Raw genomic sequence first — 70,996 nt, forward strand, 5'->3', positions numbered from 1 at the left:
TGACAGTCTGGAAGAATAAGGATGTTTATTGTTTCAAGAAAGATTCACCTGAGTAAAAATAGAGTTTAATGGATGACGACAAGAACGTGAGGCTTTGACCTCTGATCAATAACACACACATGATGATGATGATGCAGAACTAGTGTGACTGTGTTTCTGCTGAGCTGAGAGAGAACAGACGGATGAGGGACGGATCATCTACAGTACATATTTAGCGTTTCAGGAACAGCAGGATAGTAGGTCAAGGTCAATAACACAATCTAAATCAAACCACACACACACACACACACACACACACACACACACACACACACACAAGGGATGCACCGAATGTTGGGCAACCGAAATTATTCAGGGTTAATGATAGCAAACAATGATGTGATCAAATAGAGGTGTGCACTAATGATCAAACATGTCTTCAGTGTGGAAGCATTTAAAACTGTCTGATACAAAAATCATTCCAAGCAGCGACAGCGAGAGACTGTTTAGAAGCGCATCGCATGTCTTCATGAGAAGAGAAAGGTTACTGTATGATGACTGAAATCATCCATTAGTCAATCAACTCCAGAACGTTCTGTTGTCTAATACACCAGACACCAATTGTGTTTATTCTGACAGCAGCTCCTTAGCCAGGGTTCAAAGACCAAAGATGACAATCATTCACAAATCTGCTGCTGCCAGCAAACACTAGGACTGAGCTCTTCTTGCGGGTTTACCACTAAATAAAAGACAACATTCAGAAATGTTAGTATTGGCATTTTACTGTTGGTCTGACAAAATAATGCTAAAGAATTTTCATTGAAGTGCATCCCTAACACACACACACCTGTTGAGGTGGGCCTTTGACGTCACTGCTGTGTTTGTTTGGTGTTTCCTCCTGTTTGGTCTTTTCCTCCATGTCCCACGATCAGACCCCTGAAACACACACACACACACACACACACACACACACACACACACACACACACACACACACACACACACACATGTTGGGTTTACATGTTTTATGGGGACATTCCATAGGCGTAATGGTATTTATACTGTACAAACCGTACTTTCTATGGCCCTACACCTACCCTACACCTAAACCTAGCCCTCACAGGAGATTGTGCACACTTTTACTTCCTCAAAAAAACTCATTGTGCATGATTTATAAGCCTGTTTCCTCATGGGGACCTGAGAAATGTCCCCACAAGGTCAAAATCTACTGGTATTCCTATCCTTGTGGGGACATTTGGTCCCCACAACGTGATGAATACCAGGTACACACACACACACACACACACACACACACACACACACACACACACACACACACACACACACACACACAGTACAGGTGAAGAACATTCTGCAGGTTCTTCAGATGCTCAAGATCCACCGTCCTGCAGAGTTTCACTCCAATCCTAATCAGTCTTCCATGATCTTTAGACAATCACAGGTGAGTTAAACTCCGCAGGACTGTGGACGTCTTGAAGAACGTAGTGAGAGCTGTGCTCATTTACAGTCCAGAGAGAATCAGACTGTTTTGAGACTGGTTTTGGTTGTAAATGTGTGTCACTGTGCAGGATGAATGTAAATCTGGTAAACAGTGAGAGAATCACCAGATCACACAAACACATGAGCTAAAATCACACAGATGGACACACAGTGACCCCTGCTGGAGGACCACACACACCACCTGCTGCTGCAACACCATCACTTACACTGACTCACAGCATACTCACACACTACTACTACTGTACTACACACTACACTTCCACAGCTCGGAAACACTCAGATTTTTAAAATCTTCTGCTCACCAAGGCTGCATTTATTTGATCAAACTGTAAAATTTGTGAATATCGATTAAACTGAAGTTGATTCCTATGATCAAAGCTGAATTTTCAGCATCATTACCCTTCAGAAATCGCTGCTTAAGAAACATTTCTGATTATTAGCAGTGTTGAAACCATATTTTTGTGTAAACTGATACATTTTTTATTTCAGGATTCACAGATGAATCGAAAATTCAAAAGAACAGCTTTTTTACATTAACATTGTAACATTATTAATATTTTTACTGCCACTTTTTATCAATTTAATGCATCCTTCATGAATAAAAGTATAGTATAGTAAAAAGAAGATGAAGTTGTAAATGAGCTTCAGCGTTTGGTTTCTATAGCTGTTCTTCTCTCATCTCTCGAACCAATCAGATCTCAAGAACAAAGGCCAACGTGACTGAAAGTCAAACGCATTTGTAAAGCGCTTTTCACAAAACACATGCTTTCAAAGCAGTCACGCCGTTATGACTATAAATATGGTTAGTGCTTTAACAGAAAGCTGTTGTAGAACTGGGTCATTTATAGTGATGATGGATGAATTTAGGAGGTGGGAAATGGATCATTGAAAAAAAAAAAAATATGTGACTTGTTATTTTCTGCCAGTTGTTTGAGCTGTAAATAACCATCAGAAAATGCAATGAATTATTAAACATTATTTTAATTAACTGTGTTATTTTTGTATTAATAATCAAAATAACAGTTACTCCAGATTTTGGATTTGTCCTCATATCACTTCATAAGTCAGAAAATACTGTCAACAGACAGAAAACAAACATACTTTTACCATGTTTTTAGCAGTGAAATGTTGTATAAATCAGTGAGAATGAAACATGAACAAACCTTCAGAATATAGAGAGGAATAAAACTGTAAAGTCTGGTGTTTGTAACAGAAAAATACTCTGTAAAAATTATATATAAAATATAAATATAATTTATATATATAAAATGCAAAATAAAAATCTAAAATCTACAGAGACAAATAGATAAAGTGCAACAAAAGAAACACTTCAATGTGTATTTTGGATGTTTTCTTTCCTCTAGTCTGAATGGAGACATTATATAGAAGCAAAACAGACAAAAAACTAAGCAGTGCATGAAAACACACTGGTTTCGCCTTTATTGTCTTGCCATAAAATAATCTGTAATCTATATATAAGCACCTCTGACATAATTATGTCAGTAAAAAAACTAAAATATCTTAATAAATACTGTGTATTGAGAGAAAAAGCTTCTGTAACACACAGATACAAAGAAATGAAACTAAATCTGGATTGTAATAACTATAATTTGTGATATTAATTATTAACATGGACGACCATATGAACGACACATTGTATATCCATTGATATGGATGACCTCTGGTCATATTAACATGTCAGCTGAATGAGTAAAGCTTTATAAATGAGGACACAAATGCTGAGTGCATCTTTACAGTTGCTTTTTGTTTCATGTTTTACACAAAATGAGGCTGAAATCAAACAATAATCGGTGGACAAATATCACCAACTCACTGTAAAAACAGTAGAAACAAGCCACTGACAGAAAAACAAACACGTGTGAGAGAGAGAGAGAACATACAGCAGCACTACTGACCTGTCTCTGCCTCTCTGAGTCATGTATAACTGAATGATTAACTCACACACACACACACACACACACACACACACACACACACACACACACACACACACACACACACACACACACACACACACACACACACACACACACACTCTAGACACGAGACATGAAGCTCTAGACACTGAGTTGCTCTTATACTGAGTTAACTAGTGAGAGATTACGTTACACCTGTCTGAAGTGCCACTGAAGAAAGCGAGCACACAAACCTCCTGCTGCTCTGATTGGTCGATCGGATCGGATCGGGTCGGATCTTCAGCGCTGAGCTGCAGACGGCAGACGCATGTCAGTGAATGTGTAGCACTTATAGATCTCGCTCGCTCATTTACTCTCTCTCTCTCTCTCTCTCTGTGTTTAACTTTCAGGACGAAGTCCAACAAAAGCAGCAGCAGCTCGTTGTGTTTCAGGGTCCCGCTGTGAGCTGGTCTCAGATCAGATCAGATCGCTGTATATCTGAGACGAACATGTGCTGCTTTCACAGGTTTATGTTCTGACACATTATTGATTCTCCACACTGAACTCAATCGTCCAGATCAGGGATTCCCAAATACAGCTTTGTGAAGGAATCACACACACACACACACACACACACACACACACACACACACACACACACACACACACACACACACACACACACTCACACACTCACTCAGACTTTTTCATTTAAATTACCATCTTTATCAGGCATATATATGAGTGATTTATCACCAAGACCATCATTGGCTGCTGACTAAACTTTACTTGAAAACTGAGTGTTTACTATTGTTCTTTTGCATTATTGACACTATTTTCCTGTTTAATACTGTAAAGCTGCTTTGACAAAATCTGTATTGTAAAAGTATTGTCTAAATATAGGTGACTTGAATTCACTGATATTTAGCATTTAAAATTTACAAACCGATAAGTTGTTTTGTTGGGTGGATAGTTGCTGTGACTCTTTTTTTTGACAGCCCTTCAAACGGCCCGCAGAACTTACTCATGTTCATGTCATATTCACAGTGTACTGTATGTAAAATCAGAATTTATGATAAAATATGATTCCCAGTGCAAACAAATACCAGATTACTCCTGTAACACACTGCTGCGTACAGTCTTTACTTCCCTTTTAATTCACATTTTTAACTATTTCTTTGTTTAAAAAAAAACAAACTACAATATATTTACTGTTACGGGTGCGTGCAGGAGTTGACGAGACGGACGACAAGGATTACAATATACAATATATTTAATATAAATCTTCGATTGGAACAAGGCAGGAACAAGTCAGGAACATCACACACATCTATTCAGACAAAAGGACCGACAGGGAACTGAAATCAAACACATGCTTATAAAGACAGACTAATTACGGGGACACAGGTGATACAGATGACAAGGACTAAACCAAAGCAGACAGATTAACGGGGGGAGACAATGGGAGAAACCAAATACATGACATGACTAAGACATAAACTGACAGAACTGTAACATTACGCCCCCCTCCGGAAAGGCGCGTCCTCGCGCCGTAGAAAAAACGAAAAAACGAGAGGGGCGGAAAACCAGGAAAACAGAGTCAATAAGGGAGGGGGCTCCGGCGGAGGACGCAACCCCCGGAGGAGGACCAGAACACAAGTCCAGGAAACAAAAAGGACAGTCCAAGGGGGCGACGACGGTGGGAGGAGCCAGGGAACACACAGGAGGGACCTGGAGCAGGGGAGCAGGACCCAGATCGCAGCCAGGATGACGGCCCACGGAGGAGCCGACGGAGGGAGGAGCCATGGTGGAGGACGGACTGCCGACTCCGTGGGGCCGACCGACAGAGGCAGAGCAGCTGGCAGAGGAACCCGAGGCGGAGATGGAGAGCCGAAGATCCAGGGCGACACCGTGGATCCGGAGGGCCAAGGCGGAACGGGCTCTGGCGGCCGAGGCGGAGGCGGAGTCCCGGAGATCCGCGGCGGAGCCGGAGCGACAGAGGATGGAGGCTGTGCCCGCAGGAAGGAGGAGTCCCAAGGAGCCGGTGGGACGGCGTGACGAGGCGCAGCCGGAGGAGCAGAGTCCTGAGGATCCGATGGGGTGACGACTGACCAGGGCGGAGCCGGAAAGACGATGGAGCCCGGTGGAGCTTGTGGACCGACGGGCGACGGTGGAGAGGAGGGCGCTGAGAGCCGTGGTGGAGCCGCAGGGTCGGAGGACCGAGGTGGAGGTCTGGATTCGGAGGCTGGAGGCGGAGCTGAGGGAACCTCCAGCCTTGCCACCGAAGTGAGCAGGCATCCCTGCGGCGAGCCCACTGCAGAGATGGTGGGCTGAGGGTGAGCAAGGGGACTGACTGCTGACTTGGGGAACTTAGGACGGCTGGGCGGAACCAGCGGGGACTCAGGGCGGCTGGGCGGAACCAGCGGGGACTCAGGGCGGCTGGGCGGAACCAGCGGGAACCAGGCAGATTCGGACAGATGAGGGCGGGTGGGAGGGAAGTCAATGCGCATCAGTGGCTCAGAGAAAAAGTCTATTAAATCCGGCGTGTCAATATCCACAGTCTCAGAAACAAAGTCAATTAAGTCCCCAGAGATATCCAGCTCACCCCCAGCGGAGTTGCAGTGGGCAGGGCTCTCCATTTCCCTCCCTAGCTCCACGTCGCAATCCACCGTCAGAGATGTAGAATCCGACTCACACACCTGATCAGCCGGAGAGGACTCTGGCTCTGTCGCTCGCGGCTCTAGTCCTGCATCCGCGGTGCGCTCGGGTTCCAGCTCTGCATGTCGGGGCGATGGTTGGCTGCTCTCTGGGTTGTGAGCGGGGCTGACGTCCTCCTCGATGAAATCGACAGTCCAGGAAGATCCATTGGACGCCAGCACCCACTCGACGAATCCGGCAAAGCTCTCTCGAGGACCCTCCCCGGACAGCTGCGTCTTGATGTTGTCATTAAGTCCGTGGTGGAAGAACGTGCACAAGCAGCTGTCCGGGTAGTGAGTTGATGGAACGAGGAACAGAAAGTCTCTGGTGTGGTCCTCGAGAGAGCGTCTCCCCTGCTTCAGGAGAATGATGGCAACGTTGGGGTCATCCATGAGGGAAAAAATATAAAACAAACACTGATACAAAAACGAAAAAATAAACGCAGGGAAAGACGCCAGGTAAACTGTAGTTGGTCGGTCCTTATGTTACGGGTGCGTGCAGGAGTTGACGAGACGGACGACAAGGATTACAATATACAATATATTTAATATAAATCTTCAATTGGAACAAGGCAGGAACAAGTCAGGAACATCACACACATCTATTCAGACAAAAGGACCGACAGGGAACTGAAATCAAACACATGCTTATAAAGACAGACTAATTACGGGGACACAGGTGATACAGATGACAAGGACTAAACCAAAGCAGACAGATTAACGGGGGGAGACAATGGGAGAAACCAAATACATGACATGACTAAGACATAAACTGACAGAACTGTAACATTTACAGAATCAAATTAGTTTCATTAGTTTCTTAAGCATAAATCTGTTTGTTTTGCAGATTTTTAGTTCAAATTGCTTTTTTTCATATTGGTTTATTTTACAATTATTTTTCAAAATATGTCAAATTAATCTATATTTCATTTAACCAATTATAATTCATGTTATTTAAATTAAATAGTGTAATATTTGTATTGCTTATTGGCCACCCTGGTCTAAGATATTGGTATCAGTTGTCAACACAGCCACACAAATAAATTCATAAGCGGCATGAGGGCAAGTAAACAATCCTTCAATGATATTCTTAAATAATTCTAGTGTTTCTGATGATAATGGTGTGGTTTGGTGACACACTGACATCCTGAACCATCATTTAGACTGACGGAGGCCGTGTTCACGTGTTCGTCTCAGTCCTGATTGAACACCAGCACACATGAACACACATGAACACACATGAACACACATGAACACACATGAACACACATGAACACACATGAACACACATGAACACACATGAACACACATGAACACACATGAACACACATGACACAAGATCAGATTGTGTAATCTGACAGAACTGTTTATCTGAAGGTGTGTTAAACATGTCCTGATGTTACCTCAGCTGTTTTATTGCTGCTGTGATGTCAGATAAAAACTAAATAAATAGTTTTCCATTGATGTATGGTTTGTTAGGATAGGACAATATTTGGTTGAGATGCATCTATTTGAAAATCTGGAATGTGAGGGTGCAAACAAAAAAAAAATCTAAATATTGAGAAAATCACCTTTAAAGTTGTCCAAATGAAGTTCTTCATATTGCATATTACTAATCAAGAATTAAATTGTGATATATTTACGGTAGGAAATGAAACATGATCTTTACTTAATATCCTAATGATTTTTGGCATTAAAGAAAAATCGATCATTTTGACCCATACAATGTACAATATACTATATTTATATTTATATATGCTTTTGTTGTAAACCTAGTTTTAAAATATTTTTGCACAAGGTTTGTATATTTATTTTTATTAATACCAATATTTTTCAATAAAATAAAGCACATAAAATTTGCCACCTAACCCTAACCCAACTGAAGAAATAACAGAAAGATTACCCGATTATCAAAAACTTTTAATTTCTGAAACAGAACTTTTATTTGTTTGCAACTTTGCATTTCTGGAGCTTCCTGTGTTTTTCCCCTTAAAATGAATAGTTTGTTGTGTTTCTCATTTGTAAGTTGCTTGAAAAAAAGCAATAAAATTGTTTGCTAAATAATTTAAATAAATGAAAAATCTAACCAAATATAATGTTTTTTGTGGATACAAGCATCTGCAAAAAGTAAATTAAAAATTGTAAATGTTTAAAACATATAATATATATATATTTTTTTTTTACAGATAAAAGCATATACTAAATGAATAAAAAATGTATTTACTGTATTTATATATATATATAAAATAAAGTTTTTTAATTTATGGATAAATAAAAAAAATAAATGCAAACATTTAAACTTATAATATTTTAGATGCTGTTGGTTTCCGCTCTGCCACACACTCCTGTGCTAAACTACTATCAGCCCTAATGCTTTAAAACTAATACTCAATAACTAATGTTTTGATTCTCATTCACAAATGTATTTTAACACAGCCAATCAGACGAGTCGTTTCAGCCAATCACAGCGTGGCTTTAAAACTCGAGTAGCATCACGCTTTTTATAGGAAATGAGTTTCCTCACGTTGAAATCTAATAATGACAAAGACCGTCACGGGGAAAACCAAACACAGTGAATACTGAATTTGATTTTTATTTTCACCGTGATGCGATTTCCTATAAAATGCATGATTGTGTGATTCTGCTGAGGGATGTGAAGAGCTCTGGTCAGGGGTTGTGTTCTCAAATGAACTGGATAATACAGAATAAAGCTAATAAACATGAGTTCACTGCTGCTAAATAAATCACTGCTAATATCAAACATTTACTCAGATCAGCCCATAAACACACATTCACAAACACTGTAATCAAACAGAAGACTTCTATTGAACAGAATCGATCAGTAGAAACAGAAACTCACCACAGGTCTCTCTGTCCGTCTGTGAATGTGCTCCGTCTGTCTCTCACATGAGTCTGATTACGATAATTCACTTCATGTTCATCCTGATGTCCATTCAGAGCTCAGATACGCTCACCCTTCACACAGAGAATCAACACAAAACAGTCTGTTCATCATCATATACAGACAGATACAAATGTCTACAGGAAACATACAGGACTTTTTTTTCACGGTTTAAACTTTTAGGAATCTGAAAAATCATAAACAAATAAACCCTAATGATAATACTACACTCTAAAAAATGCTGGGTGAAATATGGACAAACCCAGCGGTTTGGTAACATTTTTAACCCAACCTTCTGGGTAGTTTTATTTAACTCAACTAATTGTTGAAAAATGACGATATGGCTGGTTTAAAATGAAGCCAAAATGTTGTAAATTGAACATCAGGCACATCATTACTAGAGGCATCAGCAATAATCAAAAGATGAACATTTCTTAATAATCCGTTAAAAAATGCTTATAATTTAATTATTATTTATTCAACTTACTAATACATGTTCATTTATTGAACATTATAATAAATTAGAATTTCCAACCTATTTTGGGAAAAATATAGTAATTTTAAGCAACAGCAACAAGTTAAATAAACTACCCAGAAGGTGAAACATTTAACCTATGCGTCAAAACACCCCAATCGCTGGGTTTGTCTATATTTAACCCTAATATTTAATTAAATGTAAGTTAATGATTAACACTAATTGTGTTCCTATTTTGAACATCTCAAACCAGCTCTTTTTTTTTCAGTTTGACTCTAATAATTTAGAGATTTTGGTCTGTTTTGCTTCCATAACATGGATCTTCTTTCAGAATAGTGCACAGAAAACATCCAAAAGTGTTTTAATTGCTCTATCTATTTGTGTCTGTAGATTTCAATCGTTAAAGAGTTTTTTCTCTTGCAGTCTCTATATTCTGAAAGTTTGTTCATATTTCATTCACACTGATTTATAGAACATTTTACTCCTAAAAGAGTGAAAATGTGTCTCCTTTCTTTCTATTCACAGTATTTTCTGATTAATAGAAAATCCAAAATCCCCTCTGGAAAAACTTTAACTGATATGACAATGAAATCACAACATTATTGTGAACCTGACTTTATCCAGTGATCAGGATTATGTGCTGGAAATGAATGCAAACCTGGGAATATTTAGTTAGTCAGAGAACCTGCAATAATAATAATAATAATAAAAAAACAGCGTATGTGGGTCAAAGACGAAAAAGTGATTAAGCATAAAAACAATGTGCAAAACTGCTTTAAATTGTTGTTGTTTTCCCCCCAAAAAATTTAAAGTTTTTTTTTCTCTTTAATTAAATAGCATTTTTGTTCTGATAAAAAAAAAAAAAAAAAAAATATATATATATATATATATATATATATATATATATATTTCCCTAATTTACAGAAGACACCCACTAAAATGACATTCAGTGTAACAATCTTGTCAGGCATATTTACAACAAAAATCTACTTATGACATAAAATACGAATTACTTTCACCCCAAATACTAATTAGTTGTAATTCTACATTTTTTTTTAATATTTGCCACTATCCTAGGTTTTGCTCATTTGTCAGTAGGAATTTTTTTACTCATTTAAAACACAATAAAACTTAATATGCTTATTCTTTTATATATTTTAATATGTACAAGTCAGAATAAGCATGTTGTTTGAATTTTGACATAAATATCGTGTTACACTAAAGACAATCTAACATTAGGCTATTTCAACCAAAAACAGACATTTTATTCTCCAGAAACGTATTTGAAACCTTAAAAGCAGACACTTTACTTACATTTAATGTGCTTTCTGTGGACATAAAATCACTTTTGTACATTTCTTTTGACGCGGACATCTGAACACCTTTGACCCATATCTTTTCTTCTGTCATGTTTTCTAGATGAAGTGTCATGGCGCCCTCTGCTGGTCTGTCAGGAGATGGACTTGTTCCGGTGAAACATGAAACTCCAGTCCTGTCACTGTACGTTCAGTTATTCAACACTGTGACTAAAGAAGGGAATGCCATCGAGTTTTACCGTCGACAATCCTCACAGCTCCATCATAAAGTTCATATTCAGACCATCTTGATCGATTTTAGTCGATTATAGTTTTGAACATGTGAACGATTGCTAGTCAAAGAGACAGTCGGTGTAATTGAACCAGTTTCGTGTCGTCATACTGTCAGAGCGGTTATTTTATAATTAATACTCATTTATTTCGACCGTAACGACGCCTGTCAGGAAACATTAGAGTTTCAGCGCGAAGCCCTCGCGCGCTTTTTTCGCGCTCTTTAGTTCCGCAACAGGTGATTCTGCGTCGCGATGACGTCACCGAGGCCGCTTTACACCGCGCTTATACTCGGTTTAGACTGGATCTGGAAAAGTCTTGTGATTTTTGTGGTATTGTGAAATAATCGGTGACTCAACATTTTTTCAATGTGTATACTCAAAAATATTTTGGGTAGATGTCTCTAACTTAATTTCTAGGATGTTTGGCACATAGAAATAGAATAGAAAACAAAATAGAATCAACAAAAAACACAACATAATACATTTCTATTGATTCCATTGACAAGTACAATTTCTTTTCTTAAGCAACTAATTGTTTTACTTAGGAAATCTCACATTCATGTAAATAAATGGGCTAAAACCAAGCCAAATTTGGAACATTTTTTTAAAGAAATTAAACATTATGGTACTACTTTGCAAAATATTAGAAACAGAAAAGCTAAAAAGACCTATGAAGCACTGTCACTTTAATTTGGTTAATTAAATGTTTACATTTTTCCTTTTACCCATGTCCTGTAAGGTATGTAACTGTCTATATGTAAATCGTCCCTGCACTGTCTGGAGCTCGCTCCCAAGAATTTCACTCACCTATGCACAGGTGCTGTGGTGATGTGACAATAAAAGTGATTTGATTTGATTTGACATGTATAAATACTTCTAATAAAGTCAAAATACTGCGAGAATAAAGTTAAAATTCTTACGAGAATTAAGTCGACAAATAAAGTTGAAACACTACGAGAAAAGTCGAAAAAAATAGTCGAAACACTATGAGAATAAAGTTGAAATATTACGAGAATAAAGTCGAAATACTAGGAGAATATAGTTGAAATACAACAAGAATAAATTTGAAAAAATACGAGTAAATTTGAAATACTACGACAATAAAGTTGAAAAAAATAAAGTCGAAATATTACGATAATAAAGTTGAAAGATTATGAGAATAAAGTTGAAATACTACAAGAATAAAGTCAAAATATTACGAGAATAAAGTTGAAAAAATAAAGTCGAAATATTACAAGAATAAAGTTGAAAAATTACGAGAATAAAGTTGAAATTCTATGAGAATAAAGTCAAAATACTACAACAATAAAGTCGAAATGCTATGGGAATAAAGCTGAAATACTACAAGAATAAAGTGGAAAAATTATGAGAATAAAGTCAAAATACTACAACAATAAAGTCGAAAAAATGAAGTCAAAATATGAGAATAAAGTTGACACATTACAAGTATCAAGTCAAAATACTATGAAAATAAAGTCGAAATACTACGAAGAAATTTGAAAAATTACGAGAATTAAGTTGAAATACTACGAGAAAAGTCAAAATATTACAATAATAAAGTTGAAAAATAAAGTCGAAATTTTACGAGAATAAAGCTGAAAAACTACCAAAATAAAGTTGAAATATGAGAATAAAGTCAAAATACTACAACAATAAAGTCGAAAAAATGAAGTCAAAATATTATGAGAATGAAGTTGAAATATTACTAGAATAAAGTCAAAATACATACTGGAATACTGTTGTCACTAATAATAGTAATACAAATAATAATAATAATAATAATAATAATAATAATAATAAAGTAGTGTTTAATCCAAATCTGCCAATTTAATTAGACAAATAATTGTTTCCATTTGAATAGTTTATTTTTGAACCCATTAGCAGATATTTGTACTTGTTTTAAGCAAAAACTCATTGCATTTTGATAAACTTTTCAAGTAAATGTATCTTGATTTAAGAACTGTATTGGAAAAATAAAGACAAAAATTCTGAGCAGGAATACCATTCACCCGTGTTTGTGAACCAGTAGTGAAACAAACTGAACCAGAAAGTGCATAAAAAGTGTTTTATTATCATTATTAATATAATTATGAATCACATCCACCCAATGAAAAACGAATCAGAGACATCCAATCAGAACAGTAAATAAACATCACGTGAGGGTTAGAAGAGAGCAATACTGTCTCACACACTCACACACACACACACACACACACACACACACACACACACACACACACACACACACACACACTCACACAGGTCTGCGATTGGTTTCTGATGATTATTGCTCCCTAACGTCCCTCCTCAAGAAAGGAAGAGTAGTTCACGGCCAATCAGGACTCAGGAACACCTCGTGAACTCTGACCCCTGCGTCTGGAATGTCACGTATATATGTGTGTGAGTGTGTGTGTGAGTGTGTGTGTGTGTGTTGGTCAAGTGCTTGATGTCTGTCTATCCGCGCGGCGATATCAAAGGCATGATGATGTTGTTTGTTCTTCAGCTGGTTTCCAGCGGAGTGAACCGAGGGCAGCGGTGATCTAACGACAGAAAAATAGAGGAAGAGCGACAGAAAGACAGCGAGAGCGAGGGCCAGAGTTTAGATTTTCAGAGTCCACTGTTTGACGGAGGCGTCGTGAGACGTCGTGACCAGAGTGTTTGGGTTCAGCCACGCCACACCGCTCACATGATGCAGCCGATGAGAGTCTAAAACACACAAACACAGGCACAGATCAGGACCTGTTCTCATCTAAAGATCAGTGCTGGGGGTGACGCTTTACAAGTAACGCAAGTGACGTAATAATGTTACTTTTAACTAGTAACTAGTAAAGTAATGCATTACTCTTTAATTGACAAGAAAATATCTGAGTTACTTTTTCAAATAAGTAACGCCAGTTACTTTTTCCTCCGTTTATTGATTAAAAGCTCTCCTGTCCTCATGTTGAGAGAAATTGTGAGTAAGATGTTACTTTAGTTCTAGAATAAGTGTGAACATGCATTAATTCATCTCACTCACTAAAAAAAAACAGATACAGTATTCTTCAAAATCAATAAAAATCTGCAAATATGTTCAATAATACAAATATCCTTTATGTGTTTAATCCCATTTTATTAACCGATGTCTTTGCTGCCGACCTTCGATGATCCGATTCATCCATACTAATAACATAGTGTTGGGGAAAGTTACTTTTTAAAGTAATGCGTTACAATATTGAGTTACTCCCTAAAAAAGTAACTAATCATGTTACTTAGTTACTTTTTATGGAAAGTAATGCGTTACGTTACTTTAGCGTTACTTTTTAAATCTGGGCAGGGCTTGCTTGTTTGTTTTTAATATAAAAAGCTGTATTTTTGTCAAATATAAAAGCCTCTTCACACCAAAAGCCTCAGGCTTAGAGAAAAGTAAATCTCCGTCTGTACAGTAGACCGCAGAAGAACAAATGTCAACTCTTCAGCAATAAAAAAAAGAAAACAAATATTAGATTATCTTGAGTCATTTCTGCTTAGTATGGATGAATTGGATCATCGAAGGTTGGCAGCAAAGACATCGGTTAATAAAATGGGATTAAATACATAAAGGATATTTGTATTATTTAACATATTTAATTATTGCAGGTTTTTATTCATTTTGAGGAACACTGTATCTGTTTTTTAGTGAGTGAGATGAATTAATGCATGTTCACATTTATTCTAGAACTAAAGGAACATCTTACAATTTCTCTCAACATGAGGACAGGAGAGCTTTTAATCAATAAATGGGGGAAAAAGTAACTCAGATATTTTCTTGTCAATTAAAAAGTAATGTTACTTTACTAGTTACTTGGAAAAAGTAATATTATTATGTAACTTGCGTTACTTGTAGTGCGTTACCCTCAACACTGATTATAAACAGAAATTACTCAAGATAATCTAACATTTCTTTTCCTTTTTTTTTTATTGCTGAAGAGTTGACATTTGTTCTTCTGCAGTCTACTGTACAGACCACAATTTACTTTTCTCTAAACCTGAGGCATTTGGTGTGAAAAGGCTTTTACATTTGACAAAAATACAACTTTTTTAATTAAAAACAAACAAGCAAGCCCTGCCCAGATTTAAAAAGTAACACAAAGTACCGTAACGCATTACTTTCCATAAAAAGTAGCTAAGTAACGTAATTAGTTACTTTTTTAGGGAGTAACTCAATATTGTAATGCATTACTTTCCCAACACTGCTGAAGATCATCTGAGACGCTGCTGAGACGCTGGTGCTCCTTACCTGGTATCTTGATCCTCTTGTCGGGATCGCTGACGGTCCACACGTACACCATCATGTCCATCCCGCCGGTGGCGAAGTGCTCATTATCAGGTGACCAGGACAGACAGACCACCTTCGCATGATGACCGTAGAACTCGTTCTTCTCCTGAAACACAAGCATTCAGTTACACACCGCCGTACAAACACACAACAGACATTAGAATCAGCTCAAACTACCATGAATTCAGATGTTTATTTGTAAGAACTTCTTAAGAATCATTTTTAAGAACAAGGATTCACGCACTCTTGAAAAAAACAGGATATGAGAGGAATTCAAAATTTAAAAGTGAATTTTTTAGAACTGGAAAAGTCTGGATACTTAATAAAACCCCCAAAATGTCATGGGAATATTTCTAGTTATGCTCAGATAAAATATGAAATATTTGAATCAAGTCAAGTCAAGATTATTTATACAGCGCTTTTTACATTACAAGTTGTGTCAAAGCAACCTTACAGTATTAAAATAATAAAATAAAATGTCAATAATGCAAGATAGAAAAGAAATCAGATAGAAAAACAAAAAAATGTGTTTTAAAAAGTAAATCTGTATTTCAGAAACAAATGGAAAAAAGCATGTAAACTAATAAAACTTTAAAGGCAATTTCAAAATAAATATACATTTTACTAGATATGCCATGATAAAAAAAAAAAAAAAAAAAAAAAAAATGTACTAGGTAGGAACTGAGAGTTAAAAATATTTACTTTTTAAAATATTTACATCCATCAAATCTTGGATGACTGGACAAAATGAACAAGATATTAAAATGCCACTGACATTTTTGTAATGAATATGCATTTTTCTAGTTATGCAAATTCATTCTATTTTAAGATCCTTATCCAGTAAATCAGGAAGACATGGAAATCAATGTAATCCTAAAGCACAATAATCACTTTTGCAATTAATGAATGTAATTAATAATAGACTTTTTTTATAGTTATGCTGAGCTTAGATAAAAACTGTGAGTAAAAAAAAAAAAAAAATAAATAAATAAATAAATAAATAATAATAATAATAATAATAATAGTAAAACGGCTAAAATCATGGGTTATTTAAAAAAATAAATAAATAAAGAATAACATTTTTTTAGATCACACATTAAGATAAAAAAAACAAAACAAAACCAAAAAAGCCCGTCCACTGGAAATATTATGTAAATTAATAAAATCTGACACTTTTATCATTAATATATTTGATAGTAAAGCCAGATAACTACACAAAAGGAATTTTTTTTTTAACATTTAAAGGTTTAAAAGGAGCAGGAACCCTGAAGAACACTCAGTTGTTAAAACTTATGGAATCATGAAATATATGATTTTAATTTGAACTATAACTATTTTAGTAACTTATTTTAATTTTCTGGACACTGCTAGTTTATATAAATTACGAAAAGCTTTGAAAACAGAACCAGAGAACTGCTGAACTAAATGATTGGTTTGTTATGATCCTCTGGTTTATGACTGGTCAAAGTCAAAGGCATTCATGAATATCTGAGTGAAAGGAGTTTACCTTGTATCCATCAGCGACAGTAAACACAGTGACCACCTTCTTCTCGTCCGTCACGGCCAGAAACGCTCCATCCTGAGAGTAAGACATGTCCGTCACGGGTCCCTGCACATCCAGCACCTTCCCATCATCCTTCAGAGTGTTTCCCTGAACCGAGTACAGATGCACCTTCCCATCCTGCAGACACACAGCAGCTCAGCATCAGTCTGAGATCTTTCAGTGATTATGCTAATAGTCAAGGCCTGATTGGTTACTCACAGCTCCGCCCACAGCCACAGTCACGCCTCCAGGATGAACGGCTACAGATTCAGGCTCGTATCCCAGAGAGTCCAGCGTGAAAAGCTTCTTCTTGTCCTTCAGCAGCACCAGCTGCACAAAACACACCTTCAGTACTGCACACAGTCACACTGCAGCATCTGAATAACCCTTAACCTTTATCATCAATTATGGTCAATTAGAAACAATTCACCTCCCTTCTGTGTTTGACATTAAAGTTGTTCACTTCCAGAACATCTGCATACATACACTGTCAATCAAGTTTGGGATCACTAAGATTTTGAAGAATTCTTTCCTGCTTAATGTTTATTTGATTAAAAATACAGAAAAAACTAATATTATGAAATATTATTGCAATTTAAAATAGTGGTTTTCTATTTTAATATACTTTAAGATAGAATTTATTCCTGTGATCAAAGCTGAGTTTTCAGCATCATTACCGCAGTCTTCAGCGTCACATGATCCTTCAGAAATCATAATATACTGATTTATTATCAATGTTGGAAACAGTTGTGCTGCTTAATATTGTTTTGGAGCCTGTGATACTTTTTTCAGGATTCTTTGACAAATAAAACGTTGAACAACATTTATTCAAAATAATAACCTTTTCTAACAATTCAAGTCTTTGCCATCACTTTGTATCAATTTAACACATCCTTGCTGAATAAAAGTATTCATTTCCTTCAAACAAAGACAAAAAGAAACATTTTACTGACCCCAAACTTTGAACAGTTGTTTATACGGTTATAAAAGATTTCTGTTTTAAATAAATACTGTTCTTTTTAATGTTTTATTCATCAAAGAATCCGGAAAAATATATCACACATTTCATAAAATTAAGAAGCACAACTGTTTTTAACACTGATAATGAATCAAATTAAAAAAACATATTAGAATGATTTCCAGAGGATCATGTGACACTGAAGACTGCAGTAATGATGCTGAAAATTCAGCTTTGCCTGACAAAAAAATAAATATATTCAAATTGAAAACCATTATTTCACAATATTAAACTTTTTTTTCTGTATTTTTCTTAAATAAATGCAGCCTTGATGAGCAGAAAAGACATCTTTAAAAACATTAAAAATCTTAGTGATCTTAAACTTTGAGCAGCAGTGAACAGAACAAGCTGTTTTTTGCAGCTGGCCACAGATTTTAGTACTTTTTTTGTTATTGTTGGGCTTCATGTGTGTGTAAGAGAGAGAGTGTGTTTCTGTACCTGTCCGATACACACGGTGACAGCGAGACCTCCTGGACCCACACTGACACACCTGGGCTGCATGTCCATCTTCACCATATCAGACGCACTGAGAGAGAGAGAGAGAGAGAGAGAGAGAGAGAGAGAGAGAGAGAGAGAGAGAGAGAGAGAGAGAGAGAGAGAGAGAGAGAGAGAGAGAGAGAGAGAGAGAGAGAGAGAGAGAGAGAGAGAGAGAGAGAGAGAGAGAGAGAGAGAGAGAGGGAGAGAGGGAGAGAGAGAGAGAGAGAGAGAGAGAGAGAGAGAGAGAGAGAGAGAGAGAGAGAGAGAGAGAGAGAGAGAGAGAGAGGAGAGAGAGAGAGAGAGAGAGAGAGAGAGAGAGAGAGAGAGAGAGAGAGAGAGAGAGAGAGAGAGAGAGAGAGAGAGAGAGAGAGAGAGAGAGAGGTGAGCTTCAGCAGGTGTTCAGTCTCAGGTGTGCTGCTGTATGTGTGTGTGTTTGGCTCACCTGTACTCTTTCTTGCTGAGGTCGGTGTAGCGGACGGTGTCGTCCATACTGCAGGTCACCAGACGGCCCGAATCGTCCACCGCCATCCTGGACACCAGGTTCGAGTGTCCTTTACCCAGAAACTCGTCGTTCTCGCCGCTCTCAGAATCCCAGTAATGTGCGGATCAGGTCAAGGACAGACACACTCAGCACTAACCACATCTGTGTGATATATATATCGTATAAACTACAATTGCATTATCAAGTATATGACCTACACCTACAAAGTGCACTAGACTAGAAGGTTAGACTACACTACACATTTTGTTATGTTGCTGCCTTATGTTAAACTACTTTACATTACTTTTTTCCCACATCAATCTACACTCCCTACTCCATAATGGCAAAGCAAAAAAAAATTTTTTTTTTAACATTTGTGCAAATTTATTAAAAATAAAAAAAACTGAAAAGATCCCGTTGCATAAGTATTCATACCCTTTTCTGGGACACTGGAAATGTATCTCAGGAGCATCATATTGCTTCTAGATGTTCCTACACTTGGAGTGGAGTTAAACTGTGGCAAATTCATTTGAATGAGTCTGATTTAGAAAGACACACACCTCTCAGAAAAGGTCTAACAGCTGAAAATGCAGATCAGAGCAAAAACCAAGATAACTGCCTGTAGAGCTCAGTGACAGACTTGCGTTAAGGCCATGATCTAGAGAAGAGTTCAGAAACAAATCTGCTGCATTGAAGGTTGACAGAAGCATTCTCCATAATGGAAGACGATTGGAACAACTAGGACTCTAGAAAATGTCCAAGCTGACAGAGATGGAGAGGTGAAAAGGTGAGGCAAAGAATGGCAGATAATTGCCAAATGCAGATGTGCAAAGATGCTCACATCAGACCCAAAAACACTTGAGGCTGTAAAGCTGCTTCAACTATGGACTGAGTTAAGGGGATGAATACTTATGCAATCTACTTACTTCAGTGTTTGATTTTGAATACATTTGTAAAATGTGCAAATCTGGTTTTTGCTTTGTCATTATTATGGTGTATGGAGTGTAAACTGATGTGGAGAAAAACTAATTTAAAGTAGTTTAACATAATGCTGCAACACTACGTGAAAAAAATGAAGGGGTATGAATACTTTTGCAAGGCACTGTAAGGGCAGAAAATGTGTATATTTATATAATTTCATATAGTTAATCAATATCCCACGAAGAGTGCTGTTTTTTTCTTCAAAAATCCATATGGTTATAAATGTAATATTGATTTTATACAACAGTTCAATAAAAAAGATGTTAATCAAGACGGCATATTGCCTGTTTTTGCTCAATTTTGACAACAAACATCATTCCAATTTTTTTTAAACACAGCCACAGGACTGTTTTGCATTGAATAAATCAAGTGTTTAAATGATTTGGTTCAATCTTATTAACAGTGCACACCAGTAATGTTTTTTTTTCTAAGTACATTTATACAAATTACTTGGATGTCCTAATTGAACTGTGGCCTAATCCTGGCTTAGTCTAAACCCTGTCTGTGAAACTGGCCTCAAAGTCTTATTGCGGATTAAACTTAATTTAATTCAAAAAGGTGATACACACTGTTAAAAAAAATGGCTTTATAAAGGTAAAAATTACCATTCAAGCACTTTTAAGGACCTGTATCCACGCATGTTCATTTTCAAGAACTTTCCAGTGCCTTGAATTATTATTATTATTATTATTTTTTTAAATTCACAAACTTTCAAGGATTTGAAGGACCCATGGGAATCCTGAAAAACACACTCAGCAAAATACTGTCTAGTTATTGTTATCGATAAAAACCCCAGAATATCTCTCAATATCATTTGTCAATATCGCACACCCCTACTCTGAGGCATTCTGGGATTTTGTCACTAACAATAATTAGACAGTAAGTGTGTGTTTGTGCTTGTTTCAGCATCTCATGAACAGCAGACTCAATAAATGCGTGTTGTGTTTGCTGGTCAGTTCAACTTAAGAAACATTACATATGCCACCCAAAACTGATTTCCAGGTGATTCCTACTTTTATACCATCATTTTTAGACATGCGTATCATCTTATGTCAAATTTTTACTTCAGTTGAAATAAGCTGTTCCCAATAAATGGAAACTGAAATCCCTATCAAATATCCATCTTTGTGCCACAGAAGCTGCATCTGATGTGGCATTGAAATGCATTTACAATTTCATGCAGCTTGAGTGCTTTTACACCTTAATATTCTGAGAGACTGTTAATGATTTTTTTTTTTTTAATTAAATGCTCATTTTTATCCTAAAACACTGCCTGTGCTGTTATTTTAACTGCACTCTAGGTGTTGTTTTTTTGCAGAGTGAGTGACATATTCAATAACATCATCTTCCTCACGGACTGAAGGATATTAATGTGTCCGTCGTGGCTGGCTGAGTAGATGCTGGATCGGCCGCCCGCCTTATGGACCGTCAGGCACTGGATGGATTTGGTGTGACCCTGACAAACACACAGTAATAACAGCGTTACGCAGCTGATCTTCTTACTTAGATTTTTAGTCTTGTTTCCAGCCAAAACATCTAAAAATTCTTAAAGGGGTCATCAGATGCAAAACTAACTTTCCGTGTTGTTTGAACATTAATGTGTGTTGGTAGTTTGTGAACACAACCACCCTACAATGATAAAAATACACCCAGTGGTATTAGTTTATTCTTTAAAAGTAATATCCCCTTTTAAAATCAGCTCATTCTCAGCTTCTTGTTGTTGAGACGAAACACAGTTGATTGACAGGAGCGTCTTACCTTAGCCCCGCCCTCATCGAGCTGAAACAGTCCGACTCTGATCTCCATTGTGTGACTCAGGAGCAGAGGAAGACTCTAAATGAGCGATTGAGGTGTTCTGTTGTTGGATGTAATCATGAACACAATCTGAGCCGCTGAAGAGGCCGAGGTTTAACGTTACTTTCGTTTTTAAATGGAAAGTGCTGATCCCGATCTACATATGCGTCTGTGTTCGTGTGAATCATTCCTGATGCAGTTTCACCCACAGCAGAAGTAAGTAGAAGGGTTTTTTATGCATCTTTGCAAATGGCCTCTTAATAATGTGCTTGTTGGCAAGTTTCGCCGATAAACGGCTAAAGTAAACATAATCCCAGAGAGGGGGGCGGGGTTAGCAGAGCTCAGTGGCATTTAAAGGGGCCATGTCCTAAAATGAGCTGAAATTTTGCAGAGCTGATTTTGACAAGGTAAAAGGGTGTTTTTTACACTACTAGTATATTAGAGACTTTTCATTAAAACCTTAAAGAATCATATGAACTTGTGGAAAATGTGCATCCGATGACCCCTTTAACTCAAGAAGGATTTTCTAGACAAGTAAAAATGATTAGTTTTCAGAAAAAAAAAACAAGTCAAAATTAAGTGTGTTTTTGCCTAAAACAAGCAAAATAATCTGCCAATGGGGTAAGAAAAATAATCTTATGTGACCCTGGACCACAAAACCAGTCTTAAGTTGCTGGGGTATGTTTGTAGCAATAGCCAAAAATACATTGTATGGGTCAAAATTATAGATTTTTCTTTTATGCTAAAAATCATTAGGACATGAAGTAAAGATCATGTTCCATGAAGATTTTGTGTAAAATTCCTACTATAAATATATCAAAATGTAATTTTTGATTAGTAATATGCATTGTTAAGAACTTAATTTGGACAACTTTAAAGGTGATTTTCTCAGTATTTAGATTTTTTTTGCACCCTTAGATTCCAGATTTTCAAATAGATGTATCTCGGCCAAATATTGTCCTATCCTAACAAACCATACAGCAATAGAAAGCTTATTTACTGATCTTCCATATGATGTATACATCTCAGTTTGGTAAAATTTAACCTTATGACTGGTTTTGTGGTCCAGGGTCACATTTTTCAAACAGAAAACAAGAATATTTTTCTGACTCTGCAAAAACTCACTTAATTTTGACTTGTTTTTTCTGAAAACGAATCATTTTTACTCTTCTAGGAAAATCCTTCTTATTTTAAGAATTTGTAGATATTTTGGCTGGAAACAAGACTAAAAAGTCTAAATAAGAAAAGCATCTTTTGCAGTGTGATCTAAGAGCGCCGGCAGACGTCCGTCTCACCTTGATGGTGCGCAGCGGCCGGTCGGGGTTGTTCTTGTCCAGGTAGTTGATGTATCCGGACAGAGAGATGCTGAGCAGGTGGTTCTTCTGCCATAAGCAGCCCAGCTGCTGGTCCAGAACGTCTGAGCCCAGGTTAAAGGTGGTGACGGCCGTCCCGCTGCCCACGTCCCACAGTTTGACCGTCTTATCGCCCGACGCTGAGATCAGCTGCGTGCTGTCAGGACTCCAGCTGACCTGAGGAAGAGGAACACCATCATCATCACCATCATCATCATCATCATCATCATCACACTGAAGAACACTCACAGCGTAAATGCCTCCATCATGAGCCTTCTCTCCTCCCAGAGACGCCACCTTGTCTCCAGTTTTACCGTCGTACAGGAAAATCTGAACAGGAGACACAAGAGTCAACCTGAAGCTCAAACAAACTCAACTGATGCTTTTACATTTCAAAAACAGTTTATAATCAGAAAGAGAAACATTGTCGTTATACACAACATTCGCGAACAAATTCCTGACTTAATGCTTGTTCTCTCAGTGCTGGTTACTTCAATGACTGACTTTTACTCCGGTCTGTTGTTGTGGGGACATTTCCACGCGCCGAAACGTGACGAAACGTTAGAAATATTAGATAGAATGGATGTTTGAAGTGATTAGAAATAGTTGATAGAAGGGAAGCTGAGTTTTGAAAGCTCTAGGAGGACTAGCGTGCAGAAATGTAGTCCCAGAAGAATAATAATAAATCAGTAGGTTGTCTTTCTCAACCTATTAAATAAATCACAAGTACATGGTTTACCAAACTGAATCTGTTAAATGATCAGGATGAAGGTCTCACCTGTCCGTCTGCTCCGGCTGACACGTAACGATTCCCATCCGGAGAAAACCGCACACAGTTGACGAAGCGGCTGTGATCCTGCACACACAAACACACCAAAACACTGACTTTGAGCTTTGAATGAACAATGATGTAAGAGCAGCTGATGGAGGAAATGAGCTGCTGCTCTGAGGACAGACATCAGATAGCCATCGCTCAGGATAGGAGCGGCTCATCCAAATAAACACATCGGATCTACAGCAGCGCTCTGCTGGGTTGCTAGGGCACGGTTGTGTGGTTGCTAGGGTGCTGTAGGCTGCAGTAGCTGTTATTGAGTCATTATGATACACGTTCAATGATGATACAATGTGTATTTATGAGCGCTAGACTCACTTTATTTACATATTTGCAGCATTTTTGTGGACAGAGGTTTACAGCATTTCAGCAGCATTACACTAAAACAAAAGCTTGTGGGTTTGAACATTTGAAAGCAAAGAATTGAAAACGGCAGTACTGTAACTTGTAGTAAAAGATTTTTAATTGGTTGCAAAAGGGGTGGAAAATTTCGGGTAAATTCGAAAACTTTCCATGATATTTTTTGGAAACTTTCAGAAAATTTGAGTAACTTTCAGAAACTTTTCGAAAGCTTTCCGGACATATGCTGCCTCTTTGCAACCCTAAATATTACGATCAACTGTTTAGCTGTTGGTAAAAACGTTAACAATAAATAAATAAATAATAATTTACAAACCCTGGCCTAAAGCATACTTGTTATGTATATGGGTATGCATAATAAGTGTAATTCTGCTTTAAATTGTTGTTTTTCCAAAAAAAAAAAAAAAAAAAAATCTGTTTGATTTAATTGCATTTTTGTTTTTGGTTTTCTGAGCAAAAAATAAATATCATACATTTTCCCCTAATTTACAGAAGACACCCACTAAAATGTCATTCAGTGTCAATCTTGTCAGGCATATTTATGACATATTAAAAGACTAATCACTTCACCCCAAATACTAATTAGTTGTAATTCTACGTTTTTAAAAATGTGCCACTATCCTAGGTTTTGCCCATTTGTCAGTAAGAATTTTTATTAATTTCAAACACAATCAAATGTAATACACTCCCTTATTCTTTTATATATTTTAATACGCACACGTCAGAATAAGCATGTTGTTTGAATTTTGAATCTAACATTAGGCTATTTAAACAAAATTTAGACATTTGTCCAAAATCTTAAAAGTAGACACTTTACTTACATTTAATGTGCTTTACATCACCACAAAATCACTTTTGTACATTTCTTTTGATGTGGACATCTTATGCATTTTTTAGCTAATTAGCAAATTGTTCTCGGGCTGCTTTTACATAGTCGAAAACATAACAGCAAACTACTAGTGATGCAAGAACAACACACAGCTGTGATTTACGCAACTCTAGTTTAAAAGAGAGCAGACATTTTATTGCTCATAACTTCTAGAGAGAAACAGTGCAAACACTAAAGGAGGAGGAATCATACATAATTGGAAACTAGTGTTTGCATCTAAACCCATGTATACTTGGAGTAATGTAAAGAAACGCATGCACTTACACTAATGGTGCATTTGAACTTGAAGGGCGGTCCCTCCAGGAAGGTGGTGCAGTTGTCGTCGCTGCCGGTCACCAGACGATACGGCCGCGTCTGTTTGATGTCCACGCTGTTGATGACCTTACTGTGACCCAGGATCTCTCCCACAGACGAACCCGAATCCCAGAGGAACACGGCGCCGAACCTGTGCGAACACACACGGGACAGCGTGAGCACTGGGTTTGAACACCTGGGGGCGTGGCCTGCGGCTGTCACTCACTTCTCTCGGCCCTCCCCCACCACGGCCACCCTCTTGCTGTCTTCGGTCCAGGCGATGTCCTTGATCTTTCCTCCGAAGGGCTGGTACTCGTACTTCAGCAGGTGCTCCTTCTGCGTCGTGTCCCAGATACGGATCTTCCCCGACACATCTGCGGAGAAACAGACACGCTCAAGCAGGGCTCTATGCTTACTTTTCATGTTAGGACCACAACAAAATTCAGGAGCACATTCTAAACAATAATCAAAAAAAATAGCCCTTCCGTTACGGTGTGATATTTGACTCGAAGTAATTAAAAGGGAATTTTGTTTTCACATTTTCATGTTTAATGAGGCTCAGAGGTGGCATGAGTGCAATCAAATTCATGTTGAGATTAATGTTTAAAATAACACTTTAAATACAGAAAACTGGAAGATTTTAAAAACTGAAAAGATCTGCCAGCAGGTGGCAGCAAAACACATTTAATTACTGAATCATTCATTCGTTTGATTAGTTTAAACAGATGGTTCATTTAGGAATAAAGCAAGTGAGTGTCTTTATGAATGGGAAATTGAATCATTTTACTAGATTAGTTGAAAAACGCACGTTCATTCATAAACCAAACACAGCTGTGTTTGAATGGAGATGCGCAGCGGCTCAGTTGTGACTTGTTTCAGACTATTTTTGACGACGAAATAGAGCAAAATCAGGCATAGTGTTATAGTCACATAATGTAAGTCAACTTCTTGTTTATTTAACTGCTGTATTAGATCAATATCTCATTTACAAACTCCCTTCAAATTATTGAAAACTGTCACTCATCTTAGTTTGCGATATCACAAAGCTCTATTATAATCAACTGTGCTCTCTATACTGCAATCAATCTCTTATCTACACTCTCTCTATACTTTATTTATGAAAGGATTGGTGAGATATGTCTGCGATACATTACACAACGTTGCAAAAACACGTAGAAACCTTTGAAGCTCCCCTCAGCGCAAACACAAATACGCTGATCTGCTCCTAGATATTTTTCCCAGTCGCACGCAGTAGTTTTCAGTCACAAATGCGAGTCAAATGGTGGCACTGTAAAAACCTGTCCAGGAGCGCACAAACACACGGAGCGGATCTCAGAGCTCAGACGGAGCGGCACTCACCGCCGGACGCGATGTAGAATCCACTGGGAGCGTATTTGGCCACGATAACCTGATGAGGATGCTCCGTGTAGATGTCTGCGATCGCTGGGTTCTGGAGAAGAGAGTGTTTAAATGTCAATACTGTAAAAACACCGTGAATAGACACACTGTAGAAACACTAACTGTTGAGAAACAGATGCTTTGCAAGATTGAAGGTGACTGACTTTGAGGCATCCCTTAGTTTGCAAAATATAAAACACTGACTTCAGCTGCTCTCATGACCATGGTAAACTTTATAGAAACACTCACGAATCACATCAGCCATGATACACTCGAATCATGTCACAAAGATTGCATTCACAAGCTTATGAATGGGAAACTAATAATGTTCTTTATGTTCAGTGCACGTCAGCGTGAAAACACACTAGATGCAGCTTCTGTATTGACAGTAAATTTCTTAAAATTTAACTTTTTTTCATAAAACTGCATTTACAATAAGTAATTTGCATGCACAAAATATGATAGTATTGTACAACTACAATAGAATTTAATCATTTAAATTTACTGCACCTTCATAAACTAAATATAAGCTCAGGAAAGCAAAAACACCTCATGTGCATTTCTTATTTATCATTTTGTCATGTCAGGAAGATTGTATTTTTGCACCGAAGACACGTGAACACCACCACAATGTCGTAACTAGAATAAAACAGTTTGGCAAGACAAACTTTAGCCTAGCTTGAAAGTTTAAAGCAGTTGTAAAAGCCTTAAGTTTGAACATTTAAATAGATGGATCACATAGATGTTGTTGCTAGCATGAGAATAATAATAATAATAATAATATAATAAAAAGCAGCTGTAAAAGCTTGACATTTTCAACTTTATTTAGATAGATTAGATGATTAACATGTTACTAGCATGATTAGCATGTTACTAGCATGTTGTTAACATGTTTCTAGCATGCAAGAAACATTTCAGTCTGAAATAGTTTGAAGTAGTTTTAAAAGGTTGAATGTTTTGAAGGCAATACAGATTGTCAGAGATAGATACATAGTTGGTAAGGTGTTGCATGTGGTTGCTAAGGTACTGAGTGGTTACTAGGGTGTTGCTATGTGGTTACTAGAGTACCTGGAGTGGTTGCTAAGGTGTTGGTATGCGGTTGCTTGGGTACCAGGGATGGTTGCTAAGGTGTTGCTATGTGGTTGCTAGGGTACCCAGGGCCAAAATTGTATTTTTGCACTGAAGACACATGAGCATCACCACAATGTTATAATTATGAGCGAGAAACTGAATTATCTTTAGGTTGTGGGCATGTCTGTAAGAAAACATTGGATTTGGCATCTGTATTAATGGTAAATGTGTTGAAATCAATGAAATTATTATTTTTTTTTGCATGTTGCATGTACAAATGACCATAGTATTGTTCAGTTATGATAGAATATATAACAATTAAATTCACAGAACAGTCATAAATTTAATAGAAAACTTGTAGAAGTCTCTTGGCGTCAAGTGATTGAACCTGACACTATAATCACAACTTCCCAATTTAGAAATACAAGAGATAAAAAAAAAAAAGCTTTGTGTTTCTGCTTTAAAGCTCTCTTACAAACTTACACTATACATATGTTACGATGAACAGAATTCCTCCTTGTTTTGACAAACTGAGAACAATTTACAAAACATTTTGCTGTTATCACTGAATCTTTGATATTCCTTCAAGACGGCAGTATCTGCTACTGAACCGATCTCACCTCAATATTCCTGATGATCACGCTCTTGCCGTTGGTGTACAGGAAGTTGTTCCCTTTGGGGTCTCCACCCAAGACTTTGGCCACGCCCCTTTCCATGTGAGGAAGGCTGGCGAACACGCTCTCTGTGGGACAAGAAAAAGGTTAAACTTCTTAAGATAAATTCTAAGACAAATTCCTTAAGATGAATTCGATTTTTTGACAAAAGTACTGAAGAAGTAGCTGCTTGAACATTTTTCAGTAGTGTTAACAAACTGTGCACAATACAGACAAATATTCACAATAATAGAAACCTTTCTTGTTTTAAATAAGAAACTTGCAATCATTTTTCCCAATGTAAAAGACATCAGATGTGCTTGTTTAACAACATTAACCATCATATATGCTGGAAACTATTTGGTTAACTTGACATGAAGAAAAACCACAAGAAACAAAAACAGTTTAGAAAAGTAAGAAACTAAGTTCATCTCAGAATTCTTAATAATATATTATGACCCAACTGGAAAAGTAAATGCTAAATACAGGCATTATATGCAAGTTTAAAGGTTTTGTAATGCTTAATATTTGAAACATCCCAATAAATTCATGTTTGTCCCTCTTTTGGGAGCTGCTTTGCTTTAAAACCTGTGCTAAATGCATAAATATACACTGCTGATCAACAGTTTGGGATCAGTAAGATTTTCAATGGTTTTTAAAGATGTTTCCCATGCTCATCAAGACTGCATTTATTTGATCAATAAATACAGAAAAAATGTAATCTTGTGAAATATAATTTCAATTTAAAATAACAATTTAAAAATGTGATTTATTCCTGTGATCAAAGCTGAATTTTCAGCATCATTACTGCAGTCTTCAGTGTCACATGATCCTTCAGAAATCATTCTAATATACAAATAAATGTTGAATCTTTTACAAAAATATAAACTACCATCTTAAAGTTTGGGGTCAGTAAATATTTATTCTATAATTAATACTTTTTTCACCAAGGATGTGTTAAATTGATATAAAAAAAAAAGTGATAGCAAAGACATATATTGCTAGAAAATATTTCTTTTGAATAAATGCTGTTCTTTTTAACCTTTTATTCATCAAAAATCCTACAAAAATTAATCACATTTTCCTAAAAAATCTTTTTAAATTAAGCAGCACAACTGTTTCCAACATTGATAATAACAGTAATCACAAAATAACTTATAAATTTAAAATATATTAATATAGAACACCATTACTTTAAACTGTAATATATTTCACAATATTACATTTTCCTCCATTTTAATCGAGTAAATGCAGTCTTTGAGCATATAAGAATTTCTAAAAAAAAAAAAAAAAAAAAAAAATTAAAAACATTAAAAAAACTTTAGAGCAACAGTGTAAATCAGTCGAAGTTAAAGGCTACATGTCACTTTTGAGGACAAAACATTAATAAATCATATACAATAGTGTATTATGGAATACAAAACAGAATTAACTACTTTTATTTTTAATGTTTTGTGACTCAAAAATAACGACAATTTTTCAAACACACCCCTGTCTCCCATTGGTCAGTCAAACTGAGAGTCCCGCCTCAAACGCCTGCCATTGGCTGATACAGTGTCAAGCTGATAATGATGCTGGAACTAATAAATGTTTGGATCACAAATCAGTTTTACACTCTTAACGCTGATTTTAGAGACAAACACGTGGTTAGTTCTGCATTATAAGGTAAAATACACACTTTAAACACATTCACCACAACCTCCATTACAACACAATGCTTCTGGACATTAATACTGGTATTTGTTTAAGTACTATGGATATGCTTCAGTACAGTTTCCGAGCGGAGAGAAACAGGCCATTAACACACACACACACACACACACACACACACACACACACCGAGCAGGTAAACACACGAGCTGCTGCTGCTGTCATGACAATGAAAATCAACCAGCTGGAGCACAACTACCACTATATACACTGATAACACACACACAAACAAACAATGAGCAACACATTCACTGCGTGTCTGCATACAGTAACACACAAACACACACACACACACAGAGAGAGAGACACTGACGGGAATCCGACAGACAAAGGCTGGTAACTTACTGAGCTCGTAAGACATCTCTGCTTTATTTCTCCTCCGATGAGCGAATGAATGAGCGGCTGTGTGACTGAACGCGGCTGAATCGGGCCCGTCCGGATCTGTGCGCTTCTGTCACCGGCTGATCGCTGAACGCGGAAGAGGCGGCGGCGCGCGGACGGCTCGGCTTTGCCCATATATAGTAAAGACCGTTCGGGCTCGATCAGACCTGCGCGCACACGCCCGACCCGGAAGTGACGTGGAACGGGAGAAAATGAACGATGATGGTGTTTATGATCGTTCTGTCTTCAAACGTCCACTGATTTCAGCATTTGTACATTGAACACATGATTCTTCGCTTTGAAGTTGTGTCACAAGTTGAGAGCTTTATCACAGTACTAAGAATATAAGGGTATTTATTTATAAATATATATTATTGCAGTCATCCAGTGTTCCTCCTTTTACTCAATATCATGTCCATCTGCAATGCTTGATTCTAAATGAACAATCACAGCATTCAGCAAACTCTGAATAATACGACCATCACCCTTAGCAACTCTTGACCGCTCGGCATAGAAAACTCTTTCCTGCTGTGCTTGTGTTCTGCCTCTCTCCAGTCTCTATGAATAACTTAATACAAAATCAATATCGCATGTCCATGTGTGTATGTATTTGGTATTAGAAGCCATAAGTGGGATATAATGTACGTTCAGCTGATCTTTATTGTAAAATAAGCCAGGGGTGATGATATAAGACTCCTGGACCACACTCTACATTATGTCCTACTGTATGTGCTGAATCATCATAGCAATAAAAGGAAATGCTGTTTGTGCTTTTGGATGTGATGAGTTCATTTTACCAGACTTAAAATAACCAGCTAAGAAAGAAAAAAAACAGCTGAAAACAGCCTAAACTGGTTGACTGGTTTTAGCTGATCAACAGGCTGGTTTTAAAGGGGTTTTGGCCACTTCCTTAACTGAGCATACTGGGAGACCAGCTACTTCCAGCTTAAACCAGCCAAAACCAGCTTTGACTGGTTTTAGCTGTTTTTTCCGGCAAGGATAGGAGTCAAATCTAGGTCATATAACTGAAAAAAAATAATGATTTAGTGCTACAGCAGCATTCAGTTCACCTGGAACAGCAGCTTCAGTTCAGAAATGGCTGCTAGATTGTACTAGATTTGCAACTTTCCACTGCAAACGCAGCACTGAAGCACTTCTGAAGCTGCATCTTCGCACAGACGGTTTAATGCTGCTCAGAGGTGGCGTCAATGCATTTACACAGCAATTACAGCCGTTTCCTGTGGTACTAGAATCTGAGGTGGATCAGAAAAAGCGTAATTTAGGCTTCGATGTTGCTTTGAGTAACACTGGATTTTGAGCAGGCATGGTGCTCAGCCCTGTTGAAAAAAAACAGCATATGCTGGTTAGGTTTTGATGCTGATTTTATCTGGTTTATGTTGGTCATATTGCTGGGCAAGAACCAGCATAAACCAGCAAAGGACCATCTTAAACCAGCAAAGGACCAGCATAAACCAGCAAAGGACCAGCTTAAACCAGCAAAAACCAGCAAAGGACCAGCATAAACCAGCATACCAGCATCAAAACCTACCTAACCAGCATATGCTGTTTTTTTCAACAGGGAGATGCTTTTAAAAACGAAACACATTTGTCTTTATGTTTTTAAACATCACTGTTATTCATTCCATATGGGTTTAAATGTGTGATTATTTATCTTTTGGAGTTGTGTGTCATACATAAACATCAACTGCTGGTGATTATAATCATCTATTTTTTTTTAACAAATGGGTGTGGCCAGTATAACCAAATAAATATAGCTATTTATTACTAAGAACCATTATATTGTAACAATCAGGAGGTGTGAAGTTTGTTCTGTAAACTGGAATGGATGTGAGTATAAGCGGACACACTAAAGTCAACATAACTGTCGTGCTGCTGTCTGTTTTTCATGACCGCCATCTTGGCTCGTGTTATGCAACCGGAAAGGACTGCAGTGCTGATGAATCTACTGACTACAGCGTCAGATGAATCTACTGTATGAACCAGACGGTATTTTACTAGAACAAACGCTCTCATGTTCATTTCCTATCATCAATCATGGTTATCGCGAGCAAAAACTTATTTTTGAGCCGAAAGCTCCTCTGCGCATTCTGAAATGCGGGTGCCCGCGTGAGCTGTAGAGCTCTACTGCAGCCAGCAGCCAATCAGAAGCGCGCGTCACGTCACGCGTTCCGTGTACCCGCACCCACATTCACCCTCTGCGCGGTCACAGCAGCAGAAAGCAAACAATGCATGCAACCCTGGTGAGAAAATAAAGACGAACGGACGAATTGAATACATCCGTCGCTCTTTCGAGAGGAGGACGCTTTGAACGCAAGGTCAGTGTTTGAACGCATTGTTGTTTTTGCGCGGTACACGCGTCTTATCGGCGGCGTGCGGGGCTCGGTTGGGCTCGTCACGCGCACACGCACCCCTTCAGGCACTGGAGAACTGTACCAATGCTCTTCTTATTTAGATCCCCTTGGGGAATGAGGAATTACTGTGTGCTGTTTATCCAGTCAGGACAGGAATCTCCTCCTGATGAGAGAGCAGTAGATCTGCAGAGCTGAAGATCAAACTGAAAGAACCATTAGATGCTCATTTTAATGGATTTCAAATGCACTGCAGTTAAGACCTAATAAATTGTACTGCTTGTCCTGTGAAGGAATTCCTCAATTTGTCCCTGGCTTCTTTCTTTTCTCAAAAACTGCATCTATTTGTGTTATATTGCATGCATTTATATTATTTATAAATTTGTGTGGTTTTATGCATTGTTGAGAAAATAAAAATCCAACCTAAATCTCAAAGTGTGTTATTGCATTTACTATACTACTATAAAGTGATTTGTAGTTTGTAAGTTATAGTGCAACTAGCATTCTATTACTGTCATTAATACCAATAACTTCACCAATAAATATGAAATTTACAGAAAGTGTTATTATTCAGTGTTTGTGATTTTAACCAGTAAGTTGGAAAGCCAAATCAAGAACATTGACCTTTTTCTTGCATTAAGAGCTGATTGGTAATACATAAACATGTCTTATTGTACTTGCATTTGATTTTATAGTCAAATGTTGGTTTCACACTGGATTTGTATATAAAAGTATTACTTGAACTAATAATGGTTGAGCACATGAGCTAGTCATTTGTGACCAGTTTTGAATGTCAAAAATTAATTTGATCAGTATTGTTCAGCATGGTCTTATGATTGTTCAACCCAAATTTAGTGAAGCCAAAAAAACTAAATAAACATGAAAATTAAACTTTTAAATCAGCAGCACACAATTGGAGGACGAAGAGTTTTTATACTAAAGCATTCAAACAGAAAATTTGCTTTAAAAAAAGTTAGATTTCAAGCTGATGGGGGCGCTAGAGAGTTTGATAGGTAAACCCCAACGCTGGCCACTGGATATTTCAGACCATGTTTTATCCCTGTATATTGATAACCTAAACAAAACCTGGTCCTGATTGTCTTGGGTGGTTATTTCAGTTTGTTAGCGTTTGCTTTTCCAAGTCTCTATGATATTCTGGTCTCTATTGAGGGTTTACACTTACGTACATCACCGTTTGGTCCGTTACCCAGATGTGCGGCCATATTGGAGATACTCGGATGTAAACAACAGCATTGATAGCATGGTTAATGTAATACTGAGCTACATTGTTCTGCTGCTTAAACCACGGAAGCTGCTCAATCATAAAGAGATGCACTTCGTAAACAGAAAAAGGGCACAGTATTAATTAAGATATTAGGTTAAATAATTTTTCCAACCTGACCGGAAATGATAAGAACAAACACGAATGTTGTCAATATTCTTGCTCTGGAAATCCTGGTTCAGTTTGGCCAACCACAAACGCCTCTTCTTGATTTGTTATAACTTTTGACAGTCTATAGTACGCCAAATGTTTTTCCTGGTCCAACCGATTAATACAGGACAAAACATGACAACTGACCCTTTTCAGCAGCAATAATCAGCAAAATGCGTTCAGTTTAATGGCATTGTTTATGTAAGTGCCGCCAATATGGCCGAATGCTTACGCATAGTGAAAACACTATATGGTTGATTTCCAAGATACCTTGAGAAAAGCTTCCACTTTCAAAATGCACTAGTGATTTGAACATCATGAATTGAGTCTTTAACAGTGTTATTATTAGGAATTTACAGATGCATAAATTAGAGTTGTTGTACTACGAAACCAATAAAGTGTGCAAAAAATGGCAACTTCTTTGAAATGTATGCATTTCTAATTTTCCGAAACACTCTTTTTTTCTCACCCATTATGCAGGTGTAAACTGACGGCATACCAAGCCCAAAGAAAAGGATCCTTACTTATGAAGAAACCACCAATGTGGATGACTTATTCTGTGATTTTTGGACTGTGGGATTGTTAACCCGATGTCTCGACCATGCGTTCACAACAAAGTTTCATCTCATTTATGAACAGCAAGGACAGTGCCATACCCAGAAAAGACATAGATCGCCTGTTCTGTGAAAAATGCCGCTTTTCCACCAAGGACACGGACCTGTTCGAGAGGCATGTGTCCCATCATAAGGAGGTCACGTTCTCCTGCGCGCTGTGTAGCCATGTCTCCTATTCTAAAACGGAGTCTCAGAAACACGTAGTCTCGCACACCGGTTCGTACCCGTATAGGTGTAGCTTCTGCTCGTACGGAGCCGTGCGGAGAGATTACATGGTGAAGCATATCCTTCGTATACACAAGAGACATGCGGAAGAAGGCTTCATAACTGATTTCACTGTAGCTACTCAAGACGGACATCCATCTGTTGCTGACGATCTCAGGATTTCAGATTGGTCAGAAAGAAATGACCAGTGTGCAATTCCCAATTCCCATGTCGAACACCCCAGTGTAAGTCAACCCAACCAATCATCTGTTATTGGTAAGACAGTGAGCCAAACCAAGAGCAATCGCGCGCGTATGACCTACAGTTTCACGACGCCGTGCATCACTAATACAACAGGCGTCGTTCCAGTTTGTAAGACTCAGTTCACCGGTGCCGTTCCTAGCTGCGCTCCAAGCGCGAGTCACACGTTAGGCAACGTGCCACAAGTAGTTCTAAGATCGAGGGAGGCAAACGGCAACCTATCGAACACTCTAGTCTGTGCCGATGGGAACAACAAGGTGGCTAGTAGCAGAATTATTTCACAAAAACGTATTCCGAAAGCCACGTTCCCAAGAGTCCAAGTTAGCTCTACAGAGCCACTACAGCAAAGCCCAAGGGTTGATTATCTGGAAAAGGCTATGGCTGCAAAAACCATTCCCAGAGTCCAGGTCCGAGCACCTGTTGAATTGAACACTCCACTTAGAACACTGCTTAATACGCCGTTATCCAAGAGGAATATCCAGGTGGATCAGAGGGCTGGTCAGTCCACAACAAGGACTAACATTGGAACTCAGAAACCAGTTGCGCCTCCCAGCGGTCCAATCAAAACTCCACTGCACTCCAATGCAGAAAAGAGCAATCAGTCAAGAACGAACTCCAGAGTCCCTGTAGAGACATCCGGCCCATTATCCAGTGTCCAAGTGGAACTGTTAGCACCTTTGAACCAGCCGATTCAACACAACAAGCCTTTGACCGTGTCCTGCCCAGAGGAGATCAATATTCCTGCCGGGTGTTTGGTGGAACTGGTTGAGGTGAAAAACGTCAATGGGACTCGTGAGCTGGAGCTACGGTTGATTCCCCCCAATGGAGTCCCTCAAGACCAGAAGAGCAACACGGATGAACCTTCACCAGCCGCAACTGGAGGCAAGCTGTCCTTCAAATGTCAAGTTGCCAAAGGGTCTCCAGTCAGCCCATCCACGTCTTCAACTTCTCACAAGGTCAAACAGCAGCGGCCTTCAGCGTGCACCAATGTTCAGACTATCACAAAGACTGTTCATTCACCACACAAACCAAAGTGTTCATCAGAGACGCCAGCCAGGAACAAACGCAACCTGAAGACCAAGGATCCAGAGATTATCACACTCGAGGCTCCAAAATTAAGCTCTGAAAGCCTTCCTGTGATCTCATCGGTTTTCTCTCTCTGTCCTACACCTATGTCAACTCAAAGCATCTCAAAGTCCTCGCCAGAAACGCAGCGCTGGACAGTGGCAATGAAGGAGCCGAAGGATGAGATGAAGAGTGCAGCGCAATCGCTGGTCTGTAGTATCCTGATTAAAAAGGAGGAAACTGAGGAGAAACCCAAAGGTACTTCTTTGGGTTTTAAAGAAACAAAGATAGAGGACGAGTCTAGTGAAGGCTCTGTAATATCTAAGACTCGCAGAAAAGTGAAAACATCAGCGAAAACTCTAAACACAAGTAATTTAAAACAAGCACCAATTTTGACTCAACCAGTGGTCGTGCCAAACCAAAGCATCGTTCCATCAAACAAAGACATTTCACATCAAGAACGAGACCCTGGAAGGAACTCGGATGGCCAGCAACAGCATTCCCGTGCTTCCAACATGTATCCAAAAGTAGCTTTGTTTAGGATTCCCAGTTCTTTCTTGGAACCCACCAAGAAGCTTCCAGAAGCACCAGCACGAGAGGAGAGTTTGACGGCACGACCGGTTCTTTGCTGCACGCTCAGCGAGCAGAACGTGTCCGGCGGTCCTGAAGTGGCCATCAAGCTGATCCTAAAGAGAAACCTTTGTGAAAGCCAAGAGAAGCACCAAGATTCACCACCACGTAAAAAACACAAGAAAGAAAAGAGAAAAGTCAAGAAACGCAGGTCATCAACAGTTGGGATGAACCTTCCTCGCCTCTCAACCAAAGGTCATGAAGAACTGAGGTTAACGCCTGTGAAAGCAGATCAGCGCGTCAAGCTTCCTGGACCGAACCAGCCGGTTGTTGTTCTGAACCACCCCTATCCTTCAATTCAGACGGTCAACGTTGGCGTCCAAACCCTTAAGAACTGTAAGTGGATCAGCTCAATGGATCACGAGCAGGAACAGAGAGAACAAACGGTGAGGAAACAGCCTTCATTCAAGATGAAACTCAAGAAAGTTCATGGACAGAAGTATGAGGTAATCGAGTTTGTTCTTAAGGGAGTCTCGGAGAAACCGCTCTCGTAAAAACAGCTGCATTCCATCGTAGATATTTCTTCTATGCTTCTATTGATTTTTTTAAGACGGTGCCATTTTAGAAAACCAGTTAAAGCTGGTTGGTGGACAATGGTAGTTCTGTGCCAATAAACATTTCCTTAAATGCTTTGCTGTTAGACGGACCAAGTATTAGCTGTTCAGGTCATATCTACTATTTTTTTCAACGTTACTTACCCAGGGCCTGCAACGGCCCACTTGACTGCTGCAAAGACAAACATGCTCATATGCTGTATATATGTGTGTATATATATAAAGATTTTTTAAAAAGTGAAAATTGAACTGCCAACATGTAGAAGTTATTCTTATGAAGGTCAGAACTCTGAAACCAAGAGGTTTTGACCAACACTGATGTCTGTTATAGTTATTTGTCACAACTGTACAGGATCTTTTCAGATGGACTTCATGTCCGTATACGTCTTACATTTGAACTTTCACATGAAACCTTCACTGAAATCATTTCATGTCGTCTACTGTCACTTTTAATCATATTATGAGCACGTCAGCATCAGTAAGTAAATCTTTTCTGATTGGTGTGCAGTGATTCACTGGTGATGTTTGGTTTGAATCCACAATCACATGCTTGGTCTTTGTTGGGTGAGGCTTTGTCATTTGTGAAATTCAAACGTATGACGTACAGTAAAAGTGTTTTCGCAAACAAACAAAAGGTTTGCGTAGATGAACTCAGCATTTCACTGCAAACTATAGCACAGATGTACACTCTTTGTCTATCATTAAACAGTTGATGTGTTTATCTTTGTAAATCTACCTCATGATCAAACCAGTAAAACGTTTTCTTTTATTACTGTTGACGTTGCGTAAAGTTACAGCCGAACTGTAGAGCATCTGCTTCTTTTTAAACAAACTAAACGTGTGTCATGAGTTTGCCAAACTATAACCTGTACATTGTTCTTCAAGGCTTTAGAAGCATAATATCTATTTTTAAATTATTCATAAAGAACAGAAAATGTTAAGTGTGATTAAATAAAAATGGAAACAGATTAAACGTTTCTGGGAAAATGGTTGTTGTTGTGTGTCTGCATTCAGCCAAATATTCACTTGCGCATTTTAAAATGTCCAAAATATTCATCCAGATAGATATTTGATTACTACACAGCCACGTTATTAAACAAAACAATTGTTCTTCTTTCTATCAGATGAGCTCTTTGGTTCTTCTTTTTGAGTCCGTTCCAGTCAGACTTCACTCAAAAAGTCTTATAAAGTTAAAAGGTCAGTTATACGTCTCAGAGATGTTGCGGTTTGTCTCCATTTGCTCTTATGTCAACAGCTCTGTCAGGTCCAGCTTCGTGATTGGGTACATCAGCACGCACTGCCTCCTCTGATTGGCTGCCGAGGAAGATTTCCGCCCGTCAACGAGAACGATGGGAAAAATAGAATGGAACTTGATGATGTCCGTAACCGAATCAAACCTCTGAAAGACAAAAAGTTGAGAGGTGATGGTGACGTACCATCTCTAGTCCGCCGTAACTCAGCGTTGTGTATGTGCGTAACTCACGTCATTGGTTCTCAGTCCCGTTCCCAGAGTGTATTTGTTGATATCGTCACTGAAGCGGATCTGAATGTTAAACACTCTTTTGTCGTAAAACACAGCGAGGACCAAGGGCTCGTGGGTAGTGTTCTTCGAGCAGTCGCGCACCAGAAAGGCTCCTTCCTGTGGACAAAGTCAACTAAACAGTTCTTGTGTCGGTGAACTACTAAAAAACAATGTCATGATGTTAGAATGAAATGATTTACCCGGTTGACCAGGTGAAGAGCGTGTTCAGCGTCCACACGACTGACTGCACCAACATACCAGTTCTGATCCGCCAATCCCTGCACAACAGACGTCAGATGGAAATCCAATATATATCTAAATGCATTTTATTGATCTTGTTGTGAACGTCTGTTCAGCCATACACCACATTCAGAATAATAACTGAAGTTCACTTCCAGAAAAAAAAAAAAAAAAAGTGTACAGAAATGTACTCACCCCTTGGCTTCCAAGATGTTCATGCCTTTCTGTTTTCAGTCTTAAAGAAAAAGTTTGAGGAAAACATTTCAGGAATGTTCTCCATATAGACCATTTCAAGAGCTATTCGGCGGCTTAAGTAAGTGATGTCTTTGGTCCTAGGACGTTTCCTGTTAGTGATCGAGCTCATATTAAACAATGACGGGAGGCGTTTGATGCACAGTGGGATTTCGATCATATACATACACAATCCTCCTGCTTAAATGTCTAAATTAAAATTAGATCCTCGTCGTTCGGTGTTTGGGTTCTCCCTCTGGGCCGGAACTAACATTCTGAGACGTGTTTAACGGTAGATTTCCGAGAAACATCCCCACGTTGCGGCAGTGAAGGAGAAGGCTGGATAACAGCAACTCTGGATAATCAGCGCACATTTCGATTCAGGCAAGTAAATGTCGTTTTTAATTAATTTGATTATTTGTATTTTTCTTTCTTACGTTAACTCTTCAAGTTTGATGCAGCATAATTTAAAGGCGCATTTTGTCACTGTTTACATTTTGATTCGTGTGTAGTAAAAAAAGCCAAGTTTTTATTTCTGTTTTATTGCTAAGTGTTATGTGGGCTATAACTAATTCACATTAGTCGTCTAGCTATTTAGTCAGTTAACAAATGCAGTGAGTAACAGTGAGTTAATTCCTACATATACTAATGTATTAAGCAATAATAGCATTATTTTTTTTTAAATATTGTGCATTATAATAAATAATTGTTTTTCTGCTTTTGTCCTTAGGAAGCCATCATCTGTAATGTAAGACACCCAAGGAACAGCTGGTCGTCCTGCAGGGCCACATATGACCTTATGAACATCCAGACTTGTGTACTAGTGTAGTGTAGTACTGACTTTCCAGCGATATCGTATACTATTTGAACTGAACTGATGATGATATCACTGAATTCATTGCTGAACTGCCTTTAACTGAAAATTGATTATCTACAATAATAGTTACTTACACACTATTGTTCTGTTTAAATACTGCAGTTGCTTTGACACAATCTGTATTGTTTAAAGCGCTACATAAATAAAGGTGACTTGACTTGACTGCTGCTTTGATATGTTCCCCTTTGTCCAGAGACTCATTACACCATTTCAGTTCAAATTGTTGTTTCATCTGTTGAAGCATTTTATGTTCATACAAATATTTACATATCAATACATTCGCTGGAAATAAAAAGTTGAAAGTGAGAGAATGTTTTTTGTTTATATACAGTACTGGTCAAAAGTCTTTTATGTTCATCAAGCCTGAATTTATTTGACCAAAAATACAGTTAAAAACTGTAATACTGTGAAATATTACATTTTTAAATTATAAAAAAAAAAAAAAAAAAAAATGTGTGATGCAAAGCTGAATTAGCATCAGCCTTTACACCAGTATTCAGTGTATGTATATATATATATATATGTGTGTGTGTGTGTGTGTGTGTGTGTGTGTGTGTGTGTGTGTAGTAAATGCGTACATAAAAACATGAACACTATGTAGTGTGTCTGTGTGTGCATTTATTAATCTGCAGATATACTTTAATCTAATACAGGTTTATGCAAAACACGGTAGCCAGCATTGAATTGCATTCATCTTGTTTATTTGCGATCACATGATGACTCAGAGCATTCATACCCTGATCTTGAACTGTTCTACAGCAATAAACTTGACCAAACTAAACACATTTTGAAATAAATTAAATAAGTAATAATAGCATGGAGCGCTAGTTTAATAGCATACATTTAGTGTTGCATTGAAACGATACGTATTGTGAAAAGTAATGTACTTATAAATATAAATATTTGCATAGAAATACAGACTGACCAAGCAATGCAAGTGAATAAATCACGATTAACCTCTCCGGATATCTTAGGGACAAAACATGAAGTAAGTTGCACTGTCTCGCTTCTGACTGATGTCATCCATTGTACGAATAAATGTTCGTAACATTTCCGATCGCATCCAGACAGCGATATGCTTTTAGCGCAATCTCCCGTGTACACGCACGCAGCATCGATTAGATAATGAGCAGCTTTTTACCTTAACTGACTTAAAAAGTATGCGCTTGTATTGACAGATGGGAGAAACGGCGCTACCGGAAATGCTGCAGGACCAGACATGCGCAGTAGAGCAGTAGCGTTCCAACGCGCTTGTTATTGTTTACGTCCTTGAAATGGTCTATAGTGGACTTCTATGGTGCCCTGAGTTTGATCTTCCAAAATGCAGTTTAAAAGCAGCTTCAAAGGACTCTAAATGATCCCAGCCGAGGAAGAAGAGTCTTATCTAGTGAAAAGAGTAAAATTTGTATTTTTTTAACCTCGTTTGGCTCATCTTGTCTAGCTCTGCGTATACTCTGTGTGTTCCGGTTCAAGACAGTTAGGGTATGTCGAGAAACTCCCATCTCATTTTCTCCTCCAACTTTAAAATCGTCCTACATCGCTGTGTTCGACATACCCTATAACTGTCTTGGATCGTTTAGAGTCCTTTGAAGCTGCATTTAATCTAGACAAGATGAGCATTTGAGGTTAAAAAGTACAGTATATGAATTATAATTTTTTTTAGAAAATAACTGATCATTTCACTAGATAATACTCTTCTTCCTCAGCTGGGATCGTTTAGAGTCCTTTGAAGCTGCATTTAAACTGCATTTTGAAAGTTCAATTTCAGGGCACCATAGAAGTCCACTATATGGAGAGAAATCCTCAAATGTTTTCCTCAAAAAACATAATTTCTTTACGAAGAAAGAAAGAAAGAAAGAAAGACAGACAGACAGACAGACAGACATGAACATCTTGGATGACAAGGGGTGAGTACATTATCTGTACATTTTTATTCTGGAAGTGAACTACTCCTTTACAGTGTTTTACAGACACTAGGACACATCTCTCAATACTTAGGTCACTTTTGCAGAACTCTTGACACAGTGAGCACAACAGAAGTCTATGTGGGCTAAACTGAGGATCGATTATCATTGTTTTGGCACAAAATGCATTCAATGACTACATCTCTCAAATTTCATGAACTCTTTTCTCACTCAGACACAACAACTGACAAAAATCTTTGTACGTACAGCACATTTTGCACGTGCTTACATACTGTTTTCAAAACCATAACATAATGCAAAACTGAATAAGACAGCAAAATTCAACAGCGATATTTTATTGAAACATATTTCAAATCTAAAAATGCATTAGCATTACTATTGTATCTGTATCAGTGGATGGTGTGTTTACAAATTCTTGTATTTTGGAATTACTTAGAGCAAAAAAATAAAAATAAATAAACAGCATAAAATATTGACGAATTCTGCATCATGTCTGATTCATTCCAGTAACATATATTGCAGTTATAAACAATATATATTGCAATTATAAACAGAGATGTGTCCTTGTTTTACACCAGAAAACACTGTGTAATGCTACATGTTGTTAGTGTTTTTTAGCTCATTGTTTTGTGGGTGACAAAGTGTGTTTGTCGGCTGTCAACCTTTGCTAGTGTTCTGGAAGAATGAGTTTATTTGAGACCTGTGTTTTGGTAGTTGTAGTGCATTTTGAATGTGAAATGAAAGTCGGAGAATTGAGTGAAGAGTTTTGCAAAAGTGACCTAAGTATTGAGAAATGTGTCCTAGCGTCTGTAAAAAACTAAGTATTTTTTGAATGTTTTTGAAAAATCATTTTCTTTACATTGCATTTATTTGATCAAAAAATATAGCAAAAACAGTAAAAATGTGAAATATATTTTTTACAATTTCAAACATTTGTTTTCTATGTGAATATCTGTTAAACTGAAATGTATTTCTGTGATCAAAGCTGAATTTTCAGCATCACAGTCTTTAGTGTCACATTATCATCAGAAATCATTCTAATATTCTGATCTGCAGCTCAACAAACATTTCTGATGATTATCAATGTTGAAAACCGTTCCGCCCAGTATTTTTGTGGAAACCGTTACACATTCAGGATTCACAGATGAACAAAGTAAAAAAAAAAAAAAAAACAGCATTCATTTGAAACAGACATCTTTTGTAACATTATAAATATCCTTACCTTTACATCCGAGCAATTCCATTATAAAAGTATTGATTTCTACTTTATGTAAAACTTTTTAATGGTTCTTTATAATGGTTAAAAATTCAGTTTTGCTTCACAGGAATAAATTACATCTTATAAAATATTAGAACAGAAAACAAGATATTTTAAATTGTAATAAAGTTTCACAGTTTTTACTGAATTTATGATAAAATAAATGCAGCCTTGATGAGCGGAAGAGATTTCTTTCAAAAACACTACTAAATCTGAATTATTCCAAGCTTTTGATTGGCAATGTGTTTTATTTATTTATTTATTTTACATTTTCTGTTTTCCATTTAGACTCTCCAAAAAAATATATAAGCATTAGTTTTAGTGCAATTATTAGTTATTATAACTGCAATAAAATAAATTGTAACTAGTTTAAATTAAATGCTTTACATTTTACAAATGAAATGCTGCTTTTTTTCTGTTAAAATTTCAATGCACTAAAATTTCTTGAACTTTGTTAATGTGCTCATATTCAAATTTGCCAGTCATTGCATAATTTTCATAGGTTGTACTTTATTTGAAACCATTTTTATTGGTATATATTTACGCATGTCTTGTTTAGGTATCATATTTTGTGAATAAATACGATGAGTGACAAAATTTGAGTGTAGTATAAATTATTAGGCCTATATGTTAATAGGCTTATAACATTGATACGGTCAGCAATGGTACAAGTAAAATTAAATCTAAAAAAGTGCTATCAATAAGATCAATATTTAGATTTAACACAGTAAAGAAAACATTTTGAAGGCAGTGAAGTTAAGTACTAGTTTGGACATAATAAGTACGTTTTAAAACGGAGACATCCAGAGGTGATACAAATGTTATAAAAACGTTTCTACAACGTTGTGAAAAAGTATAACGACATTTGTCGTATTAAATACGTTATATTTGGAACATTTAAAATGTTAAATTCAAGTATTTTTTTTTTTTTAAATGTAAAGCGGCCAGCGGCAATGAGTTGAGCATGTTTGAGCACGACTTGCCTAAAATAAAATATATAGATAATTAAACACTTTATGCATTTCACAATATTAATTTAAACATTTAATCTATATAAATGTGGCTGTTAGCCGCAAATCCAATCGTTTGTGCGGAGCAGGACATGGAAGCCCCAGAGCGATCACTTGCATTTTTTTCTTAATAACAGTGGAAACCTAAAATACGCCATCATTTTTGCTCATAAAGGAATAATGCATCATTCAGAACTGCAAAAGGTCTACCTTTATTTGTGTGCACTCACAATATCAACCAAACGTTGTGCTTTTGTAAAATAGCTAAAGAAAACAAACATGAGCTTTCTGCCGTCTCTGTCTTACGGAGTGCTTCACAAAAAGGATCCGAAACTCAACAGACATGATAAATAAATCTATAAACTGCCACTTTAAAACGAAAGAATTCATGTAATAAAATCTACTATATTGCATAAAGTTAACGTGAAAATGCCAAATACTAAAGTCAGTGGCATCAAAACCGTCTTCACATTTAACATGAAAAACAGCAATAAATAAAAACTCTGATTTATGAGAAAAATAAAACAATGTTGGCAAAGTTATAGGCTTGTTGGCTTTCCTGAGGTAGGCTAAATGTTATGCCTTTGTTTTGTCTCAAGATGCACACCAGTAAATGTTTTTTCCCCCAAACACTTTCATAAAAATGACTTAAATTGAACAATGTCCTAATCCTGGCTTAGTCTGTGAACCCGGGGTCAATAAGTACCGTATATCGAGGTAATAGAGACTAACAAAATAAACTGATAAACAAAAATACCTGTGCGGGTTTGCTGTGGTTGGTGAAGCTGCTGTTGTTTTCTCCTTTAGTAGGCGGCCATTCGTGATTCTGCTGTTTCCTCAGGTGTGAATCTGTAACCAATGCAGAGAGTTTGAGACACCACTGACATAAATCTGAGCGTCTTCAGCTGTGATTCTTACCGAGTGAACCGCTCTCGCTCTCAAAGGAACTGCAGGATCAAACAAACACAAACATCAATTACACACACCATTCCTCTCATGAATGTTGTTAAAGCACAGAATGTTTGAATGCGCTCATGTACCTGTCCAAATCCTGACAGTCCAGATCCAGAGAAAACCTGTGAGACGCGTGACCTGCGGAACAGGTGTGTTATATTACTACACTTTGTTTATCATTACATTATATTACGTTAAGGCAACAAAACTTACTTGCAGATGACGGAGTTTTAACCTGAGGGTGAAATGAAAAATGATTATTAATGAGAATTATCTGACTCTTGTTTGTGTTTCTTGAACACACAAAAGCACCAGACATGATGCTGTAATAGTGATTTCTTTCAATTTCAATATATTTAGAACATCCGTTTCTGTAAAAACACATTTTGTTGGTCAAAATAATGATTAGATGTTATGCATTTGCAGTTTTATATATGCTTTGCTGAAATTAATAGTGTGTTCAACTCAGATTTCCATTGTGACAACATGCCCCGCTACGGGGTGGACGTTATTAACTGTGATGTTTGGTGTCTGTCTGTTCTTTTCACAGCTCTTCCCCTTTGACCTACATGTGAAATAACTCTTCACACACTCCCAGCCATGCGAGACATTTCTGAAACCGTTCTCAAGGTTAACAGGCCTGGGCAAGTCTGAGAGAGTCATTGAAAACTGTTTATCAGTCACATGACTTCATTGTTTGTAGCCGAGGAAGACTAGAGTGGATGAAGATGAGTCAGATATGCGCATGTTTGGTAAATGCATGTTTAATCTGTTCATTCATCCACTCCATTTCGAATGTCTCTGTTCAATAATAAATGAATATGCATGAACTGTGTATCAGTCCAATAATGTCTGAAAACTGAGCTCAACCATGTGTGTGTCAGTTCTTCCTATGATTCTGCATTCTTTAGTGAGGGAAAGCGTGAACTGCTATCACTGAATCATCTTAGATTGAGACATCCAGTCTAACAGTGTTGAAACAGCTCTAGTAACAAATGTGACAACTTGCCCCACACTCCTTTACACATTCGATTTTTATTAGGGTTAGGGATAATTATCAAAAAAAAAAAAACACCTATTACTCCTGAACGGAATGAGATATCTTCACCAAACTCAGAACACTCATGTAAGAGCTCAATCCGAGGATGCAGGACAAAAATCGCGGAGCTTGTAGCTGTAACCACTTGGTGGCGCTATAAGAGAAAAAAATATAAAAATAGCTATACCTATGTAACCATTTGTCCTATCAACATGAAAATCTCTGTGCATGGTCTCGGGTCAAAGTGCCACAAGTGTCTAGAAGGACATTTGCGTATCTCAAAAAACCTGGCCACCATTGGCCGATGAAGTTTGAACACCTGTTAGACGAGGTTAACGGAGGTTGATTGGAATGAAACTTGGTGGGCCTGTTTGACTCACAGCTGCTAAGGTCTGTGAAAAATTTGAAAGATCAGCATTTTTTCAAGGGCATTAACGATTGTGCATTACATGGTTTTCCGCACATACACGTGATATCCATATCAGATGACAGAACTCCTCATTGGAGGAGTTAAATGATTGTTATCGCTTGTTAAATGATTGAGGTGTCAAAAACCTACTTTTGCGAAGTAGTCCTAGATTTTATTGCTCAATCTGGAGAAAAAACACTACAGTACTATTTTTTTGGGTCAATGATTATAAAAAAAAAAAAGTTGAAATGTACTCTTTGGGAAGCTATAGCAGGGTTGTTTAGAAAAGGGGCCTAATGTACCCAGAACCCTATAAAGCCTAAAGAAAAACTCAAAACTTCACAAATCCTGGTGAGCACATTTGACAGGTGATTCTAAACTAGCATGCAAAGTTTTAAGGAGAAGCTGCGCTATAACAGTCATAAACAATACAAAACATAATATTTATATGATAAATTACCTGTATTCGCAAAAAAAGGCTTGCTACATAATGTCTGTTTTCATATGTGCTTAAATGCCTTAAGGCAAGACACTGCAGGTGAATAGGGTAAAAAAAAGTTAACTAATAGTTATCACCTTATTTACTCAGTTGATTGATTACATTGATAATTGCACTTTTCAAACAAGTTTTCTAAAATGTTAGGTTTTAATATGCAAATGATCCATTATTTAATCAAAGATGCGCTAATTTGCATACATTTCTAGAATAAAAATCTAAACACTGGATGAAGTCATTTTCAAAATTCTTGTTGAATTTTTTTTGACATATTTTTTTTCTCATTTTGTCACTCCATAATTCAGAAAATACTTAGAACAGGCAGAAAATGGGCAATAAAATCTATAAAATCAAGCAAATTATATATGAACAAATCCCTCTGTATGAACCTTCATGATATAGACAGGAATAAAAATGTAAAGTGTGGTGTGTGTAAGTGCTGCTGAAGTGGAGATTTATGGCTCAGTGTAGGAGAAAACACTCTTGGCCTTTAAAAATATGGATTGTAATTGAAATCTATTGACACAAATAGATAAAGTACTATAAAAGAAAGACTTAACTGTGTCTTTTGAATGTTTTCTTTCCACTAGTCTGAAAAAACACTTTATGAAACAACAAAAAGCCCAAAATCTCAAACTTGACAGGTGCATGAAAAAACAGTGTTTTTGCCTGCAGTGTCTGCCCTTAAAGCGCTTGAACTCCAATAATCGCTATATTTTCTAGTAAATACTGTTCTATGTTGAATAGCCTGATACCGGAACAAGTTATTTGTAAAAAGTGAATAAAAATGTATTTAATTTGTTTCTTTGACTTTGACTGATTGAATTTGTTATATTTAGGTGACTCTGTAAAACAGCACAGAAATGACTTACATTCTCTGGCTCACTGGGACTGGGTCTGAGATGAAACACAAACACATGAATCAGACAGTTTACGTGTGTACACTGTGTACAATAAAGCTTTAAAAGGTTCTTCAAGCGATGCCATAAAATAACCATTTTTGGTTCCACAAAGATCCGTTCAGTCAAAGGTTCTTTAAAGAACCATTTCTTGCTTACCTTTTGTCAAACAGAAAGGTTCTTCAGATGTTGAAGGTTCTTTATGGAACCATTTGGACAAACAGGTTCTTCTATGGCATCGTGAAGCAGCTTTATTTTCAAGAGTGTGTGTGAGTTTCTGCAGGTGTGTGTGGGACTGACTGTGTCCAGACGGGTCTGTTGTGCTGTTGTTGTGTTCTGGTGTGTGGTGATGCTGGAGCTGGTCTGGATGGAGGAGACTCATCAAACTGGTCAAACTGGTCTGGATAGTTGGTGGTGGTCTGTAGCGGTAGAGGCGGTAAACACAGGTGATCTCTGGGTAATGATTTCACCGGCCTGAAAGCACACCACAGCATTAATACACTGAACACGTGTGTGTTTCACAGGTGTGTGTTTCAGCCTCGTGTATTGTTTGATTACCTCTCTGGGACTGCGAGAGCCTGTCATGAAGAGATTGACACATATGATCATCAGTACAGAAATACAGAAACTCATTCAGTGCAGAATGTGATTCAAAATAAGACTAAAGAAATCCTGCATAAACCACCAATCAAACGTTTGGCATCATCTTGAAAAAGTCTGTTCTGCTCACTAATGCTGCATTTATTTGATCAGAATAAGAGTCAAAACTGTTGAATGTGTTCAGTGTTACTGACTCCAAACTTCTGAATACTGGTGTATTTATTAATAAACAGAAGTCAGATGTTTACTTTACCCTGTCAGCAGATCCCATGAGCTCCAGTCGTCCATCTGCAGACACACAATCTCTATTCAACACAAGCTCAACTGCCTTATTACTCTTATAATGTGGATACACGACCAGTCAAACGTTTTTGAACAGTAGGATTTTTAAGTTTTTTAAAGAAGTCTCTTCTGCTCACCAAGCCTGCATTTATTTGGTCCTAAAATACTGCAAAAGCAGCATTATTGTGAAATGTTTTTACTATTTACATGAACTGTTTTCTGTTTTAATATTTTTTAAAATGCAATTTATTTCTGTGATTTCAAATCTGAATTTTCTCCAGTCTTCAGCGTCACATGATCCTTCATAAATCATTCTAATATTCTGATTTGCTGCTCAAAAAACATTTATTGTTATTTTTATGTTGAAAACAGCTGAGTAGGATTTTTTCAGGTTTCTTTGATGGATGGAAAGTTCAGAAAAACAGTATTTATCTAAAAAAGAAATAATTTGTAACATCATAAATGTCTTTATCATCACTTTATCATTCATATCTTTATCATCAATTTAACGCATCCTTGCTGAATAAAAGTACTAATTTCTATACTTTCCAAAAATATATATACTGACTCCAAGCTTTTGAATGTTACAGTGTGTAATGTTACAAAAGATTTTTATTTCAGATGGATTTTTCTATTCATCAAAGAATCCATTAAAACAAACGTATTCAACTGATTTAAATATTGATAATAACAATAAATGTTTCTCAAGCAGCAAATCAGTATATTAGAATAATGACTGTAAGTAATGATGCTGAAAATTCAGCTTTGATCACAGGAATAAATTTTATTTTTTATTATTTTTATTTTACATTTTAAATATATATTCAAACTGAAAACAGTTATTTTAAATAGTAAAAATATCAGAATTTTACTGTTTGTGCTGTATTTTGGATCAAATAAATGCAGATTTGGTGAGCAGAAGAGACTTCTTTAAAAAAAAACATTAGAAATCTTTTTGACTGGCAGTGTATTTTCAATAAAACATTGTATGATGTTAGATATGGACAGACAGATGTACCTGAGGAGCTCTTGGGCAGTCTGCCGGGTTTGAGTTCTCTGTGGATAGCAGGTCCTTTACATCCTGTGATGGAGTGACAGATTACAGACAGCTTACTTGCTCATCAGATGCTCATTTGTATTTGGAAATCAACCGAGCTTGACACTCACTATCGCACTGAATATATTGTTAAAGGCTGTTTACATACATTACTGTTCATGTCAAAAAAGAAAACATTGGACTCAATATTGTATTCTATTTAAAACACTCAATAAAACAATTTTTAAAGTTGTTAAAATGACAAAGGTTGACGAAATTATGAAACACAAAATACAGTTTCTCAAAATATAAGTATAGACAAAAACTGATTTTCAAGCACATTTCAAGCTTTTTGGTGTTTCAAGTGTTTTTTCAGACTAGTGGAAAGAAAACACCCAAAAGACACTGTTAAGTCTTTCTTTTGTAGCACTTCATCTATTTGTGTCAATAGATTTCAATTACAATCCATATTTTTAAAGGCCAAGAGTTTTTTCTCCTACACTGAGCCATAAATCTCCACTTCAGCAGCACTTACACACACCACACTTTACATTTGTGTTCCTGTCTATATCCTGAAGGTGTTTACAGAGGGGTTTGTTCAGATATAATTTGCTAGTTTTTATACAACATTATAATTCCCCCAAAATGGTAAAAAACACATTGTTTTCTGAATTATGGAGTGACAAAATGAGATACCCAAAATCCCTTCAGTAAAAACATTTGACTCTAATATGTCAAAATTTTTTGAAACTGACTTCATCCAGTGTTTAAATCTTTGCACTAGAAATGTATGCAAATTAGCACATATTTCATTAAATAATGGCTCATTTGCATATTTAAACCTAACATTTTAGAAAGCTTGCAACACAAAAAATGTTGTGACCCTGGGGATAAGTGTAAATTTTTTCGAAACTGAGATTTACACATCATCTGAAAGCTGAATAAATAGGCTGTCCATTGGTGTAGGATAGGACTATATTTGGCTGAGATACAACTATTTAAAAATCTAGAATCTGAGGATGCAAAAAAAAAAAAAAAAAAAAATCTAAATATTGAGAAAATCACCTATAAAGTTGTCCAAATGAAGTTCTTGGCAATGCATATTAATGATCAAAAATTAAGTTTAGATATATTATAATGGGAAATTTACAAAATATCTTCACGGAACATGATCTTTATTTAATATCCTTATGACTTTTGGCATAAAAGAAAATCGGTAATTTTGACCCATACAATGTATTTTGGACGATTGCTACAAATATACCCAAGACTGGTTTTGTGGTCCATGTAATCAATCAACTGGGTAAGTAAGGTCATAACTATTAGTTAATGAATTCACCTGCAGTGTCTCACTTTAAGTGATTAAATCTGTATTTTAAAACTACATTGAATTGAAACACAGTCCATGTCTGACAGCATGAGTGTGTTGTTTGTGTGTGAATGTGAACTGCTGAAATATAAACCCTGAATGCAGCATGAGAAAAAGTGACCTGACAAACACTGATGTGTTGTTTGTGTTGTGCTCACCTGGTTTAACACGCAGTGGACGAGGAGGAGCGTGCACAACATCCTGCAGACACAAACACACACTCTTACACATCTCACTAAACTACAGTAGACTACACACATTCACACAGACCAACAAACACACTTACTCCTGCACCCATGCGACCTGTAGGAGCTCGTTCAGCAGGACAGGTGTCTGTAACACACACACATTAGTTAGATCAGGGTAGTTGATATATTCCAGTATTAGTGAATAATCAAATGTGCTGAAGGCTGCACTTCATTCATCAAACACTCATCATGGGTTTGAGCTGCACTGACTGATCTCTGCCACTAGATGGAGACATCAGATTCAGTTAAGGCGAGACACTGCAGGTGAATAGGGTACAAAAACACTCAGTTGATTGATTACTTTGATAATTACAATTTTTTGGTATTACAAGTTTTCAAAAATGTTAGGTTTTAATATGCAAATGAGCCATTATTTAATGAAATGCATACATTTTTAGTACAAAAATCTAAACACTGGATGAAATATGTTTCAAAATTATTGTATTTTTTGGTATGTTTTTACAGAGAGATTTGTTCATACATCATTTGCTTGATTCTATACAACATTTTATTTATAGTTTTCTGCCTGTTCTAAGTATTTTCTGAATTATGGAGTGATAAAATAAAATTCCCTCTGTAAAACTGACTCTAATATTTCACACTAAAAAAAAAAAGAATTAAACAAGAATTTTGAAACTGACTTCATCCAGTGTTTAGATTTTTTTTCTAGAAATGTATGCAAATTAGTGCATATTTCATTAAATAATGGCTCATTTGCATATTACAACCTAACATTTTAGAAAACTTGTAATACAAAAATGTTTGCAGTTATCAATGTAATCAATCAACTGAGTAAATAAGGTCATAACATCATATTAGTTTTTTTCTTTACAATATATGTACCTGCAGTGTCTCACCTTAAATATCATTTAATACTTACCGACATTAGAAATCTAGTACTTTCTTACTTTTACTTAAGCAAAAATAATTCAAAGATTTACTAGTGTACAAGAAAGTACTACATTTTTAAGTTCCTAAGTATTAAAGGTAAAACAAAAAACAGCCTTTATTTATGAAACGTTACTTTGTTACTTTTTATTAAATATATATTTTCATGGTTTATAGTGTAATTAGATTCACTGATCAGTGGATGTTGTTTTAGCTTTTATTGTATATTCCTTAGCTCCTTAAATCCTAATAATAAATTAAATGTTGTGCAGTAAAAAGTATGAGATTATGCTTTGGAATGTAGTGAAGTGAAGTTTTCCAAAGAAAAACACTCGGATAAACTACAGATACTTTATACATTTACCAGAGTAAAGTAAAACATAATACTGTCCGCCTTTGTTAATAACTCTGTTGTCTTCTGTAGAGCTGTTTTAGAGCTAAAATTTAATTTGTTTTATCATTTTTCAGCATTAACACCTGTTCATTACTGTGCTACCATGAACATTATCTACACTCTGAAAAATAAAGGTACTTTTAAAGGTTCTTCACAGCGATGCTATAGAAGAACCATTTTTGGTTCCACAAAGAACCATTCAGTCAAATGCTCTTTAAGGAAACATCTCTTTCTTACCTTTGTATAATCTTAAGAACCTTGCACCACTTTTACCACAAAGAACCTTTTGTGAAACAGAAAGGTTGATCAGATGTCAGAGATGCTCACAAGTCTCTGAGCTAGAGTCCAAGTCAAGTCTCAAGTCTCCTTATTATATTAAGTCTGTGGTTATAATAAGTGTTGCATCACGAACAGCGACCCATTCAACACTGCATAGCTATATATAAGGAATTCAAAGCATTATGTTATTATGACTCCTTTATCTATTAGCATACAGTATCAGCTTTGATTTTGGTATATAAACAGTGTAAACAGGACACACACACACACACACACACACACACACACACACACACACACACACACACACACACACACACACACACACACACACACACACACATGTTGGGTTTACATGTTTTATGGGGACATTCCATAGGCGTAATGGTTTTCATACTGTACAAACCGTATTTTCTATGGCCCTACACCTAAACCTAGCCCTCAGAGAGAGAGAGGGAGAGAGAGAGAGAGAGAGAGAGAGAGAGTATGTAACACTTGTCCTTGAATGCAAATACTCCACTGGAGCAGTTCTAGACTTGAGTAAGGGAGGTAGATATAAAACTTAGAGGACACCAGAAGTTGGAAAGAAAAATAACTCTTTACTGTGACAATAAATAAATGACATAACCAAAAAAAAAAAGTACACATTGTAATCACACATTGGTGGATGGAGATAGTGTAAATAGCCTCTGCCAACAATGTGTGCTATTTGCACTTAAAGTATAGTGACGCTACAAAGCCGTAAAGCACAACAATAATTAAAACAGCTACAAATTGTGGCAGAATAGTCACTACTCCAATGTTTTATACAATGAAAATTAGTAGCATAAACATATCACGTTATAACTATCATTTATAATATCAGTTATACAGATTCATAGTTTTTGACACATAGCTGCTGTGCTAATCAGCAGATACAATCAAACGCGAGTTCAACAACTCACTAAGATCACCCAAAATTGTTGGTTTAGGAGACAGACCAGATAAATGTTACTATTTCCTCATTTTTGTCGTCTTTGAAATCAAATTTGAACAAGTTAAACACCGTTAATCACTCGCTACTTTTCCTCTTCGACTGTTATTTTCAAATGATGTGCGCTACAGTTGCAGGCGCGCTACGTTCGGATTTCTTAAAGGGGCCGCGTCAGGACAATACCGTGTATAGATGTTCGTATTTCTGTGAATTCTTAGTCACATGTAATAGGCCTATGTCTCACTTCCTGCTTCCGGAACGCGGAGTAGGGTAATAGAACTTCCGGTCATTGCTAGTAACGCTACTGCAACGATAACAACAATGGCAGCAGTTGTTCTTGAAGCGTACCAGGTTGCTCTACGACGAAACACTACGCAAGTCTTGGGTGAGATTAATAAAGAGAGATCTTTTAATATTCTCTGGGGCAGCACTTTCGTTTGCAGTTTGCATTTCAACAAGGAGAGCATCTACGTCTCACAATTGTTCAGAAGAAACTTAAACAAAATACTACACCAACCCGGTTTCCCTGGAATAACTGGGGGGATGATCAGCCCTGTGTATTTCCATGATTGTAAATAAAACAAAATTCGATTAATTAAAAAGGATGTTTTATCTGACACATGCATTACACTTATCTCTGCTATATAAATACACTTGACTTTGACATTCAATAATATCACGTTAAGCGTTTTCTCCCTCATAGAAGCCCATTATAAGGAAACTGCTTAACGTGGTTTAATGTACCTCAACAGCGATCAGGAAAGACCAAACTTCTGTTAAATTTTACTTATAATAAATACTTGCTGCTGTCAAAAGAACGAGCTCTTATTCAGCACACAAAGTGATCGCCCCCCATAGAAGTCCATTATAACAAACCATGTTATGCTTTTTCCTTAATGGAGTTATATAGGGATAAAACGCTTCACGTGATATTATTCACTTTATATGCTGAATGAGATCTCATTCGTTTGACAGCAGCAAGTATTTATTATAAGTGAAATTTAACAGAAGTTTGTTTTCCCTAGTCGTTGTTAAGATACGTTAAACCACGTTACGCTGTTTCCTTAACGGGTTTCTATGAGGGAGAAAACGCTTAACGTGATATTATTCACTTTACCTGTCGATTAAGGACTCGTTCTTTTGATAGTAGTTAGTGTTTGTTCCAAGTAAGGTTTGACAGAAATTTGGGGTTTCCTGGTAGTTTTTTACGTACATTAAGCCACGTTAAGCGTTTTAGAATGTCCCTAAAAAGCTGCTATTTTGTGGGTTACCATGGTTAATTTTGTAGTTACTATGGTTTTTAGAACAAAAAAAAAACATAGTTTAAATATGGTTATTGTAGTAAAACCATGGTTTATTTTGTAGTTACTATGGTTTTACTTCAAAAACCATAGTTAATCCATGGTTACTACAAAAAACCATGGTTCATTTTCGTGAGGCATGGGCAGGTTGTAATGGAGGGAGGGGGATAACAGCGAGCTCATCAGTTGTTTCCTAAAAATAAACATTGTTCAGGAGTCCCGCAGCTAGAGTCGGAGTCGAGTCTGAAGTCACTGTGTGTCTGACTTAAGTCTCAAACTCGAGTCCCCATCACTGTCAGATGTTAAAAGTTCTTTATGGAACCATTTAAACAACAAAGGTTCTTCTATGGCATCGTGAAGCACCTTTGTTTTAAAGAGTGTAGATATTTAAAATACGTGACATTAAAGTAAGCAAAAGTTTTATTGGTTTGTCTCAGCATGTGTTTCACACACTTGTGAGTCATCAGAAACGTTTGATTGATGGGCTCACGTACGTACCTTCATCCAGGTGTGTGTGTGCGCGTCTGATCCGCTCTCGTCTGTTCATGTCATCCTGAGAAATCAACACATCTGATCACTGACACACACCGACATCTATTACAGACCAATCACAGATGAAATCAATCACTCACCATCATTAATGGAGACGCGTCATCATCTCAAACCCCTCCTGCAGACACACAACAGACAGCCAGTGTCAACACTTTGTATGTCAGTGCTTTGTTTCTAACTCTGAGGCCTTCAGTCTAAAGTACACTCTTAAAATTAAAGGAGCTTCAAAAGGTTGTTCAAACGATGCCATAGAAGAACCATTTTTGGTTCCACAAAGAACCATTCAGTCAAAAGTTCTTTAAAGAACCATCTCTTTCTTCCCTTTTTATAATCTGAAGAACCACAAAGAACCTTTTGTGAAACAGAACGGTTCTTCAGATGTTAAAGGTTCTTTATGGAACCATCAGACAAAAAGGTTCTTCTATGGCATCGTGAAGCACCTTTATGTTTAAGAGTGTATGTCAAAATTCTGAGAATGACGTCATTTTACTTTTATTACTAGATTTGAGGATAAGAGTGATTCATAACGGTTCCTAAGTGTTAAGACTAGATCTCATCTCTTTAATTATTTAGAAGAGCTGGGATTGTATGTATAAAACTTCTCAGAAATGCTCTCAAGAATAGTATTAAAGTTTGACTTTAGTGTCATACAATTCTTAGTAAATAGAAGGAGTTTTCTAAGAGTAGGAGACTTTTATAAAGAAGCAAAAAGCAACTTTCAGTAAAGTCTAAAACTGATTCCTAAATGTTGACTGAGGGGACACTACAGTGCCCTCCAAAGGCAAAGCACAGTAACTACACATTTGGTCAAAATTGAGTTGAGGCTTAAAATGGACTTTGTGACAATTGTTTTGTCTTGTGGCAAAGTCTCCTGTTTCAGAGAAACGAGAGCGTCAACATGTTTGACTAGCTGGTGTAAAAACTTTAAAGGCATTTTTCTCAGTTTCAGTGTTGGCGTAGTTACTGCACTTTGCCTTTGAACTAAGAACTACAATGATGTCAAGCCAAAATCCACCCTTGAGCTCTGAAACAGCCAATAGTGAGCCTGCGCACAGCAGCACACCAATCATCTGATGGAACTAAAATAAAGTCATTTAATTAAGACACTATTCAATATTTCAATGCATTTTTAAAATGCTTTGCATTGTGCAAAATGATCACAAATTATTACTGATATTTTGAAATGTGTCCTTGTTGGAGCAATGATCTGAACATGAGTTCCATCAACAGCTCCATTAATTCCAGGAAAGCCCCAATCCTCATAAAATGTTTTTGCAGCATGGTTTGACGGTCAGTTGGAAAGTCAATGAACTGCCGTATAATAGTGGCCAAGAGAAAAAAAAAGAAGTGTGTTAGTGATTTTGTAAGCATATTGCATATTTGCCTTGAGTCAATTGTTTTATTTCTGATAATATTGCAATGAAACATGACAAATTGTGCAGACATAATTTTTGGCCATGCTGTCATTTAAAGAAATTATGAACACATTCAAAATCAAGAGAGGACCAACAAAATATTAATAACTGATGATGTTGTAGTCAGTGTTAATGTTGACAATTTAGTGATTTTGTCACTATATTCACTGACATCCTTAACCCTTTTGTAACTTTTTTTTTTCAAAAGCCTAGCAACAATTTCCTGTACAAACCTGTTTTAGATTACAGCACTTCCACTGATATATGTTTATGTTATACAGATGAACTCCCCATTATGTCCTCATCCTCATCATCTACATTTAGTGACTGTTTCAGGTACTTTCAGCTGAAAGCAGTTCATTGCACTGATCAGAGTTTTTTGTTTCCTTTCATATTTTGATGGTTTAAGTGAAATGTGAGCTCATTAAAATTCTCTAAACATCATGTTTGGCCACTGTTGTATTTGGTGGGGTTACAGTCACAATATTTAAGACTCTTTGGGCCTGTATTTAAGAATACAGGCCCAGTTCTCTTAATTAGGAGCTGAGACCTAGTCTTAACACTTAGGAACCATTATGAATCACTTTCATTCTTAAATTCTATGAATACGAGTAAAATTACGTCATTCTTAGAATTTTGACACTCAAGACTTTTAAGGCTTTATATATATATATGGCCCCTAGAGAGGTCTTCTAACCTAGTTAGGAGTAACAAGATGGCAGCAAAGAGGAGAAGACACACTATCAAATGAACATATGACGTACTGGAGTTATTGATCTGGAATTGATAAAACAATACACATTTGATCAAGCAATTTTTTTTGTAACTGACCAAGTTACTTAATAACTCTTTCTTCTCTACAAATGATTTGGTTTGTCTGGTGTTGTTGTCTCATGTTTTTGTAATTAGATGTTCCTTAGTTTCCTTTGATTTCCTCGTGTTTCAGTCTTTTGTTTTCCGATTTTTTTTTATTTATTCAAAAGTATTCATTAAAGACTTTACACTTTACCCTCCATTGTCTGCCCATTCCTGCATGCATCCTGACACTAACTGCCACTTCTATTCCAATGTTGTACACTTTATATAAATAAATCAGTGGAAGAGTTAAGGTTTGTCCAGAATATTGATTTTGTTGCTTGGCTTTTGAAAAAAAGTCTCAAAAGGGATGAGGAAGTCACTAAATCTAGTGACAAAGTCACTAAATTGACAACATCGACTACAAGATAATTAGTTTTTAATATTTTGCTAGTTCTCTCTTGTTTTTGTCAGAATCATGTCTGTGTTTTGTCCTGTTCTGTCATGTTTTCCTAGTGTTTTCCCCCTATGTTTCTAGTTCATTTGGTTTAGTCCTTGTTTTCCCCCTTTTGATTTAGTCCTTTTGGTTTGTTCTTGCCCATATTTGTATTTCCCCCTCGTTATCTTGTTAACTTGTTTGTGACCACGCCCATGTCTCTGTGTATTTAAGTCTGCTTGTGATCACTCCCCGCTGTCCGTCGATAACGTTACATGTCTCCGCTTTATGCTCCGTGTTTTGTAACTGTTTAAGTGTTTTATTTAATAAACTTATATGTTTTCATTTACTCCGGATCTCCTCCTAATTCTCCACTCATCCATCCAAACTGTGACAGTTTTTGCATGTGTTTATAATTTCTTTGTATGACAGCATGGCCAAAAATGATGACCGCACAATTTGGCATGTTTCATTGCATTATTATCAGAAATAAAACAATTGACTACAAGCAAATATGCTTACAAAATCACTAACACATTTCTTTTTTTTCTCTCTTGGCCACTACTTTATGGCAGTTCATTGACTTTCCAACTGACCGTCAAACCATGCTGCAAAAACAAACCACTTTTATGAGTATTATGGACTTTCCTGGAATTAATGAAGCTGTTGATGTTCAGTTCATTGCTCCTGTAAACAAGGAGACGTTTCAAAATATCAGTAATAATTTATGATCATTTTGCACAATGCAAAGCATTAAAACAATACTTATTAAATGAAATATTAATTAGTGTCTTGAATGATTTTTATCATAGTTCCATCAGATGATTGGCTGTTTCGGAGCTAATCATTGTAGTCTTTAGTTCACAACACTGTAGTGTCCCTTTAGTCAACACTTTAGAATCTACACTGTCAGTCTTAGACTTCACTGAAAGTTGCTTTTAGCTTCTTTATAAAAGTCTCCTACTCATAGGAAAGTTCTACTGTTTACTAAGAATTTTGACACTTAAGTCAAAGTGTAAGACTATTCTTGAGAGCATTTCTGAGAAGTTATACACACAGGCCCTGATTATTTGTTAACATCTCTGTATTTCACGCAGTGCTGATGAATGGAGCTCATGTCGTGTGTAGCATTATACACAGAGTTGGTGTTAAAGCATTACCAGTAACGCAAGTTATGTAATAATATGACTTTTTCCAAGTAACTAGTAAAGTAACGCATTACTTTAATAAGAAAATATCTGAGTTACTTTTTTCCCCCATTTATTGATTAAAAGCTCTCCTGTCCTCATGTTGAGAGAAATAGTAAGATGTTACTTTAGTTCTAGAATAAATGTGAACATGCATTAATTCATCTCACTCACTAAAAAACAGATACAGTGTTCTTCAAAATGAATAAAAACATGCAATAATTAAATATGTTCAATAATACAAATATCCTTTATGTGTTTAATTCCATTTTATTAACCGATGTCTTTGCTGTCGACCTTCGATGATCCAATTCATCCAAACTAATAAGCAGAAATTACTCAAGATAATCTAATATTTGTTTTCATTTTTTTTTTATTGCTGAAGAGTTGACATTTTTTCTTCTGCGGTCTACTGTACAGACGGAGATTTACTTTTCTCTAAACCTGAGGCTTTTGGTGTGAAAAGGCTTTTACATTTGAAAATACTTTTTACATTAAAAACCAACAAGCAAGCCCTGCCCAGATTTAAAAGTAACACGTAATTAGTTACTTCTTTAGGGAGTGACACATTACTTTCAAAAGTAACTTTCCCCAACACTGATTATAAAACAGATAGTTGTGTTGGTCATTTTTTAATTTTTCTCAGTGTTCTTCTAGGATGGGTTAGTTCAGCTGGTTTAACTAGAACTAACAAATCACCATCTGTTTAACAGAGAACTGCATGAAGTGAACCTGCTCTATCAGCCGTGTGAACAGTGCACTAGTGGGTTTTTCTAAAGCAAATATATCTATATTCTCAGTAACAAGATGTCATAGTGTTCATTTCCTCTTCATCTTATCATAAATGATCTAAGATCAACAGCCCTACAAATTTGTCAAAATAGTTCTCCTGTGGTCTTCTGTTTGGTTTGACATCGCTGGATGACCAGTGACTGATTTATTCAGCTCTGTCGAGCTGTGTCATAATCAAACCAGATATTAAGCGCTTGGTTGAGCATCTGTCACACATGAATGATGCTCAGAGGAGCACATGTCCACACTGCTAATTTTAGTGTGAAGTTCTTTATGGTTTCCTGTCGCCTCCTGCTGTTTCCTGTTTGTCAGATCCACAGCTGAGAATCGCTTTTAAGCTCATCTTAGAACAGCTACAAATACAGTACACCAACATTTAAATACATTAATTCACTGTTAAAATACAGTAGCGGTTAAGTTCAAATGTTTTTTCTGTATCAGCTGGCACTGAAATATCAGATCTCTGAACCAACATGCATGTTCTAAAGTTCATTATTTGCCATTACAGTTATTAGCTTATGTGTGTGTTCAGTGATTATAATGTTTCAGAGTTTAAGTGGAGCGTGAGTCATGTGACCTGATGTGCGTTCACTCGTCTCTGATTGGGCCACGTGTGCTGTTCACTAACACTGTTAACTCGCTGTTAAATTAAACATTTTAACATCAAATCAGTCATGAATGCGATGTATTTTGTTATATATCATATATTTCAAAAAATACTGATAGTTTACTCACCCCCTTGTCATCCAAGATGTGCATGTCTTTCTTTCTTCAGTCACAAAGAAATTCGGTTTTTTGAGGAAAACATTCCAATGGACTTCAATGGTGCTCAACGGATTAAAGGTTAAAAAATCAGTTTAAATGCAGCTTCAAAGGACTCTAAACAATCCCAGACGAGGAATAAGGGTCTTAGCTAGCGAAACGATCAGTTATTTTCTACACTGTAAAAAGTTTTAACCAGTTTCAACTTAAAAACTTAAGTTCAGCAGCTGCCTTAACATTTTAAGTTAAATCAACTCAAAAGTACAAGTCATTTTAACAAATTTTATTGTCGTGAGTTCAAATGACTTGTAGATTTAAGTTGATTTAACTTAAAATTTTAAGGCAGCTGCTAAACTTAAGATTTTAAGTTGAAACTGGTTAAAACTTTTTACAGTGTAAAAAAATGTACTGTTTCTATACTTTTTAACCTCAAATGCTCATCTTGTCCAGCTATGTGTCAGCTCTGTGTCAGCTCTGTGTATTCCTGTTCAAGACAGTTGTGGTATATATATATATATATTAAAAGACAGGTATATATATATATATATAAAACTCCCATCTCATTTTCTCCTCCAACTTCAAAATCGTTCATCATCGCTGCAGAAGTACCCAGTGTTTACAAAGTAAATGTGGAAAGAAGATTAAACACCCTTTACAAAACAAGGTAAAACAGCGATGTAGGACGATTTTGAAGTTGGAGGAGAAAATGAGATGTTTTTCAACATACCCTAACTGTCCTGAACCAAAGTTCTTGAACAGACTATGCATGTGCATTACAGAGCTAGACAAGAAGAGCATTTGTGGTTGAAAAGTGTAGAAATAATCTTTTTTTTTTTTTTTTTTTTTTTTAGAAAATAACTGATAGTTTCTAGATAAGACCCTTATTTCTCGACTGGGATCGTTTAAAGCCCTTTGACGCTGCATTTAAACTGCATCTTTAATCTTCAATCTGTTGAGCACCATTGAAGTCCACTATATGGAGAAAAATCCTGGAATGTTTTCCTAAAAAAAAAAATGTTTCTTTGTGACTGAATACAGAAAAGCACTGTGAGGCAAGGGGTGGGGGACTCAAAACAATTCTTAACCTAAAACGTTTTTTTTTTTTTGCATTTATATTATTTTACTACTTACACAATTATTTTAAGTTAATGTCTATTAAATTTTAGTATTTTAGGGGGGACAACCCTCAGATAGAGGGGGGCATCCGCTCCGTGATTTAGGCCTTTTGCACCGCTGTCCACACTGGACGCATCAAAGCAAACGTTCAATATTCCTGTAATCTGGAAGTAGCTCATGCACGCTTCGTACATCAGAAACAGAATGCCGATTCGCACTACTTGAGATGTCCAGTGTAGAAACATCACTGATTATATGATCTTCTGTTTGGTTTTGACACTCGCGTTTGGTTTGCACACCATGTTTGACTTAATTACACACAATAAAATAAAATATCCACCTTATTTTTGCCGTAGGAGTGGCTGTGGCCATTTGTAAAATGTATGGGTCTGTGTTCCAGTCTCATCCACACCCAGCTATTTTTAGCTGTATAAAAAGCTCATTTGCTGCTTGATACAGCAGATTGGTGTGTCTTTCTATTATTATTTTAATGTATTATATTGATTATGAGCACACTGGTTTGTAGTGCAAACAGTTTTACTGTTGCACCTTGTTATTCTTAAAGTTATTTTCATATACACTTTTTTTTAAAAAAAAGGTGTTTTTGCAGTGATGCCATAGACGAACTATTTGGTTCCTCAAAAAACCTATCAGTGAACAGTTCTTAATATAACCATTTTGAAGAACATTTAAAAAATCTAAAGAACCTTTTCTGCATTTGAAAGGTTCTATGGATGTTCAAGGTTCTTTGTGGAATCAATGCCAAATGAAGAAGGTTTATTATATTATTGTAGCGGCTAACAGACCGAAAGTCTCACCCATATAGGCTCACTTCTGCGCTAAAGAATAAGTTCAATATAATTCACAAGTGGATATTATAAATGGAGCTTTTACACTGAAAATGACCCATTATTATTTTAGACTAAAAGATGACTTCATTGATAAATATCCCAGCTAACAAAAATACGTTCCAACAACCTTTTACACCATTAAGTTATGAAAAAAAAAAATTCTGAATGTTCTTTTAACATCCAAAACTTGGAGTAAATAACTAAAAAACTTTTTTTTGGTTATGTGAACAATAAAGACAGCATTACACTGTAACAAAAAAAGTTGATTCAACTTAAAAAAAAAGTAAGTGTTAATGCTGCCTTAAAAATGTAAGTTTAGTCAACATGAAATGTAAAGTTGTTGTACATGAAAATGTGGATATTTGAGTTGAGTAAACTTAACACTTTAAGGCAGCACGAACACAGTGTAAGAGCAATGTTCAATTTAATTATTTCGCAACTAAAATGTTTCAAAAGAAAGTTCCATAAATGCTATATACATGTTTGTAACGTTTTGAGAACGTTATTAAAAACCAGCGCTAAAAAAGCCCAGTAAAAATAGACAGAAGACCCATTGCCACCAATGGTCTCTATACAATCAATTTAGCTTATGATGCTTTTGAGAAATGCAGCCACAAATGTGACCCTGGACCACAAAACCAGTCATAAGGGTACATTTTGCATTTTTTGTTAGGATAGGACAATATCTGACAGAGATACAACTATTTGAAAATCTGAAAAGGTGCAAAAAAACTAAATATTGAGAAAATCGCCTTTAAAGTTGTCCAAATGAAGTTCTTAGCAATGCATATTACTAACCAACATTAAGTTCTGATATATTCATGGTAGGAAATTAAGCAAGTATCTTCATGGAACATGATCTTTATTTAATATCCTAATGATTTTTGGCATAAAAGAAAAAATTTGACCCATGCACTTTTTTTTGGCCATTGCTTGGTCCAGGGTCACAAATATTCTATTATGCTACTGGAAATGCATTTGTTCATAACTTGCCAGAATGTTCTGGGCATGTTTCCTGTCAGCTAGTTGAGTAACTTCAAAACTATCCTGTGGTGATCTGAGCCTGCTTTAGTTAGTGGTCTTGCTCTCGGGCCCAACAGTGAAAGGAGAAAACTGCCAACATTTAGATGTGTTGACCAGAACTGATCTACAGCGGTTCTTATTTCTTACTGTGATCAACAAATGTAATTCATCGAATGCCGTCAATCACAGTGTGATGTACTCTATCTTCACTGAGCGTTTTTGCTCTTGGGAGTGTCAGACCTGTTGCATCATTTTGGAGCTTTATATGATCATGTCAATAATGAACTTGATAATCCACTGAAGTTAGAGATTTCTCACACACGGCTCCTGTAGTGATTTAAGTTTGACATGAGATTCATCAACATTCATGTCAGAATTAAATCTGTGAGAGAGTAACATTAATGACAGTTCTCTTCAAATTAAAGCTTCCAGTAATGTTTTCTCACAGCGATACTGTTGAACATTTTTATTTCCCTGAAGAACCTTAGTGAAGGAAAAGGGGTTATTAACCCTTGTGCATTAAAAAAAGAAAAATAACAAATAGGTGCAAAAAAAATGTCCATGTCCAAAAACTGTCTTTTAAAAAAAAAAAAAAAAAAAAGTATCTATCCAGAGATACCAAACATTCATCCATTTTCAGAATTGTAACCCTTTAAATACTGGTTTGTTTGCATAATGCCACGGGTGTTTTTTATGAAAAAATGAAAAATAGTAATTTCCATTTACTAAATGCTAAGCAGAATTTTTTTCTTTGCTTATTATATTCTTGTGTGTGTCAGTGAAGAACAGCAACATTCATTTATAGGCATTTATATTTTTATGAAGTGTTAGATTAAAAAAAAAATGTATATGCCAAATTGGAAAAAACACAATCTAGTAAAAAAAAATGTTTAATTTGAAGCCTTGCTGATAGAATGAATGCCTATTAGCAAATATTGCATCATTTTATAGTCAAATGGACCTGGGTTAAAAAAAATGTCGTTTTAATGGGTTTCAATGTGGACATTTTTGTCCTTAAGGCCCTGAGTGTGAGTATTTTTTGTACGGAGGGTAAAATTTATTATTTAAAGGGAAATGAGGGTGAAATATTAAAAATTGAATAAAAATAAACACCTGAGCCAAAATGTATGCAGTTGGCATGTGGACAAAAATGTCAATAAGTTCGCACAAGGGTTAAAAGAACCTTGTTTTTCTTTTCATTATTAAAGAACCTTTTGATCAGTGAAAAGTATCCATGGATGTTAACGATTCTTCCTGAACCATAAATAGTAATAAAGATCTTTATTTTTAAGAGTGTACTGAGATTAAACGATTCAAATGTCCTTCACAGCTGTAGGAACTGCTTATTAAAAAGTTATTTGGCTTTTTCTACGGTATCGCTGCAAAAACCTTATTTGAAAGCTTTATTGTTGAGAGTGTGGAGCTGTAAGTACAGAAAGTACAGTACAGCGGATTATTTCCGCTCAATAACGGCTCTGAATAATGTGATGATGATTTTGATGGTCTTCTAATTTCAAAAATATCTCATCAACCGCTTCACTGCTGATCTACAGAGATACTGAGAGACCAAACAGAACAAAACTGGAAGCAGATCCTGTTCTGTGGAACTGAAATCATTAATGGTTGATGTAATTCACAGTAGTGTCTCATTGGTGCACTCAACACTCTTCAAGTCATAACATCTTGGAAATATGAATGAATTTGGAATCACAATAAAGATTATTTTTAGGTTGTTATGGGTTTCAGTGGCAATCTGGCATCTGTGCAAAAAATGGTTTTACTTTTACACTGGTTAGATATTATCATGCAAAGTGTCAGAATCATGCATGAACGATTCTGAAGATTCATTAAACATTCTAAATGTTCATATACACGTCAACATTAATATTCCATCATAAATGAGGTGTTTTTCTTAAACTGCTCTTACCTGCAGTGATTCTGGTTCAGCTGCAGTATCAACATGTCAGTGTCTGAATCTACAGCTGCACAGCTGGCAAATAAACTGATCTGTCCTCAAATATATTTGACACGTTTGAGCAGAAACTGATGATCAGAGTTTGATGCGGCAGTCAAAGCATTTATACAGACTGACAGAGAGCAGAGCCGCTCTGAATGACTGGAAATCGTCTTACCTTCATCTCGCGAAGAGCAGGAAGAGTTCACAGAGCTCCAGCGGTGTGTGTGTGTGTGTGTGTGTGTGTGTGTGTGTGTGTGTGTGTGAGATTGACAGTCATTTTGTGGTGACACCCCCTCTAGAGTTCTCAACTCACTTCCTGTGTGAGATTAACATCAGTCTTCTCTGATCATCACACACACTCTCGATATGAGAAGATACAGGAAGTGATCACTTCCTACTGATCTATTTCTTGAAACAAACACACACTCACACACACACACACACACACAGAGAGAGAGAGATAACAGTGCACAAGTATGTGATGTTCTCATGTTACACTTTTGCTGGTTATACAACAGTTCAGAGAACGATGTGTTATGCTCCTATAATATTAGATTGATTAAAGACAACAGAAAACTGAAGTCAAAAACCGGGAAATTCTCCAAGCGTTGGTCTCATCTCACAAATATGATCAGACTTTCTAGACTAACACACACACACACACACACACACACACACACACGTTTATTTAGCTCTCTGAATAGGAACATTGCATTGACTTCAATGGTTTTTCTATACAGCTAATTTCAAAAAGTTTATATCTCCTTTTCCTTTTTTTTTTTTTTTTTTTTTTTTTTTTACTCAGGACATTCCTAAAACGAGGTTTTGTTCATTTCAGGTACAAACCAGGAACATTACACTTAATTAAAACTAAGATGAAAACCATAAAAAAACCTTTTCATTACTTGAAAAAAAACAAGAAAAAACTGAAACTTATATTTATTTCAGCTAGTTTGCAAGGCAACATTTCTCATTTTCATTGTTTAATTTAATGCACTAAAAATAACTATAAAAATAAAAGCATAGTGACATATTTAAATAATAAAATAAACTAAATTGGCATTATTAACAGAAATAATACTAAAAATGGCAAGAACATGCAACAAAATTACTATAGTGTAACAAAAACTTAACAAACATAATGTAGACATGTATAAAATTATATATTAAAAACTAACTTATTAAACACTAGCTTTTCTGTTCTTGTTGTATTCTATTGATCTATTTTTAGGCCTCTAACACTAGCTTGTGTTTTATTTTTTTAATTCCATTTTCTTTTTATTTAATATAATTTTAAAAAACCTTGATATGTCTGCTTTAGGCTAAATGAGACTTGTCATAGCACTTGTTGTTTTTGATCGCTTCAATTGTCCTCTTTTGTAATTCGCTTTGGATAAAAGCATTTGCTAAATATCTAAATGTAAATAATTATCGAATTAAAATAAACACCAATTCGAACTATTTTTAAAAACTTAAATAGTGCTTTAATTATACTAGAATAACACTACAAACACACACAAAGACAGAAAACCAGATCATAGCAAAAATAACTTTATTAATAAATGATTCCTTCATATAAAACATTTAATAAACAGAACAGATAGACTGTAGACATAGTTATGAAATAAATGAGGAACTGTTCTCTCTAACACAGACTGATATAAAGACACACATTCATAAACTTAGCAGCAGGAAAACAGTATTTGGATCATAACTGTGACGCATTAACATATAACATAGATGTGTTTCACATGCATATGTCCATATATCTGAATACAAGTTTTGTTAAAGGAGTAGTTCACTTTCAGAACAAAAATGTACAGATAATGTACTCACCGCCTTGTTATAAATGATAAGTCTTTCTTTCTTCAGTCGTAAGGAAATTATGTTTTTTGAGTAAAACATTTCAGAATTTCTCTCCATATAGTGGACTTCTACAGTGCCCCGAGTTTGAACTTCTAACGATCCCAGCCAAGGACAAAAGGAGTCTTATCTAGCAAAACGATGGGTTATTTTCTAAAAAAGATTACAATTTATATACATTTTCACCTCAAATGCTGATCTTGTCTGGCTCAGCAAGGTGAGCATTTGAGATTAAGTAGTACATAAGTTGTAAATGTTTTTAGAAAATAACTGATCATTTCACTAGATAAGACTCTTCTTCCTCGGCTGGGATCGTTTAGAGTCCTTTGAAGCTGCATTTAAACTGCATTTTGGAAGTTCAAACTCAGGGCACCATAGAAGTCCACTATATGGAGAGAAATCCTCAAATGTTTTCCTTTAAAAACCAATTTCTTTACGACTGAAGAAAGAAAGACATGAACATTTTGGATGACAAGGGGGTGAGTACATTATCTGTACATGTTTGTTCTGAAAGCGAACTTCATTCACATCCTGATCTTACTGTGAACGATTCGTCAAAAACGACTTCATAATCTTGAAATCATAAACTCACTCCACCTCTGGAGGACTTGGGAGCTCATCACATTAAATGTTGTTTCATGTCGAAACCAAAGTGGCGTTTGTGATGTTCCAGTTATTTCAGGAGTAATTCGCTGTGTATTTGCACGCTCCGGACTGTCCATTTTCAGATTATTTGACTCTGCGGACGTTCATCCGCTTCTCACTTCCAGTCGAAGGTCCTTCCAACCAACTCAAAGAACTTCTGGTTGGGTTCGTGAAAGAAGTCATAGAGCTTGCGCAGGATTTCCGGCGCCACGCGCGGATGCTTACGACCCTTGGAGCCATGCAAGCATCGCTCGCGCCGCCGGTCGCGCAAACAGAAGAAACCCCTGGTCTGGTTGAAGTAGAAGTTGGAGGCGTTTATCTGCGGCTCCAGATGAAGGAACTCCTCCACCTTCTTCATCTCCAGAAGAGGGTTTTGAATCAGTGCATCTCCGTCCACCAAATGAACACGACTGCGGGGAAACTCGTCGAGCCACTGTCGCATATGAACGTAATACAGACTGCGATTCAAAGCTTTGTAGTCAAAGTTGAGCTCTCCGTCGCGCATCAACAGCGTTTCGAGCGTCTGCTGGCGTTTGCGTTTCTCCAGGCGGTTGTGAAAGACTTGCGTATAATCGGACAGCAGTCGCTCGATCGGCTCGCGGACGATCAGCAGCAGTCGTGCGTCTGGATTCATCCGTCGGATGCGTTCGGGAACGCGGGCGGAGGTGAAGTACGCCGGGGTCTTCTCCACCGTCAGCTGACCCGGCCGGGCCAACGGCATCTGGGACACGTACCAATCCGAGCCCCGCCGATAGTGACTGTCCCAGTCGAAGAAGTGGACTTCGTTCTGAGCCGCGACGACATCCGTGTGGAGATTCAGCATCTCTATGAGAGCACGCGTCCCGCCCTTCCTCACGCCGATGATGATGATGTCGGGCAGGCGGCGCGTGCCGTTGGCGGTCGGATCATGGCCGTTGGACGCGGACGGGTCGGCGGTGGCGAGCGAAGGGGATTGAGTGAAGAACAACAGTAGAGCGACGATAACGGCGGCCATCAATACGACTAACATCAAAACACACGCTCACACGCCTCTGGAATGAAACACAAACACAGTGTATTTACATGTCAACAGTGTTCAACACCCATGACTCTGTCCAAGCTGCAACTGTAGGAATTACAAATTTGTGAAATCTGTCACATCCACATGAAAACAAAATAAAACATCAACCTGTAACGTAATTGGAGGAGTTTTATAAAATCTGTCTTATAAACCAAAATACATCGAACTGTAACATAATTGGAGGAATTTTATAAAATGTGTCTTATAAACCAAAATAATACATTAAACTGTAACATAATTGGAGGAATTTTATAAAATGTGTGTTATAAACCAAAATAAAACATCAAACTGTAACATAATTGGAGAAATTGTATCTGTCTTATAAACCAAAGTAATACAACAAACTGTTACATAATTGGAGGAATTTTATAAAATGTGTCTTATAAACCAAAATACATTAAACTGTAACATAATTGGAGGAATTTTATAAAATCTGTCTTATAAACCAAAATAAAACATCAAACTGTAACATAATTGGAGGGATTTTATAAAATGTGTCTTATAAGCCAAAATAATACATCAAACTGTAACATAATTGGAGGAATTTTATAAAATCTGTCTTATAAACCAAAATAAAA

At 36.7% G+C, this 70,996-nt stretch overlaps 5 protein-coding genes across 5 annotated transcripts in view; 1 reads left to right on the forward strand and 4 right to left on the reverse strand.

Moving 5' to 3' along the window:
• The window catches only part of slc2a9l2 (solute carrier family 2 member 9, like 2), a 48,298-nt gene extending 48,100 nt beyond the window's left edge, over positions 1 to 198 (reverse strand). The window contains exon 1 of the mRNA XM_073820243.1: positions 118 to 198. Within this exon, the coding sequence (XP_073676344.1) occupies positions 118 to 198 (81 nt within the window). The remainder of the gene's footprint in view (positions 1 to 117) is intronic.
• Positions 199 to 13,128: 12,930 nt separating this feature from the next.
• wdr1 (WD repeat domain 1) lies at positions 13,129 to 30,728 on the reverse strand. The gene is made up of 15 exons (XM_073820345.1): positions 30,570 to 30,728; positions 28,482 to 28,603; positions 26,752 to 26,842; positions 25,619 to 25,766; positions 25,363 to 25,543; positions 23,796 to 23,873; positions 23,267 to 23,347; positions 22,961 to 23,194; positions 21,238 to 21,327; positions 18,852 to 19,006; positions 18,371 to 18,458; positions 17,134 to 17,244; positions 16,879 to 17,052; positions 15,333 to 15,477; positions 13,129 to 13,783 (listed from the first exon to the last, which is right to left on the reverse strand). The coding sequence occupies exons 1-15, from the start codon at positions 30,583 to 30,585 to the stop codon at positions 13,677 to 13,679; spliced, it is 1,821 nt and encodes a 606-aa protein (XP_073676446.1). The 5' UTR covers positions 30,586 to 30,728; the 3' UTR covers positions 13,129 to 13,676.
• A 1,969-nt stretch (positions 30,729 to 32,697) lies between these two features.
• Positions 32,698 to 38,245, forward strand: znf518b (zinc finger protein 518B). The gene is made up of 2 exons (XM_073820980.1): positions 32,698 to 32,941; positions 34,887 to 38,245. The coding sequence occupies exon 2, from the start codon at positions 35,008 to 35,010 to the stop codon at positions 37,672 to 37,674; it is 2,667 nt and encodes an 888-aa protein (XP_073677081.1). The 5' UTR covers positions 32,698 to 32,941; positions 34,887 to 35,007; the 3' UTR covers positions 37,675 to 38,245.
• A 609-nt stretch (positions 38,246 to 38,854) lies between these two features.
• LOC141288813 (uncharacterized) lies at positions 38,855 to 56,640 on the reverse strand. The gene is made up of 16 exons (XM_073820981.1): positions 56,597 to 56,640; positions 56,463 to 56,517; positions 52,168 to 52,214; positions 52,040 to 52,082; positions 50,495 to 50,557; positions 49,448 to 49,482; positions 49,153 to 49,172; positions 48,895 to 49,068; positions 48,568 to 48,592; positions 45,965 to 45,986; positions 45,838 to 45,889; positions 45,716 to 45,744; positions 45,555 to 45,646; positions 39,457 to 39,534; positions 39,218 to 39,373; positions 38,855 to 39,133 (listed from the first exon to the last, which is right to left on the reverse strand). Exons 1-16 carry the CDS (start codon positions 56,600 to 56,602, stop codon positions 38,978 to 38,980), a joined length of 1,053 nt encoding a protein of 350 aa, XP_073677082.1. The 5' UTR covers positions 56,603 to 56,640; the 3' UTR covers positions 38,855 to 38,977.
• An 11,745-nt stretch (positions 56,641 to 68,385) lies between these two features.
• Positions 68,386 to 70,586, reverse strand: hs3st1 (heparan sulfate (glucosamine) 3-O-sulfotransferase 1). The gene has a single exon (XM_073820680.1). The coding sequence runs from the start codon at positions 70,365 to 70,367 to the stop codon at positions 69,474 to 69,476; it is 894 nt and encodes a 297-aa protein (XP_073676781.1). The 5' UTR covers positions 70,368 to 70,586; the 3' UTR covers positions 68,386 to 69,473.
• Between the last annotated feature and the right edge of the window lie 410 nt (positions 70,587 to 70,996).

Source organism: Garra rufa, chromosome 16 (assembly GCF_049309525.1).
Source record: "Garra rufa chromosome 16, GarRuf1.0, whole genome shotgun sequence".
Lineage (NCBI taxonomy): Eukaryota > Metazoa > Chordata > Actinopteri > Cypriniformes > Cyprinidae > Garra > Garra rufa.

Excerpts from the sequence above, each read along its gene's own strand:
- wdr1 (XM_073820345.1), bottom strand. Across the intron at positions 18,459-18,851 it reads CTCAGCAAGAAAGAGTACAG|TGCGTCTGATATGGTGAAGA; the intron begins GTGAGCCAAACA and ends TCTCTCTCTCAG. Across the intron at positions 15,478-16,878 it reads CTGTCGCTGATGGATACAAG|GAGAAGAACGAGTTCTACGG; the intron begins GTAAACTCCTTT and ends CTTGTGTTTCAG.
- znf518b (XM_073820980.1), top strand. The coding sequence starts at position 35,008 with ATGCGTTCACAACAAAGTTTCATCTCATTTATGAACAGCAAGGACAGT.
- LOC141288813 (XM_073820981.1), bottom strand. Across the intron at positions 52,083-52,167 it reads CAGGTCGCATGGGTGCAGGA|GATGTTGTGCACGCTCCTCC; the intron begins GTAAGTGTGTTT and ends TTGTGTCTGCAG. Across the intron at positions 45,647-45,715 it reads GAGCGAGAGCGGTTCACTCG|ATTCACACCTGAGGAAACAG; the intron begins GTAAGAATCACA and ends CATTGGTTACAG.
- hs3st1 (XM_073820680.1), bottom strand. The coding sequence starts at position 70,367 with ATGTTAGTCGTATTGATGGCCGCCGTTATCGTCGCTCTACTGTTGTTC.